The 72089-nt window shown below is 34.4% G+C and overlaps 3 protein-coding genes and 3 pseudogenes across 5 annotated transcripts; 4 read left to right on the top strand and 2 right to left on the bottom strand.

Moving 5' to 3' along the window:
- Positions 1 to 19723: 19723 nt before the first annotated feature.
- Positions 19724 to 22405, bottom strand: LOC146886332 (uncharacterized). The gene has a single exon (XM_085673398.1). The coding sequence runs from the start codon at positions 22403 to 22405 to the stop codon at positions 19724 to 19726; it is 2682 nt and encodes an 893-aa protein (XP_085529524.1).
- Positions 22406 to 26786: 4381 nt separating this feature from the next.
- Positions 26787 to 49378, top strand: LOC114184560 (pescadillo homolog; annotated as a pseudogene). The gene is made up of 12 exons (XR_014995358.1): positions 26787 to 26961; positions 27657 to 27742; positions 27962 to 28210; positions 28298 to 28423; positions 28615 to 28699; positions 28782 to 28892; positions 29178 to 29271; positions 29363 to 29653; positions 30812 to 30919; positions 31000 to 31121; positions 42165 to 42387; positions 49114 to 49378. The product of XR_014995358.1 is annotated as a pescadillo homolog (transcript).
- On the top strand, positions 38846 to 39927 carry LOC146886333 (uncharacterized; annotated as a pseudogene).
- On the top strand, positions 39927 to 40740 carry LOC146886334 (uncharacterized; annotated as a pseudogene). The gene is made up of 2 exons (XR_014995359.1): positions 39927 to 40067; positions 40154 to 40740. The product of XR_014995359.1 is annotated as an uncharacterized LOC146886334 (transcript).
- Positions 49379 to 55459: 6081 nt separating the features above from the next.
- On the bottom strand, positions 55460 to 57949 carry LOC114184562 (uncharacterized). Its single transcript, XM_028071868.1, has 10 exons — positions 57791 to 57949; positions 57408 to 57675; positions 57271 to 57324; positions 56851 to 56935; positions 56634 to 56766; positions 56437 to 56543; positions 56178 to 56298; positions 55795 to 55974; positions 55633 to 55710; positions 55460 to 55561 (listed from the first exon to the last, which is right to left on the bottom strand). The coding sequence occupies exons 1-10, from the start codon at positions 57947 to 57949 to the stop codon at positions 55460 to 55462; spliced, it is 1287 nt and encodes a 428-aa protein (XP_027927669.1).
- A 9185-nt stretch (positions 57950 to 67134) lies between these two features.
- Positions 67135 to 67982, top strand: LOC114186110 (germin-like protein subfamily 1 member 7). Its single transcript, XM_028074135.2, has 2 exons — positions 67135 to 67259; positions 67348 to 67982. Exons 1-2 carry the CDS (start codon positions 67142 to 67144, stop codon positions 67896 to 67898), a joined length of 669 nt encoding a protein of 222 aa, XP_027929936.1. The 5' UTR covers positions 67135 to 67141; the 3' UTR covers positions 67899 to 67982.
- Positions 67983 to 72089: the final 4107 nt, after the last annotated feature.

Consider the following 72089-nt stretch of genomic DNA (forward strand, 5'->3'; position numbering starts at 1 on the left):
CATAAACTAGACTTTTGTTTTGAGGAATGTGTCTTCCTTGGGTACTCTACTTCTCACAAGGGTTATCTTTGTTTGTCCAAGTCAAGGCATATTTACATCTTTAAAGATGTTTTTTTCAATGAATCTCATTTTCCCTATCCTTCTTTTTTTCCACCAACTATTGTATCTTTCTCTTCTTCTACATATATTCATCTTAATCCTAATTTGTCTCCTCCTTCCAATCCTTCTCATTATTCTTCTTCCATTCCCTTTCCTCTACTCCATCTTCTTCCACAAACAGTTCCTCTTCTCTTATGGTGTAGGATTATCTTGCTCCTTTTATTTTAATATTCATGAATATGGTGGTGATTGATAAAGAAAATCAAGTGAAATCTGTAAGACCCAAGAAATTTAATTAATTAAATAATTAATTAATTAATAAATGAGGGTAGTGGCAACCTTTATGAGATTTAAGGGTAATTTGTATGATGTCGAAAAGTATTATCTCAAGTAGTTGAGAGTAATTGGTTATATTGAAAGGACTTGGGTTCGAGTCATATGTATGCCTATTGTGTGTGGTTTTATTGTTTATTATTTTAATAATAACATATGCTTGGTCATACCCTTTTCTATGCATTTCTAGGTTTCTGCCAGAAATCTCCTAGCGGCATAAACTGCCCTCAACCTGTGTAACCTAAATTCTAGGCTTTTGTATGATCCATCTGGCGGCGATGAACACCCGCTAGGTGACGAGAGCAATATTGGATCAGTTTTGGTGTTTTAGGGATTTTTGGGTTGATTCTGACCGGGGAAAAAGGGAGTTGTATACGTTGATTGATTATTGGATACCAGTAACTGTCGAATTACATTGTAATTGGAAGTTAATTGATGGAAGGTGTATATTCATTGTTTTGGGTTTGAGAAATTTGGGGGTTGTGATGTTATGAGAATAATTGATGGTTGAATTGCATTGGAAAAAGTTATGGTGTGAGGTTTATGTTGTCTAATTGTGTATCTACAAGTGGGATCAATTGAGGCGTGGGGAATTAGACAGAGAAAGGAAAGGGGCGTTGAGTTAGGGAGCCTACACTAGTGAGAGTTGTTGGAAATTTCCAAAATTCTATGCACTGCCTAGCGGATGATCGTGTAATGCGTTACACAGGAGCATATGATATTGCAGGTGGTACTGGTGAGGCATAGAGCTAGAGCGTGGGCTATCATGGGGATTTTTCTACAGAGTTTTATTACTGCTTTATGAATTTTAAGGAATTTGTAATCATTTATGTTACCATACCTTAACTATGTATTTAATTTTATACTTTGGCAAATTTTTGAATAATTGACAATGTAATAAGTTTTTAATTTTCCCGCGTTTTTGGGAAATATGCTATAATAAATGAGGTTTATTTATCATTGTTATTTTATTTTATTAAAATTCGTAATATCTGACCGGGATGTTACATTTGGTATCAAAGCCTTGTTTTCAAAATACTTTTGGGGTCTATGGGGAGTGAGCTTATCGTGTTTCACTTGCGAGAAAATTTTTCGCTATTTTGATTGTTAAAAATTGTTTGTGTAGTCATAACTTAAGTTGTGTAATGTTAACAGCTAAAATGTGGCATGCTCAGGCTATCGCAAACACGAGGCATACAAATAACGTTGTAGCTGATAAGATTGCGAATGCAATCCATCGGATAGTTGATGCCATGCAACTAGTAGTAGCTCAACCTCGAGCCATGATTCCACCTGCTCGTCTAGTGAAAATGGAAGATTTTAGGAGGCACAAGCCAACTAAATTCACTAGCAAAGCCACTCTGGACGAGGCGAATGCTTAGCTTAGGGAATGTGAGAAGATATGTAGGGTGATCAACTACACATATGCGTAAAAGCTCTCATTCGTCACATTCCTTGTTGTGGCTGATGTTGAGTATTAATGGGTGGGGATGCAACAACTGATGCAGACCCGAGCAGAGTAGGTGACTTGGCCTAATTTCAATATGAGGTTCCTGGAAAAATACTTCTTGGATAGCGCAAAACATGAGAGAGAAGCTAAATTTCTCACCTTCCAGTTGGGGAACCTGACTGTGCAAGCATACACAAACATGTTTAAGTATCTAGTGAGATTCTACTCGCTAGCTGTCACAGAAGAGTGGAAGTGCAGAAAATATCAGGGCGGCCTAAAACATGAGTTGCGCAGATTCTTGGTGCCACTTAGGATCCAAGAGTTTCCTGTTTTGGTTAAGTAGGCCAAAGCAGCTGAGCAGTTGGAGATGGGGACCAGCAGAGTCGCATGACCGTAGAAGGCCACTACAAACTCCAGATAGCAAAAGAAACCATATAGCAGACCACAATCTTCAGCTAGGAAGCTGCAGTGCTATAATTATGGTGGAGAGCATCTCAGGAGGGATTGTCCAAAACCCTCTAGCAGCTCTAGAGGAGGCACTAACACTGACAAGTGCTACGTTTGTGAGCAAACAAGACACTTTTCACGATAATGTCCCAACAAAAAACTGACTAGTGGAGCTCCGACAAAGAAAGCACTAGGAGAGCAACCTAGAGCAGTAGGACGGGTGTATGCTTTGACCAACACTGAGGCGACTCAGTCAGGTAATTTGGTGTAGAACACCTGCTTGCTTTTTGATGACAGTGTTGTGGCATTGTATGATTCAGGAGCTACCCATTCATTCGTATCTAATGATTGTGTGAGGAAGCTCGAACTTGTAACACGAGATCTAGGGTGCGAGCTGATAGTTGCGACACTAGCATTTGGTCAAGTATCCACCAACTTAGTTTGTGTAGGATGCCCTATGGAAGTGGCAGGTTGCAGGTTCAAAGTGAATCTCATCCGCTTGCCTATAGAGAGTTTTGACGTAATTATAGGAATAGACTGGCTGTCGAGCAACCATATTGTTATTGATTGTGGATGATGTAGAGTGGTGTTTCCAGAGACAGAAGGGCTTGAGCTAATCTCAACTCAAAGGGCATTGAAGGAGATATAAGATGGAGCTATTTGTTTTATGATAATGGCTCAAGGAAAAAAGAAGAGCACGATTGAGCAAATTAGAAGCATTCTAGTAGTAGACGAGTATGCTAACGTCTTCCTAGATGAAGTGTCAGAATTACCTCCAAGTAGGGATGCGGTTTTCACCATTGATATAATCCTTGGAGCTGGTCCAGTACCGGTTGCACCGTAAAGAATGGCACCGGTAGAATTAGTTGAACTGAAGAAGTAGATTGAGGATCTGCTAGAGAAGAAATTCATTAGCCAAGTGCGTCACCATGGGGAGCACCTGTGTTACTGGTGAAGAAGAAGAATGGTAGTTCCAGACTATGTGTAGATTACCGTCAGCTGAACAAGTTGACCATCAAGAATAAGTACCTGCTACCTTGAATTGATGATTTGTTGGATCAATTGAGAGGAGCAGCGATGTTCTCTAAGATTGACTTGAGGTCTGGATATCATTAGATCTTGGTCAAATGTGAGGGCGTATAGAAGACAACTTTCAGGTCACGTTATGGACACTACGAGTATGTGGAGATGCCATTTGGAGTGGCGAATGCTACTACAATCTTCATATACTACATGAACATGATCTTTAGACCTTACCTGGACAAGTTCGTCATGGTGTTCATCGACGACATCCTCACTTACTCCAGAAATAGGGAAGAACATGCAGAACACTTGAGGGTGGTGTTGGCATTCCTTAGAGAGCATCAGTTGTATGGGAAGCTTTCAAAGTGTGAATTCTGGCTAGAGGAGGTACAATTCCTAGAACATGTGATATCAGCCCAAAGAATAGTAGTGGACCAGGCTAAGATTGAGACAATGGTGAAATGGGAGAGGCCACAAACGGTTACTGAGGTATGAAGCTTCTTGGGTTTAGCAGGATATTACAGGAGGTTTGTGAAGGGTTTCTCCAAGATGGTGAGTCCCTTGACATAACTCAGCAGAAAGGACCAACCTTTCTCTTGGACAGACGAGTGTGAAACTTATTTCGAGCATATGAAGAGAAGGTTGACCACCGCACCAGTGTTGGCTATTCCAAACACGACCAAGACCTTTGAAGTATACTGTGATGCCTCGTATCCAGGTTTGGGTTGTGTATTGATGTAGGAGAAATGACCAGTAACTTATGTATCTCGATAACTAAAGGTGCATGAGAAGAATTATCTGACACATGACCTAAAGTTAGATGTAGTGGTATTTGCCCTCAAGACTTAGAGGCATTACTATTATGGTTCCTAGTTCCAAGTGTTCAACGATCACAAGAGCTTAAAATACTTATTTGATCAAAAGGAGTTGAACATGAGATAACGGAGATGGATGGAATACCTAAAAGACTACGACTTTGAGCTTTAATACCATCCTAGTAAAGTTAATGTCCTTGTAGACGCTTTGAGTAGAAAGATGGTTCACATGTCGGCCATGATGATGAAGGAACTGGAACTGATTAAGAAGTTGTAGGACATGAACCTGGAAGTACAAGTGAGTTCAGATCATATCAGATGTGGCATGCTGAGAGTCACTAATGAGTTCCTGGAGGAGATCCTAGTGGAATAGGTTAAGGATCAGGACTTGCAGTAGATAGTCTGGTGGTTGGGCACCGACAAAGGGAAGGATTACATATGGGCAAGGATGGTATCCTACGGTTCAGGAACATAGTGTGTGTTCCATGGGGACCACGACTGAGGAAGAGGATTCTAGAAGAAGGTCATAAGATGATGAATGATCGTCTCGAATTTGGGGTTGAATTTCGTCTTGAACAAAAATGGGTATGAACCCTAGACGAAAAGGGAAAAAATGGAGGACGTCGATTGAGGGTTTTGCAGAACGAGAGGAAATCACGCCACTTGAAGGAGGTTCCAAGATAAGTGAGGAAGATTCACCACTTTGAATCGGGAATTCAAAGATAAGGATTGGTGGTTCGAAGGAGAACCTCGAGACTTGAGAGAAAACTCATTGTTTCATAAAACTCAAATCTAAATACAAAATGTTTCACAAGGGTTTATATACTATGGGCCAAAACAACAAAAAGGTCAACATAACTAAAAGGTCTGATAAAGCCCAAACAAAAACATTACAAAAATTACAAAAAATATTTCCTATTCTATGATCCGAAGCTAATCTGAGATCTTTTTTGAAGGTCTTAGGCATGATTCCATCAACTGTTCCGAAATTCCTGTGACGACCCTAACCATGCCTCCATCATTGCCTCCGGGTTGGAGAAAATTCGACCTCGAACTTTAGCACTTTATTACCAATAAACAAACACACAAACATAAGTGTTGAAAGCACACAAAACCTGAATAGTCTAAAGACAGAATAAAATGTTATCTAAAATGAGATTCAAATCTTGGGAAAGGCCAATCTCTTATTATCAATGTGCTTGGAGATATTCCTCCAAGGTCAAAGACCAACCTGCAAAACACCTCAAATAGTTTCAACACATTTGTTTTTTGAACATTGAAACAAAAAAGAAGAATACTCATATAAGTCACAAAAGAAAAGGAGAGTCTCTACTTAGGTTCATTGCATGATAAACAAACAAGACCAATATCAGAAATATTTTCATGTGTTTCCAATCTTTCTTCTTCTTTCTCTATCAGTTTTCCTTCACCCCATTACTTATGCCATTGCTCCTTAATGTACAAGTCTTCCTTAGGCATTAAGACAAAAATAGATGGGTTAGTAAGTGTTCCCAATGAAAATGCAAAACCATGATGTGAATGGTAACAACAATTTAACGCATTATTATCCCCTTTTAAGGATTGCATCTAAACCATGCAAGTCAAGGGTTTGAAAAGAGACTCCTTCTAACGTTTCTCTCTTTGTTCTTCTTCTTCCTTTTCTCGCCGCTCTTTCTTTTCTTGCTCTTTTAGCTCTTCCTCTGTTATTTCTTTAAGCTCTTTCTTCTTTTGTTCTCTTTCTTTCATCTCTAGCTCTTTTCTTTCTCTGAGCTCTTGCTTTATTCTCTCTTTTAGCTCTCTCGCTTGTCTTGCTTTTTCCCACATTTCCTTTAGTGCTTTTTCTGCATTTTCTCTCTCTTTTCTTGATTTTTCCCACATTTCCTTTAATGTTATTTTCGCATTCTCTCTCTCCCATTGTGCTTGTTGATCTCGATTCACGTCGAGCTTTTACCTAACACTCCTCTTCACCTCTTTCAAGTATACAATGTAATCCCAGAGTTCTTGAAGAGTCATGTACTTTGCGTTCCAATTAGGACATTGATAATTTTCGTGTCCATATCCTTCGCACTTGGTGCACCTAATAACACTTGTTTTGTCGCTTAGCAATGATCTTCTATCATGTTTATACTCCCTTCTAAGTTTCTCAAGTTTGTTATTCAGAATGATAATTCTAGACACAATGATGTTGATATCCTCTATCAAGATCGAACGTGTATGGAACATTGTGGAGTGCTCACAAGTGCTAATTCTTGCAATGAAAGAGAGGAAACAAGAACTAACACAAAATACAATAAGTTGTTAGCATAAGTAATAAGGATAAAATTATGAAATGGGCTTCACCACTCCTTACGTGTTTACACTCAACCCCACTTGTGTTTCACTTTCAAAGTGTACTCACTCGCTCTCAAGTTCCTGTTCAGTTCTTCAAAGAACCTCCAATCAACCCATCAAGAATTCAGCATCAAAGTGAAAGATGTAACAAATCTAAGCTCAACTCAAGAGATCAAGGAAAGGCAAAATTTACAACAAAACCAAGGAAATTTGAAGACAAACTAAAAAGCACCAAAGTCCTAAAAGGGTGAAACCAGAGGGAGTAAATATGTGACAAAACTAAAACTATGACAACAAGAAAAACACTTTAAATGACAAGAGTAATCTAAACAGTGTATTTAGAATTACTACTGGAAATGTGAAACAAAATACTCAAGCTAAACTGTGATGATTAATTCAAGCTCCCACAAGCAATACTTCCAACAATTTAACACAAGGTACATTGTCCCATAACACAAGAATCCAAGGAAAATCAAACTCAAAGAGAAAAGTGATAAACAATGGACTCAAGCAAAGCTAGAAATTCAAGAAAAGAGACTTATACTAACAAGAATATTGACCTAGAAATAAACACAATATGCACCATGTATATCAATCATAACAGTGTCCAAACAGCTAAAAACAAATCACCTCAAAATTATGTCTAAATAGTGGCTAAACATGAATAAAGCAACACTAATAGGCTACTGTTCCAAACCTCAAATATGTACCAAGACTAGGGGCAAGACTACAGCAACGTGTCAATCATCTACCATAAATGCACTAGCTAAAAAGAGTGGACTACATAACACAAACTTCCGGAAAGCACCAAAACTCTTAGATGCTGCCACAAAACGAATAAGAGGTGGGTTGCAACAACGTGTCCACAAACAATATTGCATTTGCTTCACGTGGCAGAGAAAATGGTTGTTGTCATACACCAAATGGCACCGAAAGAGATGAAAGCCTACAATTGTTTCGGCTGCTGCACCAATTTTCTTCACTAAAAAGGGTAATGTTGTTGTCCAAGAATTCAGAAAGGGGCTGCACCACTTTTAAATGTATTGGGTGGTCCACTATTGAATAAACAAGTTTGCTTCAACCAAATTATGCACCTCAAAACTACCAACAACTTGAATTCCTAGCTTTGTTTGATTGCTAACATGAAAGAATTAAATGTGGCTGACAATTCTCCATCACGTTGCACACTAATTTCCACCGCTTGGCATGAATGAGTGCTGCCACCAATTCAAATCTTGCAGCTAGATATTAACTGCACCAAATGGATTAAACAAAAAAAGGTTGCCACTAAACAAGCACCAAGCACATGGACTACAATGTGCTAAAACTCAATTTGTTCTACACCAATGAGAAACAAATTCCTTCTTAAAGTGTTTCTACTGCCAAAAATGCATTAATTCACATCACTGAATGCACATTGAATCACAAAGGCACTAGCCAAGTTGAGCGTGGTGCACTAAATTACTTCTGGCACTCCAATTCTACATTGTTGCCACGTTCAAAACCAAATTCTGCACCACAAAACTACCACATCCTGCTTTGATCACATCAAATAGATTTAAGAAAATAGATGTTGCATCCAATTGCAAAACAAATTGTTGCCTAATGTGTTTTTGTTGTAGAATGGGTTTTCCAAATCACTAGGTACTATCAACTTCAAGTTCAGAGGTGAATTCTAGCTTGGCACACTGCTTGAGTGTTTTAATTGGACCAACTACCAAAGGAAACTAGAAATGGTTGGGCATCGCTGTAGGCAAAATTGGTTGTTGTCATTTGCCAAAAATTCTCAAAACATACTGCATCGCATCTTGCCAAAATGCATCGCCTGCTTTCTTTGAATGGACCAACCTCTAGACACCATTAATCACTTCGAAACCTGCTATCAAAATCTTCCCACTACTACCTATTCCACCGCAAACTACTCCACTGAAAGGCAAAATTTAGCTTGGCACCAATGCACCAAAATTGGAATGGTTGCCATGTTGAGACAAAATTGCTTTGCACTTGAGCCAATTTTCTGCACCATTTGAAACAACAATGTGTTTTTGTACCGAATCAAGCATTCATCAAGGTCCATGCTTCACTATAGCCATCACCAACTCAACAAGAATCCACACCAAGCTTTCAAGTGCCACATAGATAATTTCACAAACACTTGGTACGTGTGAATTAGATGTATAAAATAACCAAGCCCAACTCAAACAACAATGAGGGAAATCTATTAACACGCCAAGCTCACGTATTCAGTGGAGTAACCTAGAACAACCTAACATCATAAATTCAAAAAGAAAAATATATTATGCAAAGTATATGTAAAGCCACCAGCGAAGAAGATTCTGGTTTAAAAAGTCAAAAACACGTGAATCTTGATGACACATTCGAAATTAGGTGCAAGGACTTACAAGACGAAGAACTATGAACATAAAGCCAACAAAGACGCACCATAAATTGCATCTGAAGGAAAACACAAAAGAAAAACTTCCGAAGGAAAAACACAAATCCGAAAGGAAAAAAAAATCTGAAACGAACCCGAAAGAAGAGAAACCAACCCGAGCTCTGATTACCATATATGAAGAATCATCTCGGATTTGGAGTTGAATTTCGTCTTGAATGAAAATGGGTATGAACCCTAGATGAAAAGGGGGAAAATGAAGGACGTCGATTGGGGGGTTTTGTGGAACGAGAGGAAATCAAGCCACTTGGAGGATGTTCCAAGATAAGTGAAGAAGATCAACCACTTTGAATCGGGAATTCAAAGATAAGGATTGTTGGTTCAAAGGAAAACCTCAAGACTTGAGAGAAACCTTACTTTTTCATAAAACTCAAATCTAAATACAAAATGTTTCACAAGGGATTATATACTATAGGCCAAAATACCAAAAAGCCCAACACAACTAAAAGGTTCGATAAGGCCCAAACAAAAATATTACAAAAATTACAAAAAGATTTCCTATTCTATGATCTGAAGCTAATCTGAGATCTTTTTTGAAGGTACTAAGCATAACTTCATCAACTACTCTGAAATGCTTATGATGGCCCTAATCATGTCTCCATCATAAGAGTCGTCTTAGCATATATCTTGGTATGACTGAGATGTATAAGGATCTGAAGGAATCTTTCTAGTGGACAGGTATGAAAAAAGATGTGGCAGATTTTATGACATCTTGTCTGGTATGCCAAAAAGCGAAGATTGAACACCAGAGACCGGGTGGTACGTTAGAACCTCTTGATATTCCTCAACGGAAATGGGGCAACATTTTCATGGACTTTGTGACACATTTTCCAAGGTCTGTGAGAGGTCATGACTCAATCTGGGTAATTGTAGGCAGATTGACGAAATGCACACTTCCTACCGATCAATCAGAAGATGTCCATGGATAAACTAGCAGAGTTATATGTTATGGAGGTGGTTAGATTGCATGGGGTACCAGCGAGTATTGTTTCAGACCGTGATCCGAGATTCACATCGAGGTTCTAGCAATCGTTGCAAGCAACGTTAGGCACTCAGTTGAGAATGGCACCATTGGTAGAATTCACGTACAACAACAGCTATTACTCCATCATCGGGATGGCACCGTACGAGGCTTTGTATGGTAGGAGATACAAGACACCGTTATGTTGGCAACAGGATGTAGAGTCAATAGTACTCGACCTTTTTTGCAACAGACCACTAAGAAAGTGAAGGTAATACATGATCGGATACGAGCAACTCAAAGCAGGCATAAGTCTTATGCAAAGAAGAGGAGGAGGCCGCTTGAGTTTGAAGCTGGAGATCATGTATTCCTCCGAGTTACACCGACAATCGATATTGTGAGAACTCTCAAGTTGAGAAAACAGACTCCTAGATTCTTTAGGTCGTATCATATCACTTGGAGGATAGGTTCAACGACGTACGAGATTGCTTTGCCATCTCACATGGTAAACCTACACAATGTCTTCCATGTATCATAACTAAGGAAACACATTGCAGACCCTACACATGTACTAGAGGAGGACGATGTCCAAGTGCGTGAGGATCTGCTAGTTGGAGTTGGACTAGTGAGAATCTTGGATTCTCAAGTCAAGTAACTTAAAGGGAAGGAGATCCAGACTATAAAGGTTCTTTGAGATGAGGCAACCGAAGAGATGACGTGGGAGATGGAAGACCTCATGAGACAGTCTTATCCGCACTTATTTCCAGGTAAGTCCGATTTTCGAGGATGAAAATTTTATAAGGTAGGGGGAATGTAAGACCTGAGAAATTTAATTAATTAATTAATAAATGCGAGTAGTAGGAGTCTTTATGACATTTAATGCGGACTTATATGATGTGGGAAAGTATTAGCTCAAGTGGTTGAGAGTACTTGGTTATATTGAAAGGATGCAAGTTCGAGTCCTATGTATGCTAATTGTGTGTGGTTTTATTGTTTATTATTTTAATAATAATATGCTTAGTCATGATGAGTGATAATATAATCCTAAAATTATAGAAATTATCACAAAACATGTATTGGTTGAATTGGTTGTGTACTTACTTTGGTAATATAATGGTTATGTGTTTGAATCTTCGCTTACGCAAAATAACTTTCTTTTTGCTAAATTTCTATTTGGCAACCAAGAGGGCTAAAAAACAACCCATAATGGACTTTGAATGTCAATTAACATCATGATTAAATGAAATTCATTTTGGAACATTAATCTACCATTGAGACACAATTAAAAGACCAATTGAGGGCGAGAAAGAGGGTTTCTGAGTTTGTCATTGTTGAGCAAGGTGAGGAGAGGAATTAGAGAGCTATCATTGTGTTCAAAGTGTGAGAGTGAGTGTTGTTCGTGAGAGGAGCAAAGGGCGGCCATTGTTGATCAAGGAGGAGCTTTAGACTCATCAATTTTAAGCAAGGAATCCAGGTTAGGGGAGCTGGACTTGTTTATATTGTATTTTTACATGTTCTTATAAATGCATGAATATTTTTTTATCACCATCCAACATATGTTAGAGTTTAAAAGATACAAGATTTATGTTAAAATTTTATTATTATGTTTATTGTTTGTTCTCTGCATCATTTTGATAAATTGATGTATTAAAATTTTTATTAGTGTATAAAAAAGAGATTCATTAGAATTTAAAAATTTGAAGTAAAAAAACATTTAAAATATATTTTAATTTGAATATTTGTTTTTCTTTTATATTTTTTTTAAAATATTTTTAAATTTTATCAACTAGGTTTCATTAATATTTACAAATTTAATAAATGTTTTGGTTCTCATGAAATTTTATTTGGTATTCTAATCTAAAATGTAAACAATTATAATTTCTTTCAAAGTATTTTATATTGAAGAAACAATCATCCTCCTAATATTGAATATTTGATAATATTATGTTTTTTTACCGTAATTTTTTATTATTTTATAAAAATTAATTAAAATTAATGTTGAAGTAATAAGAAAACGGGTACGGGTATGAGTACGAGATTATATCCGTTACTCAATGGAGATGGGATGAGACACAAGTTTGATACCTATTGGTTTTGGGTATAGGAATGAGGATGAGTTTTTTCCATGGGGATGGGTATGGGATAGCAAAACTTGTTCCTGCCCCGCCCATTTGCCATCCCTAATCCCTATGAAAAAAATGAAAACCTTACCAAAAAAAGCTAACTATCTTTAACACTTACAAATACCATTACTTCCAACGATACTCTTTGCAATTTCAATGTCTAAATAAGGAAATCACAAGGAGACCAACAAAGGACAACAATGAATGTTTTGGAGGGTGAATGAATTACAAAACATAGAAGGGAAAATTGATATATTTAAGAAATGGGAGTCGTAGGAAGAAGGTGGAAAAAAAGAATTCTTGTGGAAGGTTGTGTTCCTTGTTTTGCTTTGGGCCTTTTGAAGGTCATAATCACTGGTATAAGCTAACAAAAAGCTAAAATATCCCTTCCTACACCACACTGTTGTTATTGCTACAACCATTCTTGCCATTGTGTTTTCTTTTTCTTATAACCTTTGAGTGCAACTCAATTCTCCACTCCTTTCTTTAAGAGGAAGAAGAAGGAGAGAGAGGGGGTAAAACATTGAATTTGGTGGAAAACTTTTTCTAGAAAACATATCATGTGTTCGGAAAAACTTGTTTGAAAATCTTGTTCCAAAAAAGTTTTTTCGGAAATTGTAAGACCCGTAAAATTTAATTAATTAAATAAATAATTAATTAATTAATGCGGGTAGTGGGAGCCTTTATGGCATTTAATTCTAACATGTATGATATTGAAAAGTACTAGCTCAAATGGTTGAGAGTACTTGTACTATGAAGGGACGTCCTATGTATGTCAATTATGTGTTATTTAATTTATTATTATTTTAATAATATGTTGAATCATGATGAGTGATAATATAATCCTATATTTATAGGAATTATCATGAAACATGTATTGGTTAAATGGTTGTGTATTGAGTTAGCATTGGCATGGTTATGGGTTTGAATCTTAGTGGCTCTAAACTAAACTTTCATTTTGCCAAAATTTCTTTTGGCATGAAGGTGAAAATGCAAGGAAATCCTAGCAGGGGATGGAAAACCATCATAGAATGGTTATTGAATGACAATTAAACTCAATGTTAATGATAATTTCGTTTTGGGACATTAACATACCATTAAGACACCATTAAAAAACAAATTAAGAGAGAATAGATGGGTCTTGAGGCTGGATTTTGGAGAGCATTGTAAGGTGCACGAATTCAAGGAAAAATAATGATTAGAGAGTGAGCAAAGGAGTTGTTGGGAGAGAGCCAAGGGAGGAAATTGGTGATCAAGGTGGAACTCTTAAATTTCAAAGTTTAAGTTAAGGAATCCAGGTTAGGGGAGCTGAACCCGTAATTTTAATGTTGTTGTGATATATTGAATTGATGTATGTATAAAATATCATGCTTTCCTCTGAATGAAACTCGTAATTCTGGGTTTCTGGAAATTTTCCAGAAACCGCCTAGCGGGCCTTCAAAGCCGCCAGGTGACACATATAGTTTCGCATATTTTCTGGGTTCCTGAAGAGGAATCGCCTGGCGGCATAACCCTGGTCGCCAGGCGACACGAGCCTGCCACCCAATTTTTCTGGGTTTTATTGAATTTCCTAGCAGTGATGAACACCCGCCAGGCGACGCAAACCCATTTTGGTTCGATCTTGATGTTTTAGGTGTTTTGGGATGGTTTTGATAAGGGGAAAAAGTTTATTCTAATTACATGTGAAGGGAGGTTAACTTGGATGGAAATTGCATGAACCTCATTTTAGGGTTTGATAAATTGGGAATTTACAAGTTACTAAGGATTGAGGTGTGAATTGTAGTGGGATTTTGTAAGTACTATTACAAATTGATATTTACTTAGTGCGAGATGTGCAAAGGATTGTTAAAATACAAAAATCATTAGAGGAAGGCGCTCTGTGGAATTTGGAGAGAGTAGCAAGTGTAACAAAATCTGGGATTTTTCCCAAAACTGATGCACCGCTTGGCGGAGGGTAAGTTGCTGTTAGGCGACAACGGAGAATGCAGTAATGGTTTGCGTTCTGGGTCTTGAGGACACAAGGTGAGTTCTTTTGGTTGACTGAGATAAATGGAACGTGAAACTAAAAGAGAATTCCACAATTTGAATACTTGGGAGGTATAAGGATAATCATGGTTAAGGAAGTAGTGTAAGGAGTTCATGTTTGAAGGTGTTAATTATATTGTGAGTGTATGGTTGAATTTAGGAAGGGACAATGACTAGTTTAAGTTGAGGAGGGTGTTATGACTTTGGCAAGTGTACCAAGTCGTGCAAGTAGTAACCGGTAAGACCGGGATATCGTTTCCCAAGAGACTCGTGTATACTAATTAATTGCGTAATTAGTGACTAATTTAAACTAACGAATAAATCCATATTTTGAGTTTTAATGTATGAAATTAAACTTTTGCATAAATAATTAAAATTGAACTTTGGAAGTTAAAGGCACTTAGTGAGTGGAAAAGATTAGAAATGATATGACTTGATATTGCCGGGGTTAGAATTCACCAACTATGCTCTCATGCAACTACAATTTAACATCCTCTTCATTAATATGCTAATGTCAACCCACAATATTACTCAAACCCTAATTCCTTAATAGATTGAGCCTAAATTTCCTTATTAAAAGTCAATTCCTTGAACTCTTAATAAGCAAATTTGCTTTATGCACAAGGGCTTAAGACAACCAATGGGTCAAGCCCCATTCCTAGGTACAAGCTTCATTGAGTTCTCTTATTCCAAATCTAGGTTTCAAAAGATATTTTCACACCCCATGAATTAAAAATCATGCAAGAGATGGTTAAATCAATGCAAGCTTTAAGTGAAGAAATAAGAAGACTAGCAATTAATGAAAGAGTCATATATATAATCAAAACATTTGCATTTACACAAGAGTTTCGTGGCTACATCTAACCCCAACAAAAATGGGTTTAGCTCTCCATTGCCATGGAGAGCTCAAGCTTAAAAATGGAAGAGATGGAAGAGAAAGAGATACAAAGAGGAAGATGGAGCTGTTCCCACAAGCCCTAGCACTCCTCCAAGCTCTCCAAATGTGTTCTTCGTGCCTCCAAAATGCCAAAGATGAGTTTCCCTCCGCGAAAACAGAAGAAAAAGGGCAAACTTGACACATCAGCGAAAATTGCCGCCTGGCGGAAGCCTCTCACCGCCAGGCGCAAGCCACCAAACAGTGCTGAAATTTTGCGTGTACTGCCCGGCGGTCTCCAGATGCCGCCAGGCGGTGAGCTGCTGAAAAGGCCATTTTCGCCTGGCTGGCGCCTGGCGCCTGGCACTGGAAGAAAGTGTCGCCTGGCAGTGTCTTTGTGGCGCCAGGCGATTACTGTTTGTTCCACATTTAGTGTCTTTTTGCCTTCTTCTTGCTACTCATGATCACTCACTTGTTTGGATTTTTGGAACAAAGCTTCCCTACTACAAAAAGGTCACAAAAATGGGGATTAGTGGTATATTTAGATCAATGTAACCAAAATGTATTTATTTACAAAAAGTAAGATAAATTTGAGGATTAAGTAGGTTAAAAGCTTTGGAAGAGATGATTTTGCTAATGAAATATAGCTTGGATAATGGTAAAAATTAACATTATCAACTCCCCCAAACTTAAAACCTTGCTTGTCCTCAAGCAAAAAGGTAACTTGGCCTAGATGAACAACACAATTGCAATGATCTAGCAAATCAAGAAAACATATGTCAATTGTGCTTGCTCTTATTTGAAAGATTGTGTAGCACATGTGTTTCATTAGCAAGGCAAACTAGAGCTATGGTGTTCACAAAACAAAAATATCACAAGTGCATGCAAGAGTTTATAAGGGATCAACAATCATGGCAAAATGTTTCCTTGATCAATGGGAACCACTTCTCACAAGAACAAGTGTTTCACTCAAGCCCACTAGTGTATGGATATAAACAACATTCTCTCTACCATCACAATGTCACACAATTTAACTTTGCTTTTTGTTCAAAATGTCTAATACTTTCACAAGCATGCTATCATCACAAGGTCTTTTATGGCTTGTATCGTGGCTAGGCTAAGAAGGAAATTTGGTTTTTCAGGATAACAAAAGTACTTTGAGCTAAGAGAGCAACTAATCAAATCATGAAAGTATTTTTCTCCCTTCTCTATTGAACCAATGAAACCAATTCCCAACTTGCTTGCACCAATTTTCTTTTTCTTCTTCTTTTTTTTTGAATTGAATTGAACCAAAAACTTTACAAATTTTCTCATGCTCCCTTGTATCAGCAATAATTCCCCTAAACTTGAACCATACTCATGACTAACAATCATTTGCTCTCTCAAGCTCAAAGTGAGGTAGTCAATATCTTCACTATGCTCAAGGTTCAAGGAATGGCACATATTATCTTTAAGGCGCAAAGAAGACTCAAAGGATTTGCAAGAGAAATCAACTTAAAAAGGATTGGCTCAATTATGTAACAAGAAAGAAAGATGGCCTTGATCACCTGTAGCATGCAAGTAAATGAATAGCAATTGAACTTAAGCAAAGTCAATTATGAGTCCACAGTGATAGCATTCACACAAATCAACTCTGGGGCACAACCTCTCACAGGGTATTTGGGTTCCACAATTGTCAACATATGCCAAAATCATTGATCACAATTAAACTCAAGCATCACTATATCAAAATGAGAACAACCACAAGCTCATGCTCACAAGCTAATTCAACATCATTTCATAACAAACACAAAAGATGATCATGAAAAGTATTAATTCAATGCAAAAGATTAGTTCACCACAACCAAGTTACAAAGTTCTACACTATGCTAAAAAGATCAATACTATCAAAAGAAAGTTAAAACTGAAAACTAAAAGCATAAAATAAATCAGGACTATCAACAAAACAAGTCCTGCAAAAAGTGAATCATTCTCTCCAAGTGCTCAAGCGTCATCCTCGCCCTCTACGTCTAGATCTTCCTCCTCATCCTTTGCAGCAGCTGAGGCTCCACCTCCCCCAGTAGTAGTGGCCTGGGCCCCAGGCCAAGCAACAGTGGCAGCAAACTCCTCAGCTGATGGGGTGTGCAGCTCGGGTATAGTTAGGGAGATGCCCCTAAGCATGTTAGCATTGGCCATCCCCATCCGGTATAAGGCTTGCATCTGGGGTTCCAGGAGCTGAAGGTGGTCGAGCTTGGCCTCCAAAGCCTGCAACCGCATGTCAATGGTGGGTGTTGCCTCGGGCTCGGGCTCTGGCTCAGGATTTGCCTGTGGCTGATGGCGCCTCCTGGGTCTGGGAGCAACTGAGCAGAACCTCTGAAAATATGAAAAGTCCAAGTCCTGCGTTGCTTTCTCCAACGGGGGTACAGAAATATCCACCTCTGCCAAGCTGCAAAGATGGGTGATGAGAGAGGAATGGCCAAGAGCGGCCTTGCCAGCGGCGTTGGCACACCGGTGGATCTCATTTGCAATAAACTGCCCTACATCCATCACCCGACCTGTCAGGATAGTGTATAAAATGGTGGCGCGTCCCTCCGTAAGATCAGACACATGGGAGCACGGGGAGATGTTGGCGTGTACAAATGCTGACCAGAAGCGGGCCAAAGGGTGAAGGCAACCTCTCTGAATCGTACCCCTGTGAAATCCTTCATCCGCCAAGCAGAGTGCTTGGATCAGCTCTCCAGGCGCCACGCCCTCATCATTTAACACTGAAAACTGGCACTCCACATCATCAGCCAGCTGGGTGCCCAAAAACTCATTGATCGTGTCAGCATCAAAAGGCACCATTTTCCCCCGCACATAACTGAGAAAGGTGGGGGTTGCTGAGGTGGTAACCTTGGCGTTAGCATAGAATTCCTTCACCAAGGTTACACTAAAAGTGCTAGGATAGCTACCCAGCCTTTCCCAGCCACGCCTGATCAATTCCAGCTGAAACTCATTGACCTCCCCGGGCTTGAGAATCACTTTCCTCTCTGCCACCAACTTTCGTTGCATGACCACTTGGAAGCGGTCCTCATTATCCTTTGTGAGGAAGTAATGAGAGTAAATTCTCTCCTTTCGCTTTTGTCCTTTCGAAGGGTTGCCAACGGTGGTCTTCATTCTTTTGGGATTTGAGGAGGATGCCATCTGCAAAATAAACATTGGTACAAAGAGGCAATTTAAAGTTAGCATTGGAGTGAGAGATTCAATCAAAAAGAGAGTTAATTGCATTTAAAGACTAAACTAGAACAACAAAACATAGATTCATTCAGATGCCAAAACCTAATGCAGCTTTAAAGTTTGACAATCCAAATAGCAATTAAATGAAAATGGGAAAAAGAGAGCAAAAACAGGGGCCACCGCCTGGCCCCTCCAAAACTGGCGCTAGGCGCCAAGTCAAACCAGTGAGTACTGCTAGGCGCGACAGCCTAGCAGTAAAACAGGCCAAAATGGCCACCGCCAGGCGGTACATAACAGGATAGCCATGGATTTTTGAAAAAAAAAACAGCACAGACAGCACAGAAACCATTACAATGGCAGTCCAAAAGCAAAAATCTAGGGAATGTAAGGCAATGGCAGTCCAATAGCATCACAATGGTAGTTCAATAACAAGGAAAATCAAAGCAAGATAAACCCTAAACTAGTGAATCAACTATGGAGTAATTTAAATATGCTACAACGAAAATAGTAGAAGAAGGAAGCTTTACTTGAGTGGAATGCAAGATTGAAATGCAAGAAGTGAGAGTGGATGAGTGTATAAGAGGAGTTGATGCGTGGTAAGGGGCAGCTGCTGCGCTTCGCCTGGCGAGAGTATGGCGGCAGTGTGAGTGGGAGTGATGAAGGCACGAGAATGGGTTCAAATTTGGGATTAGGGTTTGAATTTGAGAGAGATTGGGAATTAGAGAGTGAGATTGAGAGTTAGGGTTTTGAGAGTGGTGAGGAATGAAAGTAAGGCGCCAGGCGGGAGTAATAAGGGGGTAAGGGTTTGGGCCAGGTCAAAACACAATTTAAAAGGCCCATCAGCTCGCACAGCAGTACCGCCTAGCGGTAGGTCACGGGCCGCCAGGCGGTATACCAGTAAAATGCCACTGGACCTCTTTTTCTGGTATGGCGCCAGGCGGGCGCTAGGGAGCCGCCAGGCGGCTGGGTTCTGCAGTGCATCCAGGGGTTAATTTTTTTGGTGGCGCCTGGCGGGAGGGAGTGAACCGCCAGGCGATTACTGCAGTCTTGGAATTTTTTTGTGTTTTTGGGTTATTGTTGGGTTGGCTTTGACTCTATTGTGCTCCACCCAACATTTCACTCTTGCAAGCATCTTTTTCAAGCTTTTCCAACTTTAAAACAAGCATTCACACTCAAGCAAAACATTCAATTCACTTAACAAATGAACAACTTAATTTAAGACATGATTTCACGACACAACTATGCTACTCCTATTCTCACAAACAACCAACTTTACACTACCATAAATTATGATGCATAAAGGTTGAACTCCATCCAAAATGCAACAACAAACACATGCTATCACATCCTAAAACTAAACATGCTTAACAACATTCTAGGCTATGCTTTCACAAATTCACAAATGCATGCAACAAATTTAGCACAAAGTTCAAACATCAAATAAAACACAACAATCTATGTTAACACACTTCACACATGCATAAAAACACAAAGCTATCTTAAAAACGAAAATTAAAAGCTAGAATGAGTTTAGAGCACTGGGTTGCCTCCCAGGAAGCGCTTGTTTAACGTCACGAGCCTAACGGATAAGGCGCTTAAGCTTGGTTGTTGCTTTTGGTGTGCTCCTTCCCAACCTCACACCTATACAACTTCAATTGATCACTAGTCACCATTTTAGTCCTTCTAGAATAAGGAGCTTCAATTTCAATCCTTCCATCAACTTTGATGTCTCTAATAACCCACAACCTTGACCATTTTGATTTGAATCTTCTAGGAGAAATCTTCAAATTTTCCTTTCTCATCACAATTGGTTGGCCAAGTCTAAGCTCATTAGTTCCCATCAAAGAGTGGTGGTGAACTAGAACATCATCTTTCTCTTCCTTCTCTTCATTCACCTTCGCAGAAAAACAATTGGAGCACTTTTCAAGAACCTTTGAAGCTTGCCAAGGTCTACTAGTCACAAATAAGACTTCATTGACGACCTTAAGACTAGTTTGTTCATCAGTCGGTTCTTGCACAGCTTCAAGAACATTGAACGTCACCTCTTCATCTTGGTCTTTCAATTTTAGCGTTCCATCATCCACATTGATGACAACCTTGGCTGTCTTCATGAATGGCCTCCCAAGAATGAGTGGTACCCCTTCATCTTTCTCCATTTCCATCACCACAAAATCAACCGGGAACTTGAGCTTATCTATCTGCACCACCACATCTTCCACCATGCCATAAGGGTATTTGATGGAGCTATCTGCTAGTTGCAAGGTCATCCTTGTTGGTTTGGCTTCGAGACTACCAATCTTTTTAAGCATGGATAGGGGCATAAGATTAATGCTAGCCCCTAAGTCAACAAGAGTTTTCCCCATATCTTGATTTCCAATGGTGCAGGGGATGGTGAAGCTACCCGGATCCTTGAATTTTGGAGGAAGATTTTTCTGAATTATGGCACTACAATTCCCTTGCACTTCAATAGTTTCCTCTTCTATGTACTTCTTCTTTTTGCCAAGGAATTCCTTCATGAACTTTGCATAAGAAGGTATTTGTTGCAGTGCTTCAGAAAAGGGAATCTTGATCTCAAGCTGCTTGAATATGTCTTTGAAGAGAGCTAATTGTCTCTCTTTCTCTTTTCTTGAAGGATTTTGAGGATAGGGAAGGGGTTTCACAAAAACTTTCTCTTTTTGTCTTTTCTCTTTATCCTTCTCTTCACTTTTATTCTTTTCTTCTTCCACAACAATCTCCTCATCAACTTCTTCCTTTTGAATCTCTTCTTCATTCTTTCTCTTTTCTTTAGCCTCCACCTTTTCTTTAGAATCTAATCCAACCTCCTTTCCGCTTCTAGTGAAGATGGCCTTACATTGCTCTTTGGGGTTGGCTTCGGTATTGGCGGAAAAAGAACTTCCTTGTTGATCAGCCAATTGCTTGGCTAATTGCCCCACTTGCACCTCCAAGTTTTTTATTGATGCATCAGTGTTCTTTTGATTTTGAATTGACATTTGCAAGAACTGTTGCATCATGTCCTCAAGCTTTGAGGTTCTGTCAGTCAGAGAGGGATGTTGGTAAGTTTGCTGATGTGGGGGCCTATTGGAAGGTCCTGCTTGGCCCATGTTTTGGTGAGGTTTCCATCCTTGATTATAGTTCCCTGGTCGGCCTTGATTGCCCATATAACTAACTTCCTCTTGAGATGTGCTTGGCATAGCACATTGCCCATTGGTATGATTTCCTCCACATAACTCACAACTTTGCACTTGTTGGAGTTGAGCTACAGAGGCATTTTGAAGATCTTGAGGAAGTTGTGACAATTTCTTCATCAGGGTCTCCAGCTGCTGAGTCATAATCTTGTTTTGAGCCAATAGAGCATCTTGAGATTGAAGCTCTAGAATACCCTTCTTTTGAGAATGGGCTCTCTCAGTGTAAGCTTCATTATCATTGGCGGCCATATTCTCTATTAACTCATAAGCTTCCTCTGGCGTCTTCCACTTGATACTCCCACCGGCAGATGCATCTAACATCAACTTTGATTGGGATTTAAGACCTGCCAAGAAAAGAGTAAGTTGGGTAGGTTGATTAAACCCATGAATGGGAGTCTTCCTCAGCAGTCCCTTGAATCTATCCCATGCTTGGCCCAAGGACTCATCCATATCTTGTTGAAATGCCGAGATTTCCTGTTTTCCCTTATTAACCTTGGACTGGGGAAAATATTTGCTCAAGAACTTTGCAACCACATCATCCCAGTTAGTGAGGCTATTTTTAGGAAAGGAATTCAACCAGGCTTTTGCAGGTCCTGCTAGTGAGAACGGGAAGAGACTCAGGCGTATGGCTTCATCAGGAACTTGATGGATCTTCACAGTATTGCATATCTCCAAGAATGTGGCCAGATGAGTGTAGGGATTCTCATGAGACAGGCCATTGAACTGATTACTCTGCACCAGATGAATAAGAGCTGGCTTCATCTCCATGTTGGTGGCATTGACAGTTGGCCTAGCAATACTGTTGAAGTTAACATGGCCTGTGAACGCTGCATAATCTTCCAAAGTGCGTCTTTCACGACCTCTACCATCACCATGAGGATTGTCTGCCATTTCTTCTTCTGGCAAAGGATCAGGATTCTGAGAAGTAGATGAAAGAGTGTCTGAAGCAGAAGAGTGATGGACAACTTGTTGTGCTTGAGCTCGTCTTCTCCTTGTGGCACTATTGTTTCTACGGGCAGTTTTCTCTATCTCGGGATCAACAAGGAGTGGTTCTGAAGATGCAGTCCTCCTTGTACGGATCCTACCCTGCATAAACTATAGAGCAACAACAAAAGCAAGCTCGAACTACAAGTTAGCCCAAAATTAATGTGCGTATAAAAGTAAACAAAAACAGTAAATATGCACAAAAGAATTTAAGTCTAAATAAGTCAGAAATCACACAAAAGTCTAGTATTAGACACAGGTCCCCGGCAACGGCGCCAAAAACTTGTTATGACTTCGGCAAGTGTACCAAGTCGTGCAAGTAGTAACCGGTAATGAGTTTTAATGTATGAAATTAAACTTTTGCATAAATAATTAAAATTGAACTTTGGAAGTTAAAGGCACTTAGTGAGTGGAAAAGATTAGAAATGATATGACTTGATATTGCCGGGGTTAGAATTCACCAACTATGCTCTCATGCAACTACAATTTAACATCCTCTTCATTAATATGCTAATGTCAACCCACAATATTACTCAAACCTTAATTCCTTAATAGATTGAGCCTAAATTTCCTTATTAAAAGTCAATTCCTTGAACTCTTAATAAGCAAATTTGCTTTATGCACAAGGGCTTAAGACAACCAATGGGTCAAGCCCCATTCCTAGGTACAAGCTCCATTGAGTTCTCTTATTCCAAATCTAGGTTTCAAAAGATATTTTCACACCCCATGAATTAAAAATCATGCAAGAGATGCTAAATCAATGCAAGCTTTAAGTGAAGAAATAAGAAGACTAGCAATTAATGAAAGAGTCATATATATAATCAAAACATTTGCATTTACACAAGAGTTTCGTGGCTACATCTAACCCCAACAAAAATGGGTTTAGCTCTCCATTGCCATGGAGAGCTCAAGCTTAAAAATGGAAGAGATGGAAGAGAAAGAGATACAAAGAGGAAGATGGAGCTGTTCCCACAAGCCCTAGCACTCCTCCAAGCTCTCCAAATGTGTTCTTCGTGCCTCCAAAATGCCAAAGATGAGTTTCCCTCCGCGAAAACAGAAGAAAAAGGGCAAACTTGACACATCAGCGAAAACTGCCGCCTGGCGGAAGCCTCTCACCGCCAGGCGCAAGCCACCAAACAGTGCTGAAATTTTACGTGTACCGCCCGGCGGTCTCCAGATGCCGCCAGGCGGTGAGCTGCTGAAAAGGCCATTTTCGCCTGGCTGGCGCCTGGCGCCTGGCACTGGAAGAAAGTGTCGCCTGGCAGTGTCTTTGTGGCGCCAGGCGATTACTGTTTCTTCCACATTTAGTGTCTTTTTGCCTTCTTCTTGCTACTCATGATCACTCACTTGTTTGGATTTTTGGAACAAAGCTTCCCTACTACAAAAAGGTCACAAAAATGGGGATTAGTGGTATATTTAGATCAATGTAACCAAAATGTATTTATTTACAAAAAGTAAGATAAATTTGAGGATTAAGTAGGTTAAAAGCTTTGGAAGAGATGATTTTGCTAATGAAATATAGCTTGGATAATGGTAAAAATTAACATTATCAGAGGGTAAGATACCTTAACTTTTGGATGCCTTGAAAGTAATCTTTTCTTAAGTTTAAATGTATGAGTATGTGAAATGGTTTATCTTGAGCATAAATGCAAAATACTTACTGGTATGAAAGGGAGATGGGGCTAGTGTATGAGATAGCAGTAATATTATGAATGCCATGGTGGGTAACTAGTTGCCATAAGTTAACCAAATTGTATGCACTTGGGGTTATATGTCTAGCTTTCAATCACTATCTAATGGATACGTATATATATAATGTGACTTGACGAATTAATTGGAGTTGAAGGTAGCTAAAGATGTTGGAGACAACCTGGATGGAAAGGGATCTGATTTGGATGGCTAAGGAATTGTCCAGAGCTTTCTAAGAAATTAGTACTGCGTAGGTATTGATGTGGTGCCTAACGGTGGTGTTAGACCCGCTAGGCGATAACTACAAAACAGTGGGGTCTAGAGCGAGCGATTCCTGGTGGTGAGGGAGGTTCCGCCAAGTGATGTTTGCAGATCAGTGGGCATTGGGGCGCTTGGCGGCACATGTCCCCCGCTAGGCGATCTGGAAGCATGGTGCGCCTGGCAGCTCATGAGCTGCGTCAGGCGATACTGTGAGGCAAAGGTGCTTTGGTTATTTTGGATGTGGGTGGTCTACAAGGCTTTGGTGATACTTCAAAGGTCGACTTGCTAGTGTTCCTTGAGTTGTGGTTCAGAACGTATCCCTTGAGTTGTGGCTCGGGATAGGGGTTAAGCACGTGGCATTCCTTGAGTTGTGGTTCGGGATGACATCCCTTGAGTTGTGGCTCGGGATGGTAGATGAACACGAGGAACTCTTGAGTTGTGGCTCAGGTTGGCGAGTGTTGCCGGTGTGAGTATGCGCGTTGTGGCGTGTACGGATGGGTCCAGTTAGATTGCCCTCCTTAGTATTAAGATGACGAGTTTGGTAGTCTTGGGATGTTACGGATGTTATTCATATTGGGAACTCCACCTGGTGTTACGGAGTGTGGTCTGTAGCATGATTTTTCGCACATACTCTACCAGTTGTGGCTGGTAGGTGTGGCAACAAGATATCTTAAAGTACTCCTTAGAAGACAACACGATTAACATGGTGGTGGCCATGTGGAATGAAATCAAAGGATGGAATTCCTTTGGTATATTCATATTGATATATAAATGTTATATATATGATTGTTGATATTAGCTCACCCTATCTACTTGTGTTTGGCGATGATCGTGTACGCGATACACGAGAGTAGATGATGTTGCAGGTGGATCTGGTGAGGCATAGAGTCGGAGCGGGGCTAGTCTTGGGAGGAGAATTTTTATCAGTGTTTTAATATTTATGGTTTTGGAATAAAATTGTAAGCCCTTATGTAATGCTTTTATATCGAGTTGATAATTTATGGATTTTTGATTATTGTTGGTGTAATAAAAGTTTTAAAATTTTTCACGTTTTTGGGAAATGATATTTCATTAAATGCAATTTATTTATATTTCTTTATTTTAATATTTAAATCCATAATATTCGGTCGGGATGTTACAAAAATCATCTTATATGTTTCAGAAGGAAAAAGTATCTACTATGTTTCAAAAAAACTTATTACGTTAAAGATTAAATTACTCTTTTGGTTTTTGTTTTTGTCAAAAAGTTTCAAATTAGTCCTCTAGTTTTTTTTTTCTTCTTAATTTGATTTTTTTCGTTAGTTTGATCAAACAATGTTAAAGTCAATGTCACGTGTCAAATTGTGGTTTTATTGATTTTAATTTTTTTTTAATTTTTAATTTTTTACACATGTTACTTCATAGTTGTGTCATGTGTCAAGAAGTCTCAATTTGGTATCTATATTTGTTTTTAGTTTCAATCCAGTCTCAATTTTGATAAAAATGCAGCAATATTGTCCCTCTTTAAATATTATGCTGATATTCTTACTAAAATTGATATTTTTATTAAATATTTGTAGAAATATTTTTAATTTTTTTTTAAAATCTATACGAAATATTTAGGACAACTCATATGAGTGAATTGATATTGAGTTAATACTTAAATTTTGAGAATTCTACTATTTAACTTATTAATTTTAATTTGTTCATACACTGTTTAGTTGCATGATTTGTGTTCCGCTTCGTGCTAGATTTATTAATCACATTCAAACTCTAACTAATATGATTTCGAACATGTATTTCATATAAATTTTAAAGTTAATTTAAAAATATTTCCAGAAATATTTAATAAAAATGTTAATTTTAGTAAGAATATCACCATAAGATTTATACAAGAAGTAATTTGAGTCTCAATTTAAGAAGGGAAAATATTGCTCTATTTTTACAAAAAATAAGACTAAATTGAAACTAAAAACAAATATAGGAAGCAAATTGAGATTTCTTAACACGTGGTACAAGTATAAAGTGACATGTGTAAAAAGTACAAAATAAGAAAAAAACCAAAAAATGACATATGACCATGACTTTAACTATCATTTGGTCAAACTAACGGAAATGACCAAATTGAATTATTTTTAAAAAATCAAGACCAAATTGAGAAAAAAAAAGTGTAAAACCAATTTGAAACTTCTTAAAAAAATACCAAAGTAATAATTTAACCTTAAATAAAACTTGTTTTATAAAGTTTGTCTACAAGATTTGCTCTAGAAAGGATGTCATGTATTTTATATTTTATAGATTTTGTTCCAAAAGTCCGATTTTAAAAAAACATCTCATATGTTTTGGAAAAAATTATTCGGAAAGATTTCCAAAATAAATAATTTGAAAGTAACAAATTAAATAAAATAGAAGTGTCATTTTAAAAATTTTAAAGATGAAAGTAGTAATTATAGTGGTGCAAGGAAAAGCCGAGAAAAAAGAGGGAAGGGAGAAAGACATAAAATTTGATGCATAAAAGGGCGACGTGGTTTTAGTAGCCTCACTGAGATTGTGTGTGGGGACATCAAACACGAGTCATAACTGCGTTTTTTCTTCTCTTTGAGCATTTAAAACAAAACCATTGGTCACCCCCAAACATACCTTGTGAGAAGCAACACCAGCCTTAACATAAACCGGATTAACAGACACAACCTCTTCATTCAACGCCAGCAATGGTGAAGCACTACAGACTCCCTGTGAGTTCTGCACACGCTTTTCGGCTTCTCTGCTGACCTTCTAATTCCTGAACTCTGTTTGCTTTCGTGATCATGAAATCATTCTTCTTTCTTTTTATCCCAACTTTGTTTGTTTCTCTCTTCGTATTTTAATTTATGGACCATGTTTATTTTATTTTATTTTTCTTTTGGTCGATACTGATATCGTGGTTAGGTATTGGGTATGAGAAAATTTGGAGTTCATAATATTTCACTTCTAGCTATTCACTTAGATTACCGAACTAGAGATACAAATTAAAATTTCCTGGTTAAAGGGCGTTTGTTTCAAGGTATAATGCTGTATTTCCAGGAATCATATTTCCTCGAATATTATGGTGAGAAGTGTTATTTTCATGAGTGGATGAGTGAAAATACAAGTGGATGAGTGAAAGACGAACATTTTATTTTGAATTGTTAGACAAAAATTAAATTGATTTTGAATAATTAAATAGTAAAAGTGGATGAGTGAAAATACAATATCTCCATGGGAACGCGAGGGAAAGACGAACATTTTATATTCCCGGGAATCAACCCTTTCTGTGACATATATTCCAAACTTTTACCAAACATTAGAATGTGATATTCCCTAGTTAACTTTCTCGAAAATTCTTTTCGATACCTTGAACTAAAAACATTTTGAAAGTGTGTTAAGAGCATATACTTGTTTCGTGTCGCAGGGAAAGAAATAGGAGGGAAATGCTGCGAAGTTTGTTATCAGGTCACAGGCACTCAAGCAACTTCAAATCAGTCCACCCCTTTTCAGGTACTATAATAGGCTGATATATAAATTAAATTATGTTGTCCTTGTTTGATCAATTGTGTCTTTTGATGCTTTGGAGGGAAATGAGGGTGCATTTGGGTTGAAGATGACTGCCTGAATCATTTATATCTTCTCATTACTGATTTGATATAATATGGAATCTGCATAACTTAGTCACTTGATAAAGACTTTGATTCTAATATTGTCTTTTATAAATTTTAGGAAACTATGTATTTTGAAAGGTGTAACTCCTCGGGAGCCTAAGATAAAGTTCAAGGGAACTCATCAGACTTATTGCCATGTGAAGGATGTTGCCTTCCTGCATCACGAGCCTTTGGTTGAAATACATAGACCAATAAGAGTTCATGAGAGAAAAATAAAAAAAGCGGAGGCAAAGAAAAATCATGAACGTGCAAACAGACTGCAGGAGAAAACCCCCAAACCCAAGATAGATAGGATTATTCGACAGAGGTTTGTTAGGTTTTGTTGATTTCAATTTATGTATTATTATAACTGGAGATGAATTTTCAATTTAATTGATTATTTATTGAATTATAGATACCCGAGATTTGTGGATGCACTTGGAGAATTGGATGATTGCCTTACAATGGTTCACCTTTTTGCAGCATTACCTGCATCAGTGAGTAAAAAATTTGAAGTGGAGTGTGTCCATAAATGTCGAAGGTATATACTTGGAATATTGGACAACTTGGGATCAATATAATAATGAGGAATCAGCCTTTTGCGGCTATATTTTTCCTTGAAAACAAGGAGTTAAGATATGAATGGATTTGCTAAGTCTGATTGGTATATTCCTATTTTCTGCCGATATGTTTTTTATCTGTGGTTTTTCTCATTTCTTACCTGTTCACCAGATTGGCACACGAATGACAAGCATTCATATCTTGCACTAACAAGTTAAGAAAAACATTTGTTTCTGTAAAAGGAATTTACTACCAGGTACAAATATCGACATTTTTAATTGTTTAGTAATGTTAATTGTATGCTATGAATTGATGGATTGGTTTTGTTTTTTGTGCAGGCTGAGGTCGAGGGTCAGACAATAACATGGTTAACTCGTCATTCACTACAGCAGGTTGTATCTGATGACGTTGACATCACTACCATGCTAAACTTCTTGCAATTATATGAGGTTAGTTTCATATTCTTGTTTGTTTAATGTCTTTTTTCTACAAAGTAGACAGCATTATTGTCATCCCAATTACAGGACTGTAGGTCTGTATATTTTAATCGTGTGAACATTTAATTTAAATAAGTTCTGGTGTTGTGTCATGATCATGTTGAAATCAAACCAAAACCAAATTTAGCTATCTAACCCCCTGGTCATGTCTTATTGGACATGCTTCTCTCCTAATCCTTTATATTCATCCTTATTTGCTACGCTGACTTAATTTCTTGATCTTGTATATTGATACAGCCTCTTCTTAGTTTTGTCAATTTCCGCCTCTATCATTCTATAAATTTGAAGTATCCTCCCATACTTGATCCTCACTTGGAAGCTTTGGCAGCTGGTACCATGTTTCTCAACTTAAATGGAACTTTAGAAACTTGATTAGTGTTTTTGTGTATCTGGTGATTAAATTTCTTTTTCAAATCATGCAGATATATGTGCTCTGTCGAGGTATTTTGGTGCCAATGCCATATCTTATGTAGTGAATTCTGAAGTTTCTCAAACTGAATCTGAACAAGCGGAGACCAAGCAAGAAGAGTCAGAGAGTGGAAATGAAACTGCTGAACTAAGACTTGCTCAACTTCAACATCAACTTCCTTCTAATGAACCTAGAGCACAAATGCACCTTCTTGAGGAAGTTGCTGGGTGAAAATGAAGAGGATCAAGATACAAAAGAATGTAAAAAGCTCTTTAAAAATATGAAATTCTTCCTAATTAGAGAGGTAAGACCTTTTGATGGTCTTAGTGGCACTATCTAAAAGTAGTTTTGGTCAATAGCTGGGAATTTGTGGACATAGTATTTGCTGAGTCACATTTCAGTTTTTTCTAAAAAAAAAAGGGAAAACTAACCAAGAGATAGGGATTGGTGATGATTATAATTTAGGTAATGTCTTGAAGAGTTAAACTAAACTAAATATGTGACATATATAAACAATTATCATTTTAAGAATGTAAGAACTATGGTATGCTTGAACTGGCAATATGAATCCATGCTGAAAATCACCACGAAATTTCTTGACTTGCTATCATAGTGAAATCAGCACAAAATTCTATTAGTTGCTTCAGAAAATCACAACGACATTGTTAGCGAACATACACTATATGTGAAATGATTAAGATTGAAAGTTTGCAATAACTGATAATTAAAAAGTCTTCTATCAATTTATTTATCTAATAATTGACCATTCAAATAAAATACAATGTTGTATATCCATTGTTGTCTTTCCTTACAATAACCAAGTTTCTCACCTGAGTAATTCCCTACATTATATATGGTGTTATTCTGCAGGAATTGTCTAAAAACTTGAATAGCTACTGTTGTTGAGCTCTAGCTATATACTGGTGGATTATATGTAAATAGTCCTAAATAGGAAATTAATGTTGTTGGTACAACCACCTGAATCTTAAGGATTGAAATATTGTTCACAAGTTCTTCAATATGATTCTTACTGGTAGACTTTTAGTGGAGGAAAGTTATATGTCTGTACCTGTTGTAAACCCTTGCTAAAGCTTTTCCTTTCCTAAACTTACTATTTGTACCAACAGAAAGATTCTCCTAAAGAAAATCATTATATTTTGGTGGGAAAAAAATTGAGTTATTATTCTCTTTCATTGTTTTGAGTGTTGCATATGTTATTATTTATTATGTGAATTTGTGTGTTGTGTTGGCACATTAACAATTTATGTAATAGTTTTGTTTTATACTATTTAGATAGTTGTTACATGATCCATCTCTATGCATATAACACAAACATCTTATCAGACTTTGGCTCAAAATTGTTGTTTTTTCTGTTTTTACTCCAAGCTAAAGTTCTTAGAAATTTTGTTGTGGTTGTGTACATTTTTGCGTTATCTTCAACTATTGTCGTCAAATTATTCAGGTACCTAGGGAATCATTGCTTTTTGTTATTCCTGCTTTTGTTTGCATTGTTTCCTGGGACGGAGAAGGGGCACCTTTTGGGGAATCTGACCAAGGCATCTCTCATCAGGTTTGTGATTAAAGTGTTCTTATATTTTACATTTCGCTCCTTCCTTTCTAGTTCACTAATCTATTAGTTCATATGTTTAGATTGTTGACAGGGAAACACAAGGACATAGATTTCTATCAAGAGATTACGTTCAACCACAATGGGTATACGATTGTGTGAACGCACGGATTACTTTGCGAACTGAGAATTATTTGGCTGGAAGGTAACTTCCAGTTCAATTGCATTTCTAATAAAACCATTGTTTGGTGGTGATTGTACTAGCAATTTCTCTCTTACAAACATGTAGATAAATAAAATGTAGAAATATAATTATAATGACAAATAAGGAGAGGCAAGTATATAATTAATAATAATAGCAAGTCGAGAAATTCAAATAATGATAAAATCAAATGCAAAACACCTAGTTCAAGTCCAAGACTTAAAGTAATGACAAACATGTTGATAGATAAAAAATAGAAATATAATTATAATGAAAAATAATGAGAGGCAACTATATAATTAATAATAATAGCAAGTCGAGAAATTCAAATAATGATAAAATCAAATGAAAAAAACACCTAGTTCAAGTCCAATACTTAAAGTAATGACAAAACATAAGACAAATGTCCTAAATTTCTAGTCTTCTAGCTATTCGTATATCCCAACATAATTGGAGCATTTCCCTCCTCTTTTCCCTTTACATAAATACTTGTTAAAGTTAAGTAATTCTTCAGTTTCTTCAAACTCAGTGCCAGAGATATCAAATTCTAATTTTAACCCCAAATATAATCTTCTCCTTGCCCCTTGTTCCTATTGAGACTGCAATTGCATCTAAACCTTTGTTGGAAGCTTGGAAGATCCAATAACTATGCCATCACTTGATGGTTGATTTCTTTTGTTGCTTGTTTTACTCCTTGTATAAATTCTTGTCTCTAACAATTGAAGCTTCATAAGCAAGCACTCAATTTTGAGTGGAATCATGATTACATACAAATATAATAGAAAACAACTTTTTCTCAAAAGAAAATATAAACTATTCAAATACTCTCTCTAAAGTTGTAGCATATAGATTGTATGTTCCAAGTTTGAAATAACCCGACTACTCTCGTGGAATTTTTAAAAATGTTTGCAAGTTGATTGCCAACAAATTAAATGCAAATTTCCTTGGACAACAATTTTTCTTTAACAAAATGACAATTGGTTTCTATGTGTTTCATCCTATAGAATTGTATATGTCCTGAATGTATTGTGTGTCTAATGCAGAGCACAATATGTATTTATATTATTGAATATAATCAATTACAATAAAGGCACATAATAATATGGAATCAATCACCCTAACATACGAGATTATGTAACAGTTGATTTTCTAAAAATCTGTAACAATTGATTATATTCTAACACTCCCCCTCAAGGTGGAGCATATATGTCATATGCACCAAGGTTGTTACAAATGTACTCAATCTGAGAGCCTCTAAGGGACTTAGTGAAAATGTCAACCAACTGATTGCTAGAGTTGACAAAATCAATAGTGATTTCTTCAGAGAGCACCTTTTCTCTAACAAAGTGATGATCAATTTCAATGTGTTTGGTTCTTTCATGGAAGATCAGGTTTGATGCAATGTGAAATGCAACTTGATTGTCACAAATAAGCTTTGTTTCATGGATGTCCCCTATTTTTAGTTGTAGTAGTGGTTGCCTAACAGACGTAAGCTCACAAATGGCTGCTGCCATAGCACGATATTCTACTTTAGCACTAGATCTGGCAACTATATTTTGCTTTTTGTCCTCCATGAGATAAGGTTACCTCCGATAAGAACACAATACCCAAAAGTGAATCTTCTATTTGATGGTGATCCTGTCCAATCTGCATCAGAGTAACAAGCGATCTAAGTATTGCCTTTGTCTTCATGTAATAATCCTTGTCCTGGAGCCTTTTTTATGTACCGAAGAATACGTGTCACAACATCCCAATGGCTATCACAAGGAGCATTTAGAAATTGGCTTACCACACTAACCGCGAAAGTGAAGTCGGGTCTAATGATGGTGAGATAGTTAAGTTTGCTTACCAGGCGATGATATCTTTTCGAGTATTTCAATGGCTCTCCCTAACCGAAAGCACACTTGTTATACCTATGGTACTCGAGTTAATAAAAGTGCTTTGTCACCTTTTGCCTTAGCTCACTTCGATATTTGGGGTTCTAGTCATGTCTGTTCTACTTTGAGTTTTTATTACTTTGTTACTTTCATTGACGATTTCTCTAGATGTACTTGGGTATTCTTGATGAAAAATTGTTTTGATGTTTTTTCTATATTCCAAGGTTTCTCGACTGAAATTCAAAATCAATCAATTTGACACATCTATTAAATTTTACGCACTGACAATGCTCGTGAATATATTTCTTTCCAATTTCAGTCTTTTCTGAATTCACATGATATCCTCCATCAAACATCTTGCTCTCACACACCACAACAGAAGGTGTCGTCGAAAGAAAGAATCGACACTTGGTTGAAACTGTTCATACTCATCTTCTTCACTACAATATTCCTCTTCGATTTTGGGGAGATGTCATTCTGATAGCATGTTATTTGATCAATCCAATGCTTTCCTCTGTCCTTAATAATCAGGTTCCTCACACTCTCTTATATCCAACACAAGATCTATACTCCATTCCTCTTTGTGTGAAGAGTTGCGTGGTGGGCCCATAACCCACATGTCCCAGTATCAAAACTTGACTCTGATACCATATAGAATTGTATATGTTCTAAATGTATTGGGTGTCTAATGTAGAGCACAAAATATGTATTTATACTATTGAATAAAATCAATTACAATAAAGAGACATAATAATATGGAATCAATCACCCAAATTTATGAGATTATGTAACGGTTGATTTCTAGAAATCTGTAACTGTTGATTATATTCTAACACATCCTATCACGAAGCAATGTGAAGAGTTGTTTGATTATCACAATACATACTCATTTTTCAAGATATTGCCCTCTATTAAGTCTCAATACTTGATTGAGAAACTACATTTTGTTTCATGCTTTTCCATGAAATTGTATTCCTCCATGTGAAAACACAATATACAATACTCGAACGTTTGTCCATAGGAGACCTTGCCTAATCAACATCTCAATATCCAAATATTTGGGCACTTCCTTTATATTCATATAACAAATCTTGTCTTGGAGCTTTCTTGAGACATTTGAGAAGTGAAAGACAACATTCTAGTGATCCATGTGAGGAGCTAACCACACCAAATTACAAATGATGAGTCAAGTCTAGGAATGATGAGATAAATAAGTTTTGTTACAAGTCTTCTTATCACTTTGGATTTGAGAAGGGCTTACTTTGTTCTTCCATTAATTTTAGATTCAGAGTCATTAGACTATCCATGGCTCTACAATCAATCGTTCCTATTTTGAATATATTAAGCATATTTCCTTTGAATAATCACAATACCTTCTTTTTGTTGAGCCATAATTCAATGCCTAGGTAGTATTTGAGATGTTAAGATCTTTGGTCTGAAAATGTTTGTGAGAATGTTGCTTTAGCTGAGCAATTTTGGCTGCATACCCAATTGGATAAATACATTGTCCAAGAGATCTATAACAAAAAATTGAATGATATTCTTCATTGTGTTTTAGTCCAACATTCGAACAATATGACTAAACTTTCCAAACCATGAAGATGACTCTAGATGATAGAGAGATCATTTCAATTTACATATTGTTAGATATATTACGTTTATATTAATTAAGGAAACATAGCTTCTATTGTTAATTAGGGAAATATAGACATTTTTTTTTATATTGGTAGATATTATTGATATTTGTTTGTAACAATATCTTCTATTTACATATTTATGTTTAGTTGTCATATATACTTGTATCATTCTTTCGTATAAATATTTTACCCGATGTAGACACAAGGGAGATTAACCCTAAACCTAGTTTTCACTATATTTAATATGGTATCTAAAGCCAAGGTTCCTTAATAACCCCATATACATTTCTTTTTTGTAGCCGCCACAATCACTATCATTTGCACCGTCTTCGCCATTGTTACTGACATCTCCCCGTCATTTCCGCCGCTGTTGGAGCCACTATTTAGGTCAGCGACCCCCCACTCAAATTGTTCGGGTTAGGCGACCACCACGCCGTTGGCATCATCGCCATTGGAACTGCCACGCGCAGTCATATGTGCCATTTGCGTAAAATGCATGCTCTTTTTCATAAATTTAATGAGTTACTACCTCCTGCCTCTACTCCTGCTCAAGAATTTGAGCAACGATCAAAGTTCTTCATGGTTTGACTTTACACGAACATGTTGATGAATATTCCCATGTCTGTGATCAGATTTTGGGTTCGCTTATCATACCCAATTTTACTTCTACATGTTCCACCCTTTTGCATGTGCCATGTAAACCTCTTAATGATCCATCTGTTTTTGCCGATGATTCCTCTACTTTCACATCTCAACATGATAATAGCAATCACTCTCTCCAGCCAGGCAAAGGGCATCATAAGTGTGACCATTGTGGGAAGCTAGGCCACAAAATTGAAAGGTGTTATGCTTTACATGGTCGTTCTCTTCGATCTGTTGTTGTTGTTCAGACTGATCCTCCCTCACATTTAGTTGCTGTGGATCCCCCTTCATATGCTCCTACAGACAAATCTGCTCTCTTCAGTGACTTTCTTAAATGGTGTGAGGATCGTAAGCCCTTTAGTTTCACTGGTTATGTTGCATGCACAAGTATATCTTTTCTTGGTCTGACTCAATCTTCTTCTATTGGTCCTTGGGTTCTTATTCAGGAGCCCATATTACATTCCTGGAAACAAATATGTTTTTTTCTTTAACATCTATGAAGAATTTACCTTTTGTTACAATGGCTAATGGATCTATGGTTTTAGCACATGGTGTTGAGACTGTTAACCTTTTTCCTTCTTTATCCATTGATAATGTTCTTCATGTCCCTGGATCCATTCTAAACTTATTATCCATTAGTTATCTAACTCGTTTTCTTGACTGTGTTATTTTTTTTACCATAACTTTTGTTTGTTTACAAGATCGGAGTTTAAGATAGGTGATTGGCACCGAATCTGAGTCTAATGGTCTTTATCATCTTCGTTCATATGCACATGTTGACACAATTATGGAGTCTCCCTCTCTCCTTCATGCTCAGCTATGTCATCCCAGTTTGGCCAAATTACAAATGCTTGTTTCCCGTTTATCCAAGTTGTCTAGTTTGGTGTTTGAGTCGTGTCAATTAGGAAAACACACATTACAAGAAAAACTGATATTTTGATGATAATAATAATAATAAAATTTTATTAAAACATAAAAAATTATTTGTAATATTATATAACAATAAACTATTATATTATTTATAAATATTTTAATATATTTTTAATTAAAGTAAACTCATGGATCCGAGTTTACTAGACTCCCACGAGTTTACATAAACTCCCGAGTTTAACAATGTTACATATTAGGATCAATGGCTTAGAATAGAAGATTAAAGTAAGAGAAGAAACCCTTGGGATACTAGGTAACATATAGATACAACAAAAAACATTTTTTTCTTAAAAGATAATTGTTCTTAATGAATTTGGATGGAGTTCTTTTGAGGTGAATGGAGTGAGGCTCTTAGGAGCTACGTTGATAGCCCAATGGTTTGTATAAAGTCTTTTTGTAGGTGGGTTCTTTCTCAATTATTCCAATAGTTCTATTGATTCAGATACATATATATGCATACGTATTAGGATTAATGGCTTAGAATAGAGGATTAAAGAAAGAGAAGAAACCATTAGCATACTAGGTAACTTATAGATACAACAAAAAACATCTTTTTCTTAAAAGATAAATGTTCTTAACGAATTTGGATGGAGTGCTTTTGAGGTGAATTGAGTGAGGCTTTTAGGAGCTGCATTGATAGCCCCATTGGTTTGTGGATAGTCTTTTGTAGGTGAATCCTTCCTCATTTATTCCAACAACTTAACAAAAAACCATTAGGGCTATCAACTCAACTCCTGAGAACCTCCTTAACCCTTGGCTGGAGGGCTTGTTCCTGAATTCTAATAGTTCCACATCGCTTAGGAGTTGAGGCAAATGGTAATTTAAATACATCTTCATGCTTCAATCCTCCGAGGTACCTTTTAAAGACAACCGTGAAAGAGTTTCACACTTTAGAGCGCATAACATCAGATGCAGTCATTACCCTAATGAAGTTGTCTTAACGGACTTGAGGTCAAAACAATAATATAAACTATTTTAACATGAATGAATTTGCATTTTTTAACTGAGTGTCTTATCAATTAGCTATGGTTTGTTAATTATCTCAACAAACTTAAGGTACTATAATGGTTATAGATATATCCACAAGACTAATTCCCCTCGTAATTGTCTTCTTTATTAAAGGGAGCTTTAAAATGATTTCAGGAGTCATATTCAATGAGCTAGACAAAGAGTCCAATATAGATTCCCCTCCAATAACTTATTAGCTAACACATAATTACTTCCATTATTTGTGATAACTTGAAGATCATTTTCTCCAACCTCGTGCATAAAGGTATCAAGTATATGAAATAGTTTTCTTCCTTATCTTCACAAATTTAGAGTCAATAGATGTACTTCACAAACATTATCCCTAGAATAGTGTTCACCGAAAAGTTAATTAAGCATCATTATTTCATGTTTGTCCATGTATCTACCAATATAGAATGATCATATTGACTCTAATAAGTCTATCCTAAAATTTTATTTATAAATGTATACAAATTTGAAGGGACCAAATATACTATAATTAAAAATAATATTTGTTTATGTATTAATTTTTTTAAATATTAAAATAATCAGGGGACCAAGGCCTACTAGGTTCTCAAGAAGCTTTGCCACTACATCTCCTTGCTAACAAGTTGGTCTCTAATTTCATGATAAGTAGTAGGAATTGGCAAATATGGACCATAAGCACCAATGGAGTTCATCATATCTTTAAAGCTCTTCAATCTGACAAGGTTGAGTGCAGTGTGATTGAATATTGGCCATGGCGGCGCCATGGCATAAATCGGTACCGGTTTCCGAGCCTGCTGCCTCAATAAGGCGGAGGCGAATCGGATTTTCCATGGCGGCCCATGGCTGCCGATTTTGGCATGGTGGATTGCGATGGCAGAGCGGTTGTGTCAAAAAAATCAGACTAAAAAGAAAAAAAAGTTGAACAAAAGAGAAGAGACGAAACGAAACTTGCAGCAAAAGTGGCGACGTGGTTGTGAGGAAGAATGAAAACCCTAATTGCACGCGTGAATGGGAGAAAGAAGTTTGACTCTTTAAAATAGTCATTCTTTAAACAATTGGGCATAGCCCGCTCAAATATTATGAAAGGAGGAGTTAATAGAGCAAAAGAACATCTAATGGCAAAGAAGGGCAATGCTGTTGCTTGCACCAAGACTCCGAAAAATGTGAGAGAAGAACTTTGGAAACTATATAAAGAAAAAGTAGACAACTCCTCCGTCAATCCTGGATATAGTGCAACAAATGATAATCATGAGAGTGAAGATGAGGTTAAAATTTCTACGGCTAGTAATGATAAAGGGAGAAATAGCGGTGAAAGAAAAGGACCATGGATATTTTTTGTAAAATCCAACTGTTGCAATAGAGAAGAGAAAATAAAGGAAAAACTAAGGCAAACTAACATCAAAGAGGCATGTGACAAAAATTTAAAGGCCTCAGTTCATCAATATATTGCTCGATTTTGGTACCAAGCAGGCTTGTCATTCAACCTCATGAAGTTGAAAAGTTTTCAAGATATGATTGATGCCATAGGTGCTTATGGACCTAATTTACCCGCTCCTAGTTATCATGAAATTAGAGTTCCACTTCTCAACAAGGAAGTTGAGTACATTGAAAGTTGTTGCAAGATCATAAATTGCAATGGAGAAAACATGGTTGTTCTATTATGTCAGATGCATGGACTGACTGAAAGCAACGATGCTTGATTAACTTTTTGGTGAGCTCCCCTATAGGGATAATGTTTTTCAAGTCCATTGATGGTTCAAACATTGTGAAGACAGGAGAAAAACTATTCGAGATGCTTGATTCCCTTGTGGAGGAGATTGGAGAAGAAAATGTTGTTCAAGTTATAACAGATAATAGGAGCAATTATGTGTTGGCTGGTAAGTTGTTAGAAGAGAAAATACTCCATCTCTATTGGACTCCTTGTGCTGCCCATGGTATAGATTTGATGCTTGAAGACATTGGAAAACTTCATTTGATAAAGAAGACAATTCAAAGAAGAGTTAGTCTTGTTGGCTTTATCTATAGTCATTCTAGTACCTTGAGTTTGTTGAGACAATTTACAAATAAGTGGGAATTAGTAAGACATGTCGTTACAAGGTTTGCTATCTCTTATTTATCGTTACAAAGGTTGCATCAAGAGAAGAAAAAATTGAGATGAATGTTCACTTCTAATGAATAGAGCAATAACAACCTATCTAAGGAAGTCAAGGGGAGGGAGGCTACAAAAATTGTTCTTATGCCTTAATTTTGGATTCAAGTACTATATATTCTCAAGTCATGGCTCCTCTTATTCATGTGCTTTGTCTAGTTGATGGGGAAAGAAAAGCAGCTATGGGTTATATATATGAAGCAATGGAGAAAGCCAAGGAAACAATAATGAAGTCATTCAACAATGATGAAAGTAAATACAATGATGTATTTACAATCATTGATAACAGATGGACATGTTAACTTCATCGTCCATTGCATGCTGCTGGTCACTTTTTGAATCCAGAGTTCTTTTATTCCAACCCACACATGGAATATGATTTGGAAGTTACAAATGGACTCTTTGGTGCCAAGTAAAGATGTGCAACAAAGAGGATTTTAACTAAGTTGCCTTTTTATAAGAGTGCAAATGGACTCTTTGGTGATGATTTTGTCAAAGAATCAAGAAAAACCACAATCCTAGGTGAGATACTTAAACACTTTTTAAATCGCACTAAGATATAATGGTTACATTCTAAGCTACTTTCTTTGCTTGTGTATCTCAATGGTGGAAGAATTATGGGCATGCAGCTCTCAACTTACAAAAGCTAGCAATCAAGATTTTAAGCTTGACATGTAATTCATTGGGATGTGAGCGCAATTGGAGTGTTTTTGAGCAAGTAATAAGACATGACTCATTTCATTATTATCTTAGTTGTAAGTTGTAGAAAGAAATTAATTCACATATTACTTATTTGCATTGCAGATTCATTCAAAGAAAATGAATAGGCTGGACCACAAAAGATTGCATGATTTGGTTTACATAAACTATAATCAACAACTTGCTTAAACATACAATATTAGGGATGAAATAGACCCTATTCTATTCAATGACATTGATGAATGTAATGAGTGGTTAGTGGGAGAAGTTGATGGTGATAACGATAATAAAAAGGGGGTAATGATTTGGTTTTTCATGATGGTCCCACTCTTAATTGGGTAACTATTTATGAAGCTTTAGGTATTGGAAAACCGGTAGTTTATACAAGGAGACAAGCAACTAATCAAAGAAAGAAACCATCAAGTGATGGTATTGTTATTGGATCTTCCTATGCTTCTAAGAAAGGTCCAGGTGCAACTCCAACTCTAACTCCAACACAACCCAGGAAGGGTAAAGAGAGGACTCAAATTCAAGTTCAAAATGAATTGCATGATAGCTTTGATTCCGAGTTTGAAAGATTACTTAACTTTGACAAAAGTTTTTCAAGAGGAGAAGACGAGGAGGGATATGCTCCATTAGATGTTGACATTAAAGACAATTATGTTGGAGTTGAAGAAGAATCTGATGATTAGAAAGAAACTTAATACATACATTTTATGATTTGTTGGTATTTTATGTTTTGAACTTTAAATTTGTGGTGTTTTAATATGATGTTATTATTAATTGAATTTTTATACATAATATCATTACTTTTTCATTAAAATTATATGCGGTGATAGGTATTATATTTTTTAACCGCAATATTTCCACTGTTATGGTTTCTGTTATAATTTTACCAAGGGATTTGGGTCATTGATATTTTCTGTTATCCGATATCAATAACACTGGTTGAATGACAAGCCTGCTTGTTTTACGGATATTTTACAAAACATATCCATTGGTCCCATTTACCATAATTCTCTCCCCTTAACATTATTACTAAATGTTGAAATTTCAACTTCATCTTCTCTCTCATTAGTATCTATGGGATTTATAGGATTTACAGAGGTGGTTGCCTTCTCTTTAAATAATTTTCAGAGATCTTCTTTTACATTTTTTGGAGTCTTGGTGCAAGATGCACTATTGCGCTTGATGTTCTTTGGCTCTAGTAGTTCCCCTCTTTCATAATTTTCCCATAATAATTACCGACAATAATAGTATTCAAGTTTGATTCATCCAACAGATGACGATACTTCCAACCCTGGTCATTCTGGTTGGACGTTCTTGAACTGCCTTGTTCAGTTGCCAATCGGGTAGCTGGAAAATAGATGTAGTGTCTGTTTCAGATTTATATATTAGAGAAAAAGCATTGATTAGATGTAAAAGAAATGAAATTGGGTCGGGTGGGTGCTGCTGCTGAGAAAACAAAGAGCAAACAGAAAAAAGAAAACAAAAAGGATGAACCAGGATTGGTGGCGTCTCAGCAAAAGCATGAACCAGGCCACAACAGCAGAAGCACAACTTACAGGTGTGGAAGCAATGACGACATTGCACACAGTCAATGATGGTAGCTGAACTAGAGGGGGTTCTGGTGTAATGAAGTGACTGCATCCTGCCATGGAGCTGCCATCTCCTATATTCAATAACACTGATTCGTTGCTTTATGAATTTTATGCTAATTATAATATTTATTGGGAGTTTGATTAAATTGTTTCTAAAACAACTACTGATGTAATGGGGTTTTCTCATTGAAAAAAAGTACAAAATTGCTTAATTTAAAACAAGTATATTAAGCAAAACATATAAAAAGTTGAAATGTGCTTATTTTATTCAATAAACCGCTTCGTTAAACAAATAAGCATGAACTCATATTATGTAAAAATAGAAAATTAGTTCCACAACATAGTTGTCCTAACCTAGTCACTAGTTATGCATTAACCCAAGGGGAACAATTTAGAAAAATACTTACACTTTACACATACAAATGTGTTAAATTTGAAGAAAAGTGTATGTATACTAAAGAAATCCTATTTGATTTTAAAAGGTTTCATTGCTAAAATGTTTCTTTCGTTAATAGGATTCCGGCACCGCATTTGTCACCTTTTATTAACTATGACGAAGAAGGAGCATACATTCCAGATTATACCAAGACTATCAAACACTTGCAAGGTGCTGCAAGGAAGGAAGTCCTTCCATTTCCAGGTGTTACGAAGGAAGATCTGGAACATCCTCAAAATCTTCTGGTTGAAGGTATTATTGACCGAGCTGAGGCTAGTGATGCAGCTCAAAGAAAGAAAAAGGTACGCATGTGAGAAAAAAAAGGTTGCATCATAATAGAGTTGGGTATGTGGGCGGCTTTGCCCATTTAAAACCATACCTGCATCAACCTGCACTATAAAATAATACATCTGTACAGCCCGTATTTTAAATGGACTTTAATTTCTGCAAAACTTGTTTGTTAAACGGCTCAACTTGCACCTAGAAAAATACATTGGGATTTTTTAGCGTTCATTTTCATAGAAAAAGTTTGTTCAATTCATTAAACAATGCACAACCAATAGGAGCTAGAAAAATTGAATTTTGGATTGAGTTGGGCTTGGTGACGTGTATTGCGGGTAGCCCACGATTAAAATCCCTTCAATCCGCAGGTTTTACAGACTGGGTATAAAAAACCCGCACTAAAATTTTATAAAAAGTTTCGAACCTGCACCCGTGTGAACTAAGTTATGCGGGTCGTACTGCACTCTAATCATAATAGTGGCATGAGTTTAGGGGATCATTTTTTGTTTATTGTGTCACTAAAGTATTTCAAATCTGAATGATTTCATTCTAGATGATGATTTGGTGTTACATACACTTCAGCAGGTTCTAAAGAAACTTCTGGCATGGTGCATACCGGAGAGTTGGATACCAATGTTTAAGAAAATGTTGATGATGACCACGGGATTATTTTTAATAATTATTATAAATTATTAAATTATTAAAAAAAGTTTAACAATTTATTATAAACAACTATATTGTCATATAACAAAGTTCAATGACCATAATTGATGAAGTACACAATTATATTGACATATAACAAAGTTCAATGACCATAATTCATCAACATTACAAAATTATGCTTAATCTAATCACAACAACAACCATTAACGAAGACTTCAACATTTGATTCGATGAAATCATTGTCTGCTTGAAAGACAACAATATCTCCTTCTTTTAATTCATTTTCAGAACAAAATAGCCCCTAACCTTGACCTATCTTTGTTGAACTTCGTTGTTTGTTGGATATTAGTATTTTGCAATTCACTATAGTTTTAGGTCTTATAAGAAAGACGTCTTCTACCTTCACCTCCCGAATAAAGTTGGCAAACTTTGATGGCAAATCCTACATGATTCAAACGTTTATTGTTAGTATAAGTATTTCAATTTAATTATAGTAATAAGCATAAGAATAAATAAGAAGGAATATACCAAGTGACTTGCTTTGCTTTGATACTTTGTCAATTTCACTGAAAATATAGATTTTGTATTTTGATGAGTAATACGGTGCATAAATGTTGTCAAACTTGTTGTACATCTACCTTTAAGCACTGTTAGGTGAAATAAAGAATTTCCCAAATACTGAAATTGAATGTGAGAATCACTTTGAATTTGATACAAATTTCTCATATTAAACCAACCTTCAGTGATCCTTGGGTTATCTGAATCCATGTTATAGGTAACTGTTGTGCTCTTACCATTTACATCTACCAAGTGCCATTGTGGGCCTATTTCGTGTGCATAACCAACAGCAAAGTGTTGATCAACAAATAAAAATGGTTACAAAATAATGAGGACACTAAATTATTTTCAAACAATAAAGACATTATCAATATTTTTTCCTGCAAGAACAGAAACAAAAACAAAACATATATAAGTTGTCAACATACTTATATATCAACAAAAAATATATTATATATAAATAGACGTTGATAAAAATTAAATCCATAATTAATAATTCTTTACAAAAATAATTAGAAAAAAATGAAATAAAGTAAAAATTTTGAAGATTGAAATCTTTAGATATATATGAAAGTGCAGTACATACGTTAAATGAACGTTAGTAGATTTGATTGTGTTCCTCTGTAATACTACTACTAAAGTGAGGATCATGATGATACAATATGCGAACCACATAGAACAGAAAATCTCAATGCATGGTATTAGATCTAAATTTGTATTTGTGTTAAAATTGAAGACATACCTAAGAGAATATGTAGATGGTGTTGAACTTCCAAAGTATTGTTCTCTAATCTTGGGTTTGTTCCATTTCCAATTTTGTAATTGCAGAGAAATGGAGGTTCAAATGTAGTGTTGAGTGAAGGATGTGTATCAAATGGTAAAGTGAAAGTTGTGAATGGAATGGAAAGTCAGAATAGAGAACATTATCATGTACAAACAATGACAACAATTTTAAAATTGTTATTGTTCACTGACACAAAAAGTAACAGATAAAATAAAGTATAGAAGTTACAACAAAAGTAACAGCAAAATTATATAATTCTGATTCTTTAACATTTAGAAAATTAAAGAAATGAAATGCAATTATGTAAATTTAAATGAATGTTGTTTTTTTAGTAACACCCAAGTACATGTATCTACACATTTATTGTTCACAATAACAATTGAAAAACAACATACATATAACGAATAACAGAAACAATAGTGTATTAATATATTAGTAGCATTACTGGAATTCAATGAAGTAGATCCTGGAAAACAAAATAATATCTAATGCAGCTATCAAAACATTTATCAATCACTATATATTATACACTACTAATCTGCATGAACTGTAATGTGCACCAAAATTTGTATATGGACCCAAAAGATAAAGTAATCTGCACTAATTGTAATCTGCAAGGTAAAAAAGAAATACAGTTAAATGTACAATAATTGAAAAATTTTAAGAATGTTATAAAAGTAATTTTTATACCTTTATCAAAGATTTTCAAATATTTCTTTGTAAACCACATTTGTAGTTGTAGTGGTTACTTTTCCATCTTCATCCAGAATTAAGATTTTTAGTCCTTTCTTTGATGTCACTCTAGAAATTGCTACGTACAATTGTCCATGAGTAAAAACTGGACGAGGAAGATAAAGTCCAACTTTAGAAAGAGTTTGACCTTGGCTTTTGTTTATTGTCATCGCAAAGCATAAGGATATTGGAAATTGCCTCCTTTGAAATTTGAACGGGATGCTGGAATCAGAAGGTGTCAAGTTCATTTTTGGTATGAATATTTTGTTACCAACATTTTTGCCAGTTATTACCGTAGCAGAGATAATATTCTTTCCCAAATCATTAACTTGCAACCTTGTACCATTGCACAAACCATTTACTTGATCAATGTTTCTTAAAAGCATAATTGGTACGCCAACTTTCAATTTAATCCTATGATTTGGAATTCCTTAACATTTAATATCATTTAGAAACTTTTGAGTAAACCACTCACCTTGAATTTCTTGATCATCATCAGATTGGCAAGGATTGTCTGAACTTAAATAAACTTGTTCTTCACCAGGAATCAAAGATAAAATGAAGTCATTTACTTGTTCAACACTATCAATTGTAGGGCAAAGTATAGCACCATCATCAAAGAATTCAGGAGTCATGATATTTTCAATTAGACCACCATAAACAAATTTGACTAAAGAAAGTAAAGGTGTTTCACTTTCCTGAATTAGAAGATCTGGTGGTATTGAAAGGTTGACTTCACCACTTTCATTCAAATTCATATTTCCATCTCCAATTTTAAGAATCCAATCAGCAAATTCTTTTATATCTTTTGCACTTTCATTTAAAGCAGCAGTCTTTAACCTCATGTTTTGTGATAGCTTAAGAACTGTGCAATATTGCCACAAATCAGAATAGTTAATTGATGAGTTCACAATATCATACCTTGATCCCTTTCTTACACCAAATGGTTTGTCAGCATTATGTTGATTCGTAGCTCTCATAATGTTTCTCAATGTTCTATCAAAAGCTTGAAAGCATAGCTTATTCATCATAGGAGCTTGATCACATATTATAAGTTTTGCTTCCATCAATAGTTTAGCACGAAGACTTTTTTGATTGATGTTACAGGTTGATAAATCATTGATTGCTAATGGTATGCAAAAAGTAGAATGAGCAGTTTTTCCTCCAAGAAGCAATAAAGATGCAATGCCACTTAAAGCTACATTAAGGGCAATCATTCCCTTTCCTCTAATAGCAGCTGACAAAAGTTTCCAGAGATATGTTTTTCCAGTACCACCATAACCATATAAGAAAAAGAAATTCCCTACCTCTGAATTCACTGTTGTCATAATTTTGTTATAAACATGTAGTTGCTCATTAGTGACAGACTGCAATAGAGATTGATGTAGCTTCTCCATTTGTTCTTTATCATAATTCATTTCATCAACAATGAACCTGTTTTGAAATTTGAATGAATTTGAAAGATCAGTTTGAGGAAGGCAACTATAATCTGTTAAAGCTCGCCCATTTGAATTTAGAAGTTCTTGTACTTCTAGTACACAAAAATTGTGTAAATCATGCTCTTGAATTTGAAAATCTACAAAATAGAACATGTAATTAATACATAATAATGGAAAAAACAGTGTAGATTAATTCAATTTAGTACCTAGTATGTTCAAGTCTTTTCTTTTTTGATATAGGATACCATCTACAAGTAAAGTCCAAGTTGCATCCCAAACAACATTTGGCTTAGACATTGTATTCATGATTAACAAAGCAACAAATAACCTTCTAAGTTGATTTCCAGATGCAAGATGGCTAGCCTCTTTAATAGCATCAATGAATTCTTTGTCATCTGCCAATAATCCTAATTCTTGGCAAGCCTCTTGGTATGTGGAGAATGTTTTACCATTAATTGTCTTTATGCTATCATGATCAATACAACCTTTTTGTTTTTTTAGTAAGATTCTCATGTAGTAGCATTCACATGATCCTGGAGGAACATATGTTAGTCGACCAATACTATAACCTTGCTTTCTTGGTTTCCATTGTTTTTGTTGAGACATCCAAACAAACTTTGTTGGAAATTCAGCATAGGTCAAGTTTGTACCTTCCTCAAATTTTTTGTTAGCTTCAAACCAAGCTAGGAACATGGTGTTCATATTCTCATTCCTATGCAATACATCATCAATTCGATCATCATCTTTAAACAAAACTGGTTGTTGATCTTGTAAGTGAAAAGTTAAACGTTGAACAGCTGGCCATCTATGATGGATATCAAAGCCATAAATTCGCCAAACTGCTTCACATGAAGATAAATATCTACAATCATAGTATCTTTTTATCTCATCAACAATACGCATCTCTGTAGATTCATTCTCTTTGTCTGTAATTTTAATTGTTGCTCTATCAGGACCTTTGTTGACATATTTGAACAAATAATTGATTGAGTTGGATTTGTTGCAATATTCTGTATTAACATGAGCTTGATAACACATTAAGAGAAGAGGACTATACGGCACCACATTTGCATTACCTAATTTATGTCCATTTTTCAACACAAATAAACCATCATCTCTACGTCTATATACAAGATATCCATCTTCATCAATTGTAGTTGAATGTCTAAATTTTTTAAAAAATTTAGAACACCGACCTTCTTTCATACATGGCGAGTTGAATCTAGCGGCTCCGCAAGGACCATGTATCATATATGTTTGAACATCCTTTGAAAGTTTAGGATAGAGATCTGGATGAGAAAGTTCAGCAAAGATGACTTGATCTATATGCTTTGCATTTTCTAACTTGTTTGAGTCACTCAACCATAGTAATATATAAGCATGTGGCAGACCTCTCTTCTGAAATTCAACTGTATACATACCTAAATTTGGAATATAATTATTAGAGAAAACAATTGCCAGTAAGAAAAATAAATTAAGAAAAGTAGAATGGTATACCTGCATTGACTTTGCCAAAGAAATGATTCGTCTTGAAATCTGTCATCATTTGGTCTAATTTCATTTTAACAATGTCTGGCATATCTAAAGCAGTTAATCCTCTTGATTTGACAAAATCAAGAATTTCAGGCCAATTTACATTACATGTGATTGTTATAAACAAATCTGGATAGCCATACCTCTTACAAATTGTCATAGCATCTTGGCAATTATTGAACATGTATCTCATACCACCTATAAATGAAGCTGGAAGAATAATACGCTTACCAATGGAAGAAGGATCAGTTTTACATTTGTTAACAGCTTCTTGTAACCCATTCAGAATATTTGAAAGAATGAGTTTTTGATTATTTCGTATAAAAGACAACCTTTGGGCTTCCATCATAGTGTATGTATCCACTAAAAATTGTTGAAACAATCTACATGAATTTACAACATTACTAAATTCAACCTTTCTATTTTGTATTCTGAAAGCAATGAATTCTTGTAAAGAAATGCGAATTCTCTTTCTACTTTGTCCATATTTTTGACAATCTCTAATTGGAATATCCTCTTGATAACCATCCTCTCCATATGGGAAAATCAAAGAATATTGAAGAGGAATGAAACATGTGTGTGTTTCATGTAGTCTTGTTGACTGACCAGAAACTTTCTTGACAATGATGTCCCTTCCTACATCTAAGGTGCTCAAATCACCAACAATCAATGTTGCCACTTCATCTGCTACTTGTGTATTGTATACTCTAGGATCCTTAAAGCGATGTCTAAATAACCTCAATCCAAAATCTGATTGTTCATCATCATGTATAAAATCTCTTACTTTTCTGAATGTTTGAGCAAGTACATTGTGTTTGTCAATCATTTTCTTCAACTCTTCGATCAATGATTTATCAAATATGGATTGCTGACTATCAGACCTGTAAAATTAAAAATTAGACCATTATATGCGCAATGATGACTAAAACATAAATAAACTATTTACACATACCCAAAGTGACTAACTCTGTTAGTTGTTTCATTTTCTGTGTCATAAATATATAGTTGTGCAAATTTTGGATTTGATCTTTTTTCAGGCAATAAACTTCCAATGCGATGGTAATTTTGACTGCTAAGAATAAATTGAGGAGGACCCGGTCCATCGTTGATTAAGGAATGGATCTTAGCACCAATGGATATAAATGAGAACATGTTGTTGTAACTTCTTATGTAATATAAGAAATGCTGGCTTGTACTGTCTTCACCTTTTAACAACTTTTGAAGCAATTGTGGAGGTTTCTTCAACAATGGAAGTTGTACTTTTCCCTTTTGACAACAAAGAGAGAAATCAACTTGTTTTAATCTTTTGCATTTATCAAATCTGTCTTCGTACCACAATTGAGCTTGACAATAGGGACACTCAAGTGAACACTCCCCAACATCAACATTTCTTAAGTACATAAAAAACATATATGTCATTACTTAAATAACATTTATACTTAAATATAAAAACACTAAAAAGTATTGTTTCACCTTGAATTTCAGCTTTTGAATACAAATCAGATTTGAAATGTCCAATTATGTTATCTGAAAGAAAATGAAAAACTAATTTTATAAAAAGAAACAGTAAGTATTTATTATTTAAAATGAACCATTATTGATTACCATCATTTTCATCTTCTTCAGAATTATTGTCAAAATCCAATATCTTCGAAATAGATCTAATAGCTTGCTCCCGAGAAGGTTGACAGAATTGTACACCTCGAACATAGATTGAAATGAATATTAGCAACCTGAATTTGTAACAATTAAAGAAATTAAAGTAATGAAATGAATTTTGTTTATATTGGAAATTACCATGACTTTGGTTTTGTTGAACATAAAAAGGATTAACAACTTCAGAAAAAGCAGAACAATTTAGTGAAGCATGACTGGAGCTGCTACCCATAATTTCTTTTGGTAATAGTTCTTGTGTATTAAACAGATTGGTTTTGCTTCTTCCAATACGACAATCAAATTGAACAATACCTGCAAGTACATCCATAAATTAATGAACTGAATTATAAATTTATAAAAACAATAAATATTATTGATATATATGATTTTGTAATTCTGTTCTTAATTTAATTTATCAATGAAATATAATTATACATTTCAATAACTAAAATAACTTAAATTTGACTTTGAAAAACTAAAATAAAAAAAAAGACTAAAATATATTAAAGCACTGTGTTTGTACTTTTTCTATTAAGAGAAAAACGTTAAAAAAATTAATATATTTTTGATTTGTACTTGTGTTGTTACTGTTGTTGTTTTGCAAAATTGGAGCATTGGTAGATTTAATGGAGGTAGAACCATGAAATTCTAATAAGAGAGGTAGTAATAGTAAAATTTAGTATGAAAGGAATTGAAATCAAGATAAGATAATAATAGATATATAAAGAATTAGTAATTAAGCATTTTTATCACCAATGGTATTACTTTTTTCTGCCAACTTCTGATTTATAATAAGTTTCCTTCTTCTTCGTGCAGCTTTCCCATTATTTTGGTCAAGTTCTGCAAAATGCAGTTAAATAAATGATTATGAAATGCATTTAAAGATGAAACAAATTGATTATGAAATGATGTCATCTAATATCCATGTGTGTTAATTGTATAATATGCATTAAAGATGAATAATAAGACTAATAAGTCTGTAGTGCTAGCATTTGTACTGAATTTGAATGAAAATTAAATTAAATAACAAACTTACCATAATATGTCAACTCGGAAAGTGGCTTTCTATTTGTAGATTGAATTCTTTTATTCTACACGTGTGTATATTCATTGAGAGATAAGTAGGTTTTGATAGTTGCATCTGGGGTAACATTTTCTTTCCATACTGGTAGAATTGTTAAAAAGTCAAATGAGAAAAGAATAGATGTAAACTATGCAACACAAATAATAAACATATAGAAAACTATCACACTGAAAGTTTTTACAAAATCCATATTTGTCTTAGTGCATTGAGTAAATTGATTTTGGTGCCTTTTTGATATCAATATTTGTGAAGGAAATGAAAAACAAATTGACAATACTGAATGCAGTAATAAATTTGTTGGATGAAATTTATAGTGAATGAAAAAATGATTACCACAATTTCTTAACTGAGAAAGAGGTGTAGTATTTGGAAAAGGAAATGCTTCACTTGAACTGGATTTGTCCTCATTTGTTATTGCAATCAAAAGAACAAAAAAAATAACATACATGAAGTAAGAGTGTAGATTTAATTGAATTTGATGAGAAACGAATGAAATGAGATAGAAAAAATGAAGAAACTTAAAAATGCAATGTGAGAAACATAAATTTATTTAACCTGTGGACTTCATCAAGGTATTGGAAAAATTTTGTGAGACAATGTTCTTCCTTTTTCTTCTTCCATTTGTTGAATCCATTTTGTTGTGATAATGTTCAAAGTGTGCAGAAGTTATGCATTGTATTGTTGTATTATGGTGTTTTACAAATTCAGAACATGTTGGAAATCAAATAAGATTAAGATTTAAAATTAATAATAGAAAAGTAATAACAAAATCAATTAACAATGCACTGTGAAGAAAGTAAAGCAGAAAGCAAGAAAAAACCTATTAATAGATGTAGGCACATTTTTAGTTTTCCACGCACATTCTTCCTGATTCAGGTACTAACTGTACAAACTTTTGACAAAAAGAACAAACATTTCATTGATATGGAAATATCAGAACTGAACATATAACTCAATATTTGGAAAAACGTACCTTTTTAAAAAGATTTGATCTGCAATGTCCAAATTGATGATTTGTAGACAATGCAAAGCCTAATTTCAGAATGTGCATCTGTGCTATATGTCCTTTTTTGGCAAGCACAAAAGTACTATGGTTTGTAATAGTCAACCCTTAAAGTAGACATTTGTTTCTACATTGAGTGTAACATGCAACTACTAAAGAAAGGGCAAAACAAAATTATTTTATTGTTTTGAATTTTAGAAATAAAAATAAATTCTAAGAAATTAAATTTAAATTAAAAAACTTGTAAGAGAGTTCAAACTGAAATGGGTTTTACTGTTTTCATGGTTACTATATTATTCAAATAAGTTAAAGATTACTAAAAAACAATTAAAATAAATTTTGCAACAAATATTAAAATAATTTTTGTAAAGAAATTAATAAACTTTTTTGCAAATTATATTCAGTTAGTATGTCCAAATATTAGTACTGCAAAATATAAAATTGACTTCTATATTATTACTTCTAACCTTTTTTTAAGAAAATTAATCAGATCTTTTAACATATTTGAATTCTTATCATAATCATTTTCAATTATTTTTATTATCCGAATTGAAAAATTATTTTAGAAAATGATTATTTAAATAAATTTTGTATTAGGAAAATAATTAAAATATAAAACTTGACGATAATTAAATTAGGTAAAATACTTATAGATATGGCTTCTAATTATTAGAAGCAACAAAAAAAGATGCTAAAACTATTACAAACAAAATAAAAGCAAAGTACTTTCAAAGTTCTTCAAAAAAACCATACAAAATATAAAAAGTAAACTAAAAAAAGTGCAATATTAAAAACTGCATTCTTTGTGGACGTAGACTTTGATCTTCTTCTTTTTCATTTCTTTGTCAGCTAGAAACACAAGAATATCTCCTTCTTCCAAATGATTGAATGTGCAGAAGTCCTTCCATCCCTTCCTAATCTTACTTGACTTCGTAGGTGTATTACGGAGTAGAAGCTTACATTGAACAATGAAAGTGTTGTGACGTCCCTGCAATTCCAACCTCCTCAATCTACGTTTATGAACGTAATCTGCAAAGTCAGATTGTAGGTCCTGAAAAAAGAACAAAATAAGAGCACAACAAAAAAATATAAAGAAAATAAAATATAAAATGAAAAGTTCACCAGATGGCTGGCTTTGCATTGAGATTTTGACAATTTCATTCTAAAAAGATGTTTTTTTCGCAACCGAATTAGGTTTGAAAGAAATTTCGCACCAGTCGATATTGTAGACATGTTGGAGAATACAGTGATGTGGAAGGTTGAATTGCCAACATATCTAAATATAATTTGATGGATATGTTGCAATTTATAAAAAACTCTTAGGCTATACCAACCATCCGTGAGAACGGGATGATTCACATCCATATTAAAAGTTAACTGATGTTGATTGCCTTCAATATCTTCCAACTGCCAAACCGGTCTTAATTCCTCACCAAAAATAGAAAAAAATATTGGATCAACATGTCTGAACTCCTAATGAGACAAGAAACAAATAGAAAGGTCAAAAAGATGAATAAGACAAATATGAAATTGACGATGAAAGCAAAAATATTTAAATCCAGGAATAAAAACATGCATGGGTGATGTAAACAAAAAAAATAAGCGACATAGACGAAAAATGTATAAAAACAAAAAACAGAAAAGTAATGAATTTGAAGGCTTAATGAAGAAAGTTGAGATCTTTAGAAGAAATAAATACTAAGTCAGAGTTCAAGCAAAGTAAAAATATAAGTTGTGTTATGAAAGACAAAAAAGGTTGACATACATGAAAAATGCATCAAAAACAGAATATTTAACGGATTTCAACGATTATTGAAGAAAGATGACATTTTGATAACCAAATAACAAATGAAGTAAGATTTGGAGAAGAAGTAAAAAAAAAATTGCATAGATGATGAAGGAAAATATAGTTTGACATGAACAAAAAAACGACCTTTGAACGATTATTGCACAAAGTTTGAATTTTTAGAAAGAAAATCGAGAATAAGTAATATTGTGAAAAAAGTGAAAAAAGAAATACATGCTTTTGAACGATTAAGATGAAGAAGCAATGTGGTACGGTTTAAACTTAAAAAAAACAGCAAAGCACATACTTTTTCAAGTTTTTGTGAAGTAAACGTACCTGATTATGAACAAAATGATACGTAGTGAACCTTCCTGAAGTTTTTCTGGCAGTGACACTCAAAGAGGAATCCATGGAAGCAAGTGTAGGGGAGTGACCTTTCTTTTTCAGTGATTTTATAAAAAACATAAAACTTGATAGTAAATAAGACAAACAAACGGTTATATAGATATGAAAAGACTTGTAATTAAAGCAAAATTAAAGAAGGGTTTTTGAAAATACAATCATATTTAAGAATATTTTTAAATTAATTTTGAGAAAATAAAAATGACTTTCAAAAAATTTTAAAGAAATATACATTTTTTTAATAAATAAAAACAAATAAGAAGTTGAAAGAGTAATAGAAGATAAAAATAATATAATAAAATATTAAGAAAAAGATAAATAATTACTAAAAGAATAAAAGTTAATATTATAAAAATTGTATTTTTATATAACAAAATTAAACGTTTATTTAAAGTTATTTAAAATAAAAATAGAAAATATAAATTTAAGACACTAAACATAAAAAGAGGTAGACAATTATTTTTAAAATTGTAAGAGTAATCATTTTTTATCTGAAAAGTTAAACAAAATAAGGAAGAAAAATTATGATTAAGAAAATAAAAATAAACTTTAATTCTTTAAATGGAAAGTTACGTAGGTTTTTTTATTTGTTAATCAATATGTGAAAGGAGAATTGTGAAAAATATTTGATAAAGGAAGAATGGTTTTGAAGACATGAAATAAGTTTTATATGTTGCGAAAACAATAATGTAGTTGAAAAATATACATAGATAAAAACTTAATGACTTTGAGGTAGCTAGCATTATAATGTAGTTGACATTAAAAATAATATCAACACTTTGACATTATGCTAGCAATATATACTCAATTTTAAAAATAACCATATACAACAAAAGGTATATAAATTTCTAGAAATATATTTAAAAAAGGTACACAAATAGTGAAAATAAACGATTTTTTATAACCAAAAACACAAGGAAAAACTTCTACTGAACTTAATTAATTTCATGTAGCTAGCATGATTATGGTGTTGACAATGTCAAATTATATCAACACACTTTGATTCAGCTAGCAAATTGTGAATGTAAACATAGAGTACAGAATTAAGAATAAGCATGAAATCTATTCAGAATTGAGCAACATTTGATGTAATTCATAATTAAATTAAAACATAGTTGAAGTAATATTATTTTCAAAATAACAACCTAAGACAAACACAAAATAGTGGTCATGAGTACAAATACATAAAAGCAGCAAATGTTTTTCAAAAAAGAACATAACCAACATAAAAAACCAAATAAAGTCTATTACAATTTGTAGTCTATCACTTTTCAATCTTGATATTCTTCTTCAACATCTTCACTGGAATCTTCTTGTTTTCTTGAACCATAGATCGACTTTGTCTTTTAAGTGCTGGGACAGGTGGTTGAGTAGCCAAATCAAGATTGTTCAGATGAGATGGTTCTTTGTGGGTTAACTCATCAATTTCAACATCAATTACATCTTTATTTTTCAAGGATTCTTTGCAGGAACATGGCTTGATACTATATTGTTCAAATGATCACTTAGAGTCTCAGCATCATTTGATTCTTCTGTGAATTTGATTAGCAAATCCTAAAACAAAATTAAACAAATTAGCATATACAAAGCTTTACAAAATAAGTTAAATTGTAATCTTCAACTACCTCTGCAATGGAATCAGATGAGATTTGATTTGTTCGCTCATTTACTTTGCTTTCTTCTTCATTTGTAGAGTATAGATCCTAAAAATTGTATCCAATCGAAATAATATTAAAATTAAAGAAAAATATAGGATAAGACGTCAAAAAAAATAAATAAGATCTTACCAAAGACTTAATTTCAACATCAGAAAAGCTTTCAATTACTTTTTCATCCATGCAAACTTTTTTAACTCTGAATGATTGTTTAAATTTGCTATTATAATCATTCTTGCACTCAACTTTGAACAGATAGGTCTTATCAATTAGGACTTCAAACTCTTTAGGCAAGTCTCCAGCAGTAGTGTTCTATTAAAAAAAGGATAAATATAAATGATGTCAATTAATGAAAAAGAATTACTGTACATAACAATAATGATTAAAATAAGTGGAAACGAAGTACCCAATATAGAATAGGAAATAATTGATTGTGAATTCATTTGAAAATCAAACAAAACATTTAAGTTAAATGTCAACAATATAAGCATAAATGATTATATTAGAAACTTAACCTTGTCTTGTAAGTCAAGAATGTCAGAGCATGATTTCTTCAACATTGCACTTGCATCACGATCAAATACAACAAAAGTTGTAGAATCTGTAGTATGAATTACACGAAGTTTCAGTTTATACCTAAAAAAAAAATAAAGACATGATGAACATTATTAAGTTTTCTTAATATTATATTAATAAAATCATATTCTGAAGATTAATAATATTACCTAGGTGTAACCTTAATGACATGCTTGTTACACTTTTCACAAAAAAAACATTTTGGAATCAGGATATACTGCTTTGTTGCAGATACATGTTGTATACCACCAATCATCATGATCTAGCACATGTTTGATAGTAGCCTTTACTACAAAAGTACTTTCCTATAAAATAAATAATGAAACAATATGAAAAAAAATAAACGGTAATTAAATAAAAATATTTATGTGCAACATAGAGACAAATATTTGAACCTGTTTAAAATCTTTGAGACCTTCAATTGAACTCCTAGGATGCAGCTTAATGAAATCATCTTCTAAGCTAACTTTAGAAGAAGCAGAAAGTTGGGTAAGAGGTTGAGAAGGAGATTCAGTACTATCCCACATCCTACGTTAAAAAAATATGTTATATTACAAAGATATACATATATCTATGTATAAACAAAGATATATCTTATGTATATATACTTACATTTTTTTCAACTTGGTTGCATCTTCACCATTACAGTTAAAAATTATCTTGGTACAGTTCATACAGTTTTGAATAGAAACTTTATCTACAAAAGACAACATGTCAAAAATAATTTTAAAAATTAATACAACTGTAATAATCAATCAAAGTTAGTTACCTTGGAAGGTCTTCACTTTGCAATAATGTAAAGCAATGACAACATGTTGATCCTCTCCAGAGGCCAGAAATGCATTTAACATATCAACATATTGACCAAATAAAGTACACTCCAGTCGCAAACTATTGAATGTTAAAAATCACATAAAAAGAGAAGCAGATGAAATACATAAAAATAAATAAAAAACACTAAAGAAGAAAAATAGATGAAATCCGCTTATCCATCAGCTTCAATAAGGATGACATTCATTTTGGTTTTCTTACCAGCTTTCTCTAGCTCCCTTTCTGTTCCAACACCAGTAAACATTCCAATGACATCTACAGAAAAAGGAAAAAGAAAGAAAAAAAATTAACAAAAAGTTATACGAAAAAAGAAAGAAAAATAAGAAAAATATACTTACTAACTAAGTAATCTGTGTCAAAACCAGCAGCTATGATTGTTGAAAAAGGGGTGTATGAAGTTGTAGTTTTCGGAACTAAGGTACTTTCAACCATATTGACCTTGGTTCCAAATTGGAAGTTGATCTTATAGGCGTGATTTGTAGTTCTATAAGAACCACCATTACATGAAACACTAAAAGATTGAATGGTGTAAACCTTATCCTCTTTGATTTCAGACTGGAATTTGTATATCAATGTGCGTCTAACAGATGCATGGATTAGGACACCCTGCAAAAACAGTTTGATAAATGAAAAAATAAAAGCATATTTAAACTTATGGGTAAAAATAAAAAATTTAGGAAAAGTAAAAAAATAAAAGGCGTTTATAGTTTTAGGAAGGTACCTCTTTGTCTTGAAGAACAATTTCCATGGAAAATGGAGTTTTTCCTTTTGTGTAATCTTCAACAAACCATAACCTTACAACTCTTGCAACGATTTTCCAACTTTCCTTCTCATGGTTGAGTTCTTGTAAGGAGTGAGTGTGTTTTGGGATAACAGACATGGTTTAAAGAATGAGGGAAATGAGGGAAATTAGAGTATAGTAAGGAATGAAGAAAGGTCTGCATACATGTATTTGTACAAAACAAAAACACATAATAAAAATATTGGAAGATCATAAATAAAAAACAACACCATACGCATGCTCTGGTTTTCATTTCAAAAATTTAGAAACAATCGGGAAAAGCAGAAGCAGATTTTGACATGAGTAAAGATATTTACTAAAACAATACGCAGACTATGGTTTAGGTTAACCAAATGGAGTAAAAATTGGGAAAAGTGACTGAAAAATATACGAAGACCATAGAAAAAAACAAAAGTTGTTTTTCACATGGCTCAATGTTGTGCAAGAAAAGGAAATATGGCAGAGAGCAGTACAAAAAGACAACATAAAGTCACTTTAAATGTTGGAAAAGGTTGACAAATCAACAAAAATAGGAAATAAAGATCTGATTTCAAATAAAGATGTAGTTTGAACATTTGTAAATTTAAAACACAAAGAAGAAAAAGGAAAGAAGTAAAGTAATGCAAACAGTAACAAAAATGTTGTAACGTAGATGAAAAAGGAAAGAACTGACTTTATGTATGCATATCAAAAGACATAAGAATTAAGTAAACCTGAAATGTTGGGGTTTCTTGAAAGTTGAGGTACAATCAGATCAAATTTCAACAAACATTAAGAATAAAAGGTCATATTATATCATGCTAATATTAAGAAGCAACTTTCTCGGGTAATAGAAACCAATAAAACATGCAATAGGTCACAAAAAAATAATTTTCAAACGATAGTATGGAAGCTCTTTGAATCAACAATACAAAAAAAAAATCAATACAACATATTAAAGGGATTCCATTATATCAATATTCTTGACTTACATTTAAAAGTTGGTTACCATTACCAACTACTCCTTGGTCTCTGCTTACCACAATGCCATATTCATAACTAATCAAAAACAAATTTGCTTATGACTTATGATGGCAACAATTTCTACATTTAAACAAAATTATACCTGAAATCTTGGCGTCTCTTGAAAGTTAAGGTGAATGGAAAGTAAGAGAAAATATAAAAATAACATAAGAATGAAATAAACCTGAAATGTTGGGGTTTGAATTAAGTAAACCTGAAATGTTGGGGTTTCTTGAAAGTTGAGGTACAATCAGATCAAATTTCAACAAACATTAAGAATAAAAGGTCAAATTACATCCTGCTAATATCAAGAAGCAACTTTCTCAGGTAATAGAAACCAATAAAACATGCAATAGGCCACAAAAAAATAATTTTCAAACGGTAGTATGGAAGATCTTTGAATCAACAATACAACAACAACAAAAATCAATACAACAAATTCATAACTAATCAACAAGAAATTTGCTTATGACCTAAGATGGAAACAGTTTATGCATTTAAACAAAATTATACCTGAAATCTTGGTGTCTCTTGAAAGTTAAGGTGAATGGAAAGTAAGAGAAAATATAAAAATAACATAAGAATGAAATAAACCTCAAATGTTGGGGTTTGAATTAAGTAAACCTCAAATGTTGGGGTTTCTTGAAAGTTGAGGCACAATCAGATCAAATTTCAGCAAACATTAAGAATGAAAGGTCAAATTACATCTTGCTAATATTAAGAAGCAACTTTCTCAGGTAATTGAAACCAATAAAACATGCAATAGGCCACAAAAAAATAATTTTCAAACGGTAGTATAGAAGATCTTTGAATCAACAATACAAAAAAAAAATCAATACAACAAATTCATAACTAATCAACAACAAATTTGCTTATGACTTAAGATGGCAATAGTTTGTGCATTTAAACAAAATTATACCTGAAATCTTGGTGTCTCTTGAAAGTTAAAGTGAATGGAAAGTAAGAGAAAATATAAAAATAACATCATAATGCAATAAACCTCAAATGTTGGGGTTTGTTGAAAGTTGAGGGACAATAAGATCAAGCTTCAACAGACATTAAGAATAAAAGCTCAAACTTCTTCATCAGACATCAGAAAATCAATAACAATGCAAGACATGTTTAATCAAAACATATGAATTAAACAATACAACATATTAAAGGGATTCCATTATAAATTTAATTATAACAGAGAAAAGAAATTTGATTAGAAACTAGAATCCGTAGTGCTCGTCAGGATGAAGTTATCTTCTTAGAGTTAGTGAAGGAATAACCCCAAAAACAATCTACATAAACTAAAATAACAAAAACATGAGTTAGATTTCTAAAAAATAAAATGTAAACGAAGTTGGAATCAATGAAATTAAGAAAAAATTAATTAGGGTTGCAAAATGAAAAGTGAAGAGATGAAAATAGAAAGTAAGATTAGAAGAACATATCAGATTGAAATGGTAGGGTTTGAGGCGGCAAAGAAGTGGAGAGTGTTTGATTTAGCAGAGACCTCGAGAGGGTTTGAGGCGGTACAGAACCACAAAAACAATCTACACAAACAAAACAAACAAAAACATGAGTTAGATTCTAAAAAAAAATGTAAACGAAGTTGGAATCAATAAAATTAAGAAAAAATTAATTAGGGTTTCAAAATGAGAAGTGAAGAGATGAAAATAGAAAGTATGATTAGAAGAACATATCATATTGAAATGGTAGGGTTTGAGGCGATAAAGAAGTGGAGAGGGTTTGATTCAGCAGAGACGTCGAGAGGGTTTCAGGCAGTACAGAACCATAAAAACAATCTACACAAACAAAAACATGAGTAAGAAATGAAAAATTAGGGTTTCAAAATGAAAGTGAAGAGATCAAAGTTATTACCCAAGAGCGATGGAGAGCGTTTGAGGCGGCGTCAGAGAGATGGTGGCACAGAAGCACAAAAACAATCTACACAAACAAAACAAACCAAAAAATGAGTTAGAAGCCAAAAAAAAATAATGTTAACGAAGTTGTAATCACTGAGAGTAAGAAAAAAAATTAGGGTTTGAGGAGAGCGTTTCAAGCGGCGTTAGAGAGGTGGCTAGGGTTTGAGGAGGTAGAAAGGGGGAGAGTGCGATTCGAATGGAGAGGGTTTCATGCGGCACAAAAGTGGAGAGGGTTTGAGTCGAGAGAATCATGGAGATGGTTTGACGCGGCATAAATGTCGAATGCATTTGAGAAGGAAGAGAGGTGGAGAGCGTTTGTGAAGGAAGAGCAAGAGAGAGCGTCTGAGGTGGCGACAGAGAGGTGGCTAGGGTTTGAGGAGGCAGAGAAGTGGACAGTGCGTAAAACAGGGTAGGGTTCGAGAGAGGGAAAGTGAAGAGAGGTGGAGAGCGTTAGAGGTGGAAGAGAGGTGGATCGCGTTTGTGGAGGAAGAGCGAAACAGAGCGACTGAGGCGAAGGCAGAGAGGTGGCTAGGGTTTGAGGACACAGAGAAGTGGAGAGTGCGTAAGAGGGCCTGAGAGGGAAAGTGAAGAGAGAGGGAAAGTGAAGAGAGAGGAAAAATGTGAGTGTGGTGGAAAGTGAGAAAGAGGGCTGAGAATTCATAAGAAGATGACACGTGTCCAAATTACCTTAAGAGGTAAAAAAAAATTGAATTCTGAAATTGTAGAAATTCTAAGAAAATGACACGTGTAATTTTTTGCTTTTTGTGATTCTTTGAATTGTATTATAAATAGATATATATTTGTGTTCATTTCTTCAATTATCTCTCTGAACTTAAAATTATAATATCACCATTTTCTGAGTATCGTCCTAATCCAACCAGCTGCAAAGTGACCGATTGTATTTGAATTTATTCTGTTGAATTCTCCTTTTTTATTTTGTATTTGTTTTTGAAAATCTGTCCTGCAGATATCTAATAAACGCAAGCAAGCTCAGGCTGATCTCATTAAACAACGGAAAAAGAAAATAGATGAAGAGATCCCTGCAGTCGTATTAATGTGTTATAGTTAGTTGAACTTCTTCTAGTCTCGTTCTTCCTGTTTTGTAACTGCTATTTTATCTAAACACTATGTTTATCAAGGCCGAAGGGAAAATGTTCATTTGTCTAAACACTATGTTTTTGTAACTGTGATTCAGGTTTGAGCTTTGGGTCGTGATATATATGGTAAGTTTTATAGTTTGTTTATTAGCGTTTGTTGTGATGGCTCATCATGCAAAAAAAGAAGGGGGTTGGCAGGGATCTGTTTACGAAATTGTGTGACCAGATTGTGGCCCAATTTGTCCGCGCTCGTTATGGCAGGCAGACTTCCTCTATAAGGAGGTATCAATTGGTGATGCCCGCTTTAACGTCAACTTAGACATTTAAGTGTCATTTGAAGTGCAACCACTTGGCTAAAAACCCAATATTATTTGGACCTTGGAACACAACCACTCATGTCTAAAACAAACAATTTTTTATGTCGGACTATTCAAGACTTAAGTCTCCAATTAAGTTGATTTCACATTGGTGTTGGAAGATGAAAATGAAGATCAAGATCCTAAACATGTTTTGATGTTTCAAGTACTCAAAAGTTTTTTAATTCAATTAAAAGAAAATGTCTTTTATAAAGATAAAATGTGAAAAAAATGGTTTTATGACTTGTGTTAATCGATTAAATAATCAATTAAATTATTCACCAGAAATTTTAGAACAGGACGATCTATTACCAATTTAGTTAACCGATTAAACCAAAGAACAAATTTAAGTATTCTCGATGTTCTCGTGAATTAATTCACTCACACCTTTCATAACTTAACATCCTTTTCTATGATAAATACAAAGCGGATTTGGTTTATTAACATGTGCTATAATTGATTAAAACATAAAGCATTGTAATTATTTATTCAAATATTTCTAAGAATAATTAATTAAATGCTTGAAATAGTTGACCAAATAAGTCTGAATTTTCTTAAAATGTTTTCTTAATTGTGTAAATAGAACTTTGCTCCCATTTTTTTTTTTCATTTAGTAAGGGTGCTTACAATTAATTTTCTGAGAATCTAAGAGGTTGTGTTGTGCTAATTTTACAAGTCTCGTGCTTTGCTTTCTGTGTGAATTTTTGGTAGATTCTTTCCTTTTCCTTGTTATTGGAAGTATTTCGGTCTATATCTTATTGTGTAATCAATAATTGATTTGGTTTGTAATTTCTTTGGGTCTTCCAAATGTAGAACATATTTCCTTGATGATGTGTTTCGATAAGACAATTTAAGAGAGTAATTCATTTATTTGGAGAATTTAAATTTCTTTTGAGTAAAATGACTTGTTTGGATGAAGAAATTAAAAGGAAATTGAAATTACGAAATTTTAAGAAGGTATTTCAAATTACTAAAATAATAGAATTTGAAATTCACTCAAAAAGAAAGGAAATTTAAATTTCACAATTTGTGAAATTTTTCATTGTTCAAGATTAGAAGTGTAAATTTGGCCTAGACGACCCAAATGACCTACATGAGTCGAGTTGGCCAGACGACATACAGAGGTCGAGTCGGTCAGACAATCCAGACAGGTTGGGTAGGCCCGACGACATAGACGGATCCGGCGGACCGACAATCAAGGTGGGTCAAGTGGGTCCGACGATCAAGGTGGGTCGACAACTTTGATGGGCCAAATGGACTAGATGACCCAAACAGGCCTAACGATCCAAACGGATTTGGCAGGCTTAAAAACCCACATGCGCCAGACGAGCCCGACAACCCAAATGGGTCGAGTATGCCCAATAACCAAGACGAGTGGAGCAGGCCCAATGACCAAGATGAGTTGGGGGCCGACGACCTAGACAGGTTGGGGTCATCGCTAGGTCGATGACCTAAACAAGCCTGATAGGCCTGACGATCCAAATGGGTCTGACCAAAAGAGCTCGACCACCTAGACGGACCGAGTCAGGCCAACTACCTAGACGAGCTACATCGTCGTAACTACTCAGACGAATCGGGCAAGGTCGACGACCTTGACGAGCCTAATCGATCCGATGTCGTAGATGGGTCAAGCAAGCTCGATGAAGCAAACGGGTCAGGCGATCTCCATGACGCAAACAAGGCCAACTAGCTCGACAACCCAGACTAGTCCGACGACCCAGACGGGTCAGGCCGACGACCTAGGTCAGCTAGGCCAACCCGACAACTTAGACAAGTCGAGCAAGATCGACGACCTTGATGTGCCCGACCAGCCTGACAACCTAGACTGGCATGTCCGAGAAGAATTAGTCTTAAATTTGTCTAAATTTGGCCGAGTTTACTTCGACCGAAATTTTGAAAATTTTGGTTGAGTTAGCACCGACTGAAATTTGATTGACTGTGATCGAGTTGGCTCCAACCTATATTTGGCCAAATTGGACTGTGTTTATGCTGGCCAAAATTTGGCTGAACTTGGTCGAGTCAACTCGATCAAAATTTGTTAAATTTAATTTCATAATTTATATATTAAAATAAATATTATTAAAGTGAAATTTTATCTTGTAAGAGAAATTCATTTATTTTATCCAAATAAGAAATTGAAATGTAAGGTATTTCAATTACTCTATCCAAACATATTATTTAGAGAATGAAGCGAATTCAATTACAAGAATTTCAATTTCTTAGAATTGTTGAAATCCTTCACCCGAGGTGAGTGTATTCAATAATTGATCTTGTATTATTTGTTGTCTTCTGCTTGTTGCACTATTCATCTTCTTCTTCCTCCCTCTTTCAATTTTTTTTCATTTTTTTCTTTGTGGTCGTCGCCGTCGTTGCTGCCACCATCGCCACCGTCGCCGTCGTCACTGCCACCGTCGCTGCCGCTGCCACCGTTGTTGTCGCTGCCACCACCGTCGCGGCCGCCGTCGTCTTCTTCTTCTTCCTCTTTCTTCTTCTTCTCCTCCATCTTCTCTTTCTTCATCTTCTTCTTCTCCTTCTTCCTCTTCTTCTTCTCCTTCTTCCTCTTCTTCTTCTTCTTCTTCTCCACCTTCTCCTTCTTCTTCTTCTTCTTCTTCTTCTCCTTCTTCTTCTCCTTCTTCTTCTTCTCCTCCTTCTTCTTCTTCTCTTTCTCCTTCTTTTTCTTCTTCTTCTCCTTCTTCTCTTCTTCTTCTTCTCCTTCTTTTTCTTCTTTTCTTCTTCTTCTCGTCTTTTTATAAGGTGAGGTTTGGGCGGAAAAAATTCGACAGATTTATCGACAGAAAAAATTCGTCGGTAATTCAAAATTGGGCGGGAAATTTCCCGCTTCTTTTACCGATGGATTTTTCCATCGGTAAATTTGTCAGTAAAAAAAATTTGAATTACTGACGGATTTATCCACGGAAAAAGTCATCGGTAATTCAAATTTGGGCGGGAATTTCCCCCTTCTTTTACCGACGAAAAAATTCGTCGGTAAATATGTCGGTAAAAAAAATTGAATTACCGACTAATTTTACTGACGGATTTTTCTGTCGATAAATAAAATTTGTGTTACCGACGAATTTTTCCATCAATAATTAAAATTTGAGAATCGGTCGATACAATCCGTCGGTAATTCAAATTTACCGACACAATTATATCTGTTGGTAATTTCAATTTTTTTGTAATGTAAGTAAATAAACGTCTATAAAATAAAGTAGTATTTTATTTGTAAATTTTTTAAATTATAAATTTATTTTTACTTTCTTTCTTCATAAATGTGATTATGATATTTGTTATTTATTTATCGAAGGATTTTATCCATTGATAATGTGTCAACTTCTGTCGGCAAATAATAGACCAATTTAATATGGACATTACTGACGAATATATCTGTCGATAATGTCATCATCAGGAGATTTTCCGTCGGTAAATTGGTTGGTAATGGTAATTTACCGACGGATCATAATCCGTCAAAATTTATCCGTCAATTATTCCTATTTTTGTTGTAGTGTAGGTGTATGTGGTATAATCGTCTTAATGAATACTTGTTAACAGAAGGGTGTGAAAATGATCATTACTTAAAGAAAGTTGAGATGAAGGATCTTGGAAAGGCAAAAATTTGTTTGAAATTAGAAATTGAGTATAAATAAAGGTGTTCTTTTACATCAAGAGTCTTATATAATGAAAGTGCTTAAAAGGTTTTAAATGGACAAGTTACATTCATTATGCACTCCAACAGTTATAAGGTTGTTAGATGTTGATAAAAGTTTTTTTAGACTTCTAGAAAATGATGAAGAACTTCTTGATACAGAAGTATCATATCTTAGTGCTATAGAAGAACTAATGTTTCTTACTAATTATACTCGATCCAGTATTACATTTGCTATAAATTTGTTAAACAACATATAATTCTTCACCTACAAGAAGACATTGTATTGCAATAAAACATATACTTCCTATTAGTAATAAGATACACAGAAAAGTTTCACCACATTCTCCATTCTTCCTTCTTCTTCTTCCCTCCATTAATAGATTTATTTTTTAACAAATTTATTTTGACTTTTTTTTTTATAAAAATGTGTACATTTAGCAATAACTATAAATAAATAAATATCTATAAAATAAAGTAGTATTTTAATTGTAAATTTTAGAAATTATAAATTTATTTTTACTTTCTTTGTTTATAAACATGTGTACAATTAGCAATATTTAAATTTTGGCCTATTAAGAGAAAATAAGTTAAGGGTAGAAATTATATATATATATATATATATATATATATATATATATATATATATATATATATATATATATATGTTTGAAAACGTGAAACAAGTTTCGTTTGAAGGATGTTATTATAAGAAAGAATAACAACTGTAAAGCTTACAAGTTATATAGATAAATATTAGAAAGGAATTAGGAATTAGAATACAATAAGTAATTGTTTTAAAATAATTATCCGGATGAAATGAGTAATGTTTTAAAATGATTAAGAATAAAATTAAAAAATAAAATTGTTTATACGGAGAAATAAAAAGAAACAAAAACGGTTAATATATAAATATAATGCTTGTTGTTAGCCTTGGATTGTAGGCATTGGAAGGAAAAGCAAAGAGAAGTTGAAAGGCTCCTAAGCCACGAAAGCCAAAATTGTTGATGAAAAAATAAAGTATTCCCGCCGTGGGAAACCATTTTATGTTCGAAAAAGAGAACAAGTCTAAACTTGCCGTTGACGTGGCTAATGGCTTTCTCATTAATTTATAATTTAAGAAGATTACAGAAGAACAAGTACTAATAAAGAATGGTTCTTCACCTAATAAATAATTAACTCTAGGTAAAGATGAATAACAAGTTAAACAAAGGGTTCATCCTTATAAATACCAAAGATCAATTAGCCAAAATCATAGAGAAAAAGAGTGCAAAAGAAAAATGAAAGGTGTGTATTTCCTTGTGGCCATCTTGGCTTTCACGTCGTCCATTGCCTCTGCCTATGATCCAAGTCCTCTGCAAGATTTTTGTGTAGCTTTGAATGATACCAAGAATGCTGGTACGTATATAGAAATAAATTATTTACATGAACATGATTCTAAGATTATTACGATTAGAGATTGATTTTGCACTATTTATGGTTACAGTATTTGTGAACGGAAAACTTTGCAAAGACCCAAAAGTAGTGAAAGCACAAGATTTTTTCAGACACGTGGAAGCTGGTAATACATCGAACCCACTTGGTGCACAAGTGAGTCAAGTGTTTGTGGATCAGCTGCCAGGATTGAACACACTTGGCATATCGATGGCTCGTATAGATTTTGCACCAAAGGGTTTAAACGCTCCCCACACTCACCCTCGCGGCACAGAGATCCTTATTGTTGTTGAGGGAAGTCTTTATGTTGGATTTGTGAGTTCCAATCAAGATGGAAACCGTCTCTTTACCAAAGTCTTGAACAAGGGTGATGTCTTTGTCTTCCCAATTGGTCTCATTCATTTCCAACTGAATGTCGGTTATGGCAATGCAGTTGCCATCGCTGCTCTCAACAGTCAAAATCCAGGAACTATCACTATTGCCAATGCTTTGTTTAAGTCCACTCCATCTATTTCTTCTCAAGTTCTTACCAAAGCTTTCCAAGTCGACAAGAGCATAATTGATTACCTTCAAAAGCAATTCTGGACCGACAACAACCACTAGTCATTCTCATTCATTATCCATTTCCTCTTTCTACTGTTATGTAATAGGTCAAAATTTGTGTAACTTCTATTTATATGTGGTTTTTGCTATATTTGGAGTTCAATTTAATTTATTCTATAAGAATAACATTCTATTTTGCTCAATAAAAATATATCAATTTCAATGATTGTACGTACCATACTCTTACTCATTCTAAACTTATATTAAGTTTCTTTCTCTCCAAGTATGTGTTTTTGACCTATGTCATGCCCTCAATTTATAAATTTTCATAATTAGATTTGGACTAGATTTGGTACTTGAATAAATTGTAAGAGATAATCCTTGATATATATATATATATATATATATATATATATATATATATATATATATGTACATATATACATATATGTATATATATATATACATATATACATATGTATATGTATATACATATATATACATATGTATGTATATATATATACATACATATGTATATATATATACATATATACATACATATGTATATATATACATATATATATATATATATATATATATATATATCTTTTAATTTTTTGAGATTTCATATCTTTGAATTATTCTTCAATTATTCTAACTTGTAATTGGAGTATCCAATTTTGTGGATATATAATATTGTTGATAATTTTTTACTATTGAATATTCCACTTATTTTGTGAATAAATTGTAAGAGATAATCCTTAATATATATGTATGTACATATATATATATATGTATATATACATATATATATATATATATATATACATATATATATATACATATATATATATATATATATATATATATATATATATGTATACATATGTATACATACATATATGTATATACATATATGTATATATATATATACATATATGTATGTATATATATATATATATATATATATATATATCTTTTAATTTTTTGAGATTTCATATCTTTGAATTATTCTAACTTGTAATTGGAGTATTCAATTTTGTGGATATATGATATTGTTGATAATTTTTTACTATTGAATATTCCACTTATTTTGTTGATAATGTTCCCAAATCTCTTAGATTTTTACTTATTTGCAAAATATATCCACATCATTTATTTTTTTTCCATTTTTTTGGAATAGAACTTGAAATATCAAATAAAATCTAAAAATAAAATAACAATTAAACATAAAAATAATTAAAATAAAAACACGATAATGTCAATTATCAATAAAGGGTAAGGATAAAAGCAACTTGATAATTGTTATCTCTGCCACAAGTGAAAATGTGTGTAGAAAATCATACCCTCTTTTTGTGCGTAACCTTTTGTCACTAGACGTGTTTTAAAGCGTTTTATGGCTGCATCAAACGTATATTTAACTTTATATATCCACTTGCATCCAATAGCATGCTTTCCTTTCGGTAAAGGAGTCATTGTCCAAGTGACATCCTACTCAAGAGTTATCAGCTCCTATGTCATGGCTTTCTGCCAATGTTCATATTGTAGGATTTTGGTTCAACATGTGAGTCAATGACACAACAACCTGCTTGAAGGAAGGAGATAACCTTGCTAAAGATACATGAGCCTTGGTAGGATATCTAGGTTTCTTTTTAGTTTTAACAACAAAAGAAGTTTGAAAATCTTGTAAATAAGCAACATTATTTAGTAGACCTTCTAAGATTTTGTTCTAGAATTAACATTATTCTAAAACAAAAATTTTGTTCAGTATTAACATTATCATATTCATTCAAGCTAACATGATGATCAATGTTCTATTCATTTTCTAATGTTGTTTTTAAAAACAGTGTTATTATTTAAATTATTAGACTTAGGAACAATATGATCAAAATCATAATCATTGATTTGCTAAAAAAGTAGATGTATTCATTTTGTCAACATGACTCTCTTGAGAAATTTTTTTGAAAGGAAATGTGCCTTCATAAAAAATAACAGTTCTAGACACATGAATGAAGTAGGAATTTAAATCATATATTACATAACCATTAACATTTGGTTTGAGCCTGATGGATGTGTTAACCAAGAAATGATCATGTTATTGCACCTCTTCCAAACTTGGTATGTTGGATTTATCTTTGCTGGTTCAGGAGTAGAGCCATCAATAAACTCCATTTTGGTTTATGCATGATAATGTTAATTTTTGCCATTATCTTAGTTTTCTTTTGTTAACAAAATCAACTCCTTTTGAGCTTTTAACCCACTTAATCCTCAATTTTACTTTGCTTTTGTGAATAAATACATTTTGGGTTACATTGATATAAATATACTATTAATCCCCATTTTTTATGTCTATATATAGATTGGAAGTTTTTTCCAAAAACCCAGCCAAATGAGTGACCCATAATGGCAAGGAGAAGATAAAAAATGTTATAAAAAGGAAGCAACAGTCATCGTCTAGCAGTTCAAGAGCAGCGTCAAGCACCAACTTGATTCCAAGGAGTCAACACCTAGCGAGAAAGGCTCAGCATCAGGCATTAGAGTGTTCTAGATAACTACCACCTGGCGATATCTGGAGACCGCCCGACGACTCCTACAACACTTCCCTTTCTTCTTCTTTGCTTGTGCCTGGCGATGGAAGGCTTCCGCCAGGCGCCACTTTCGCTAATGTGGCAAGTTAGCCTTATTTCTTCATTTTTTTGTGAGGGAAACTCATGTTGGACGTTTTGGAGTGCTTGGAGATCTGCTAGGGCTTGTGGGAGCATCCTTTCTTCCTCTTTGTATCTCTTCCATTTTCCATTTTCATTTTGTAAGCTTGTTATCTCCATGAGAATGGAGAGCTAAACCCATTTTGTTGGGAGTAGATGTAACCACTGAACTTTCATGAATTTGTGAATGATTTGAATATATATATATATATATATATATATATGCTTCTTTAATTAATTGCTAGTATCTTTGTTTCTTTACTTAATGCTTGCTTTGTTTTAACCATTCATTGCATGATATTTTGGTCATTAGGTATCGGGAAATATCTCTTGAAACCTAGACTTGGAACAAGATACCTAATGGAACTTGTATCTAGAAATGAAGTCTAACCCATTAGTTGTCTTAAACCCTAACTCATAAAACGGGTTTACTTATTTAGAGATTCAAGGAACTGACTCTTAATAAGGAAACCTAGGTTCATTCAACTAAGGGATTTGGGGTAGAGTAAACTTGTGAGTTGACATTAGTAATTTAATGGAGAAGTGTTTTTATCTTAAATATGCATGAGAGTGAAGTCGGTGAAATCTAACCCCAACAATATCAATCCATTGCATTTCTAGTCTTTTCCATATTCCAGAGTTTAAAATATCCAAGTTCACCTTTTACTTGTTTATGCAATATTTACTTTATTGCACAAAAACCCAAATTATGGATTCATTCTTTAGTTTAAAATAGTTATTAATTACACGATTATTTAGTATACATGAGTCTCTTGGGAAACGATATCCCGGTCTTACCGGTTACTACTTGTGTGACTTAGTACACTTGCCAAAGTCTTAACAATGCGCTAAGAGCAGTAGCAAAAGATTTGCTCCGTAAGTGATCGTTGTGTGATTCCAGCACTGGTGACACAAGGGAGATTCTTGGGCTCTCGTTGGGATGAAGATAAAGAAAACTATATGAGGCATTGAAATCGTTAGTAGAAGCAATAGCTTTGGGTTCACTCTTCATAACCATTGTAAAAAAGGGAATGAAACAAAACAAGAAGGGAAGAAAAGGAACCAAAGATGCACAATAGAGCCATTCAAAAGAAGATTTATGATACCAACTCAATAAACCTAAATCTCCTGCGAAAAATGAAGTTGATGTAGAAAAGAAAAACTCTTGAACGTGTGAGTAGTGAACATGAAGATGAAAAAAAAACATAGAGAAAGAGGAAGAGAAAAGGAAGAAAAAAGAATTGTTGTAATTATGTACACAATCGAAATACGAGACATGTATACACAATCGAAAGAAACGACTAAGCCAAAACTAAGACAACTCTATTTTAATTGTCTAAGCGTTGGTTTATTATTTAAACAATAATATAAATTGAAATGAAGTTACGCACTTCAAAACTTCTAAAAGAGAAAGAAAGTATCACCTGAACCTCCAAGGAATATATTTCCCACATCACAAAGTACACATATATTACTACCCTAAAAAATTGGTTCAAACACCATAAAGCTAGTTCATATTTCAACAAATATGAGATTCATGGCCAAT

This window comes from Vigna unguiculata, chromosome 5 (genome assembly GCF_037176805.1).
Source record: "Vigna unguiculata cultivar grain cowpea cultivar isolate G323 ecotype 2 chromosome 5, ASM3717680v1, whole genome shotgun sequence".
Lineage (NCBI taxonomy): Eukaryota > Viridiplantae > Streptophyta > Magnoliopsida > Fabales > Fabaceae > Vigna > Vigna unguiculata.

Bases quoted from the DNA above. Each gene is read 5' to 3' on its own strand.
- LOC146886332 (XM_085673398.1), bottom strand. From the start codon at position 22,405: ATGCAGGGTAGGATCCGTACAAGGAGGACTGCATCTTCAGAACCACTC.
- LOC114184562 (XM_028071868.1), bottom strand. From the start codon at position 57,949: ATGTCTGTTATCCCAAAACACACTCACTCCTTACAAGAACTCAACCAT. The intron at 57,325-57,407 runs GTAAGTATATTT...CTTTTTCTGTAG, and splicing joins TGACACAGATTACTTAGTTA to ATGTCATTGGAATGTTTACT. The intron at 55,975-56,177 runs GTTAAGTTTCTA...TTTTTTTAATAG, and splicing joins TTCTTGACTTACAAGACAAG to AACACTACTGCTGGAGACTT.
- LOC114186110 (XM_028074135.2), top strand. From the start codon at position 67,142: ATGAAAGGTGTGTATTTCCTTGTGGCCATCTTGGCTTTCACGTCGTCC. The intron at 67,260-67,347 runs GTACGTATATAG...TTATGGTTACAG, and splicing joins GAATGATACCAAGAATGCTG to TATTTGTGAACGGAAAACTT.